The sequence below is a fragment of the Symsagittifera roscoffensis genome, chromosome 4 (genome assembly GCF_963678635.1).
Source record: "Symsagittifera roscoffensis chromosome 4, txSymRosc1.1, whole genome shotgun sequence".
Classification (NCBI taxonomy): Eukaryota; Metazoa; Xenacoelomorpha; order Acoela; family Convolutidae; genus Symsagittifera; species Symsagittifera roscoffensis.
The window spans coordinates 35,005,453-35,074,162 of NC_087065.1; the positions used below are offsets into that span (position 1 = coordinate 35,005,453).

At 33.4% G+C, this 68,710-nt stretch overlaps 1 protein-coding gene across 2 annotated transcripts; it reads left to right on the forward strand.

The window, feature by feature from the left end:
* The first annotated feature begins 15,870 nt into the window (after positions 1 to 15,870).
* Positions 15,871 to 28,101, forward strand: LOC134844038 (cAMP-dependent protein kinase regulatory subunit-like). 2 transcript variants are annotated; one of them, XM_063860493.1, is made up of 9 exons: positions 15,871 to 16,447; positions 16,801 to 16,979; positions 24,894 to 25,047; positions 25,334 to 25,380; positions 25,875 to 26,036; positions 26,281 to 26,341; positions 27,035 to 27,156; positions 27,586 to 27,667; positions 27,917 to 28,101. In XM_063860493.1, exons 2-9 carry the CDS (start codon positions 16,815 to 16,817, stop codon positions 28,087 to 28,089), a joined length of 966 nt encoding a protein of 321 aa, XP_063716563.1. In that variant the 5' UTR covers positions 15,871 to 16,447; positions 16,801 to 16,814; the 3' UTR covers positions 28,090 to 28,101. The 2 variants fall into 2 exon arrangements, with proteins under 2 accessions (XP_063716563.1, XP_063716562.1); XM_063860492.1 differs by having other exon boundaries at positions 15,871 to 16,979.
* The last annotated feature ends 40,609 nt before the right edge of the window (positions 28,102 to 68,710 follow it).

Below are 68,710 nucleotides of genomic sequence, written 5' to 3' on the forward strand. Positions count from 1 at the left end.
TTAGTAACTATGTTTGTTGGAAATCAACCAATCAGAATTCATCAATTCCTAAAAGTGAACTGTGTATCATTTTTGAAAAAACTTCAATCCTTATTTGAAAAACGTCTACCGAAAAACATTTGAATTTCCTCGAGTTACTCTACAAGAAAAAAGAAAGAAAAATGCAGTTGATTTTCTTATTGATGAAATAGATGATGACTCTTACATTTTTTTAATAATTTTTTTGACTTTTTTCCTTGTACAAAATAGAGTTATCCGACTATGAAAAGGTATCTTCAGAGAAACTTAATCAATCAAAGAGTTCACTTTTGAACCAAGTATTGAGTACCAAAGCTTTAATCTTATGGCTGAATTTTACCTCACAAGGAAAGAAACTTTGTTCATTCTCGAGAATTTGAAAGTAATCAAAAGTTGTACGATAATGTGTCAAAGACGCTTTTTGTCCCCTACCCAATACCAGAATTTGTAAAAATTCCCCAGCAAAGTTTTTTATTCCTTAATTTTTTTAAGGATTTTCAAAGTTCAAATTGCTGATGACTCGGTTTGGAATCAGATTTCCAGAGATTTGCTTTGAAAAATTCATTATTTTTGAGTTATCTTCCCAAATTTACGTCAAAATCAAAGAACTTGACAATCAACTCAAAAGTCAACAATTTTCTTTGATTACATACCAAAAATTCAATTATCTTGATGAAAAAATTTGTAGAGAGGCTACTTGTTTGCTATTTTTTTTTGTTACTTAAATCAGCAATATTTCATATTTTTGCTTCAAACAACTTTCGTTCATTTATTTCTGCAATTGCTTTTGTGTGTATTTTTACTTATTTGGAAGATTTAAGCCCTGAAAAGTGTCTTCTGATTAAATACGACAACCAGAACAAAAATGAACATTTTTGTGATTGGAAACGACAATACCTAAAATGGAGCTTTGTTTCCGATTGGACATGACTTTTATTCAAAATTCCATAAAAGGAAGCTGAAATCTGATTGGGCACGACTGCAATCCAAATAAGGAAAATCAATTCTGATCGGTTAAACCCACACATTTTAGTTGAAGGTACCCCTAACTCCTAACTAAAAATCATTTTATTTTCAATTAAACTACCGGCAACTACCTCCTCTCTCAGCTCTGAATACCTTAATTCAACTTATCTTACGTCAACTACCCCTCTCTCAACTCGTTCTTGTTTTTACTCTATTACTCAATTTATTGCTCAAAATGATCTTCTCAGTGCAAAACAGCAACCTAATGTATTCTGTAGAATTTTCGCCTGATCTAGTACAAATCCAAGTGCGACAAACAGTCTCTGGAGTTTTTCTGGCACCAAAGGACATCCCAATCCAAGTCTGGCATATGGTGGAAGTGATGCGATGGGACTTCAACGAACATCATATGACTCATGTACCCATGACAGAGAACCAACTTGAAGAAATGCAAATGATGGAGGAAGTTTCTGATCATGTGGGAATGAACTACCCAGAGATTCTTGACTCAAGATTTGTGGCTCAACCAGTCGACGACTTCCTTTTTCCTTGGGAGGAGGCAGGATCAGCCGAAAACCCCATCACAATAGATGAAGATGAGGGTTTCTCAGAAACAATGAAACCTCAAAACACTCCTTCACAACAACCACCAGCAATGGAACCTCGTCCAGCTCTGCGTTCTATAGAGAACCTCCAGAATTCTTCTGCTGCTCGACAGCTCTTTGACTAAAAGTTTTTTCTAAATAATTGTTGATTGGCATTAACTTTGTTCTTTGAATTAATTAATTTCTTCAATTTCAAATTAATTATGAGAATAGATGAGAGGTTCATGGTAAATCCTTGAAAAACAATTAGAACTTAACTTAGTGCTTCAAACTCGTACATATGTTGAAAAACTCGAATAATTTTTGAACACATATTCGGAAAAACAATAGAAAAATTGTACACAAACAAAAAGTTACCTAATGGTTTTTGATTCTTGTCAAAAAAATCAAACACTTTTCGCACTTTGTAGAAACAATTGAAACACTTTTCGCATTTTGTCAAAAAAAGTGAAACATTTTTCGCATATTTTCAAAAAAAAATTGAAATACTTTTCGCATTTTGTAGGAAACAAGTGAAACACTTATGGCTTTTTTTCAAAAAAAGTGAGAGACTTTTCGCATTTGTAGAAAAAATTAAAACACTTTTAACATCTTGCCGGAACAAATCATAACAAATTTTCTGGCACAGTTAATTATTAATTTTTATGAAATCTTTATTCAAAATTCAATCCTTCAGAAAATTTATTTTGCATGTCTTTTGATAAGAAACAATAGAAAACCAAGGTATTAACATAGAGAAGTCATCAATATAGACGTTTTCTAAGCAATAAGTCAACATGTTTTATAGATTAAAGTTTTGCGTTTTTGTCTTATCATTTAAGAATTAAAGTTAGAATTTTTGAAAAAACCAAGAAAAAACGTGCATTTTATCTAAAAAAATTTTCATAGGTTTTTTTGCATTTTGCAAAAACTCTTGTGGGAGTTTTTGGTACGCGTAACATAAATTATTTACATTTATATGTTAAAAAATTTTCAAGCTAAAAAAATATAATTTTGACAAGATACTTGTAACCAATATTCAATTATCATAAGAAAAATTATTTGAAAAAGCCATTCAGAGGGTCTGACTTGATTCCTCTACAGAGCTATGAAGGCGTCTTTTGAATTATTTAGGTAATAAAAAAGTAATTCCACCTGAGAAAATGACATGATTACACTTCAACTTTTTTAGACCAGTAAAAGTTGTGGAAGATTTCCACCAGCGAAATTGACGTCATTATTCATTAAATTCTAGAATCTTCTAATTTTTAGAATCTACAGATCAAATCTTGGAATTTTTCAAGAAGTCATTACACATTAACTTCAAGATTTTTTCTCAATCTTCTAAATTCTAGAAATAACCACTAAAATTTAACCAATCTGAATTCCAGAACCAAATTCTTGTTCTAGAAAATCCTTCAGAAACAATTAAATTCAACCAAGTGTTGCAAAATTTCGAATGAGTTCAGATAATTTTATGAGAAAATTAACAAAATCTACAGCTTAAAAAAATTTAATTTCATTTCATTTGAAAATCTTCTACAGTTCATTTCAGTCTATCAACATAAGTAGAAATTTTAAAAGAAATGGAAATCAATCTCAAACTTTGAAAACAATCATAATAGAACGGGCGAGTTACTGCATCCAGTTTGAAATTGGGACCGAAACTGTCAAGATTCTCAAATTTAATGAAATCTCCCGGGCTAGTGAGCAAATTATCATGGATCTTTCAGAATGGAGAGAACTCGAGAGTAAAAGAATTAGAGAATTTAGAAAAGAATTGGCAATGTCTATGTCCACTTCGAGAAAAAAGTACGGGTTTTCAGATGATTCAAATGAAAAAAAAATTTGATGAAGTTGTGGACCTGGGATACGGAAATAGTTTTCATTTGCTTACAAGTGAACATTTACAACAAATGACTATTTTTGAAAATATGGTTGAATTTGACATCTTCTACAGAGATCCGAAGAAGTGTTTTAGTCCCTTTAGGAGTTTCGCTACATGATTGGCGAAAAATTGAAACAATTCGTGATATAAGGTACAAGAAAGAAGAATGAAGGTTCAACAGAATAACTTAGCTCTGTTTAGAAGAAAATATGGTGTGGCACATGAAGAAGAAAGTGACAAGGAACTCGAAATTTAACTCAATTTTCATGTTTTTACACTTTTTTTAAGTTTCCCAATTTATTAGAAATTGGTTTTTCTTTCCATCTGAATGAAGTGTTCCTGAAAAAATTTTCAAGCTAAAAAAAATTAATTTTGACAAGATACTTGTAACCAATATTCAATTATCATAAGAAAAATTATTTGAAAAAGCCATTCAGAGGGTCTGACTTGATTCCTCTACAGAGCTATGAAGGCGTCTTTTGAATTATTTAGGTAATAAAAAAGTAATTCCAACTGAGAAAATGACATGATTACACTTTAACTTTTTTAGACCAGTAAAAGTTGTGGAAGATTTCCACCAGCGAAATTGACGTCATTATTCATTAAATTCTAGAATCTTCTAATTTTTAGAATCTACAGAGCAAATCTTGGAATTTTTCAAAAAGTCATTACACATTAACTTCTAGATTTTTTCTCAATCTTCTAAATTCTAGAAATAACCACTAAAATTTAACCAATCTGAATTCCAGAACTAACTCTAAGGTGATGAATTGATGAAAAAAGTTTTTGGGTTTTGGTTTTTCTGCTAGTTTTTTAAATCTAAATAAAGATACGCAACCAAAGTTGTAAATCGTAGGAATTGTTTTCAATGAAATTCTTTCCTTTTCAAAAAAATTTCAGTCAACAAAAAATTCTTATTCTAGAAAATCCTTCAGAAACAATTAAATTCAACCAAGTATTGCAAAATTTTCGAATGAGTTCAGATAATTTTATGAGAAAATCAACAAAATCTACAGTCGAAAAAAAAATAATTTTCATTTCATTTGAAAGTCTTCTATAGTTCATTTCAGTCTATCAATCTCAATCTTTGAAACCAATCATAATAGAACGGGCGAGTTACTGCATCCAGTTTGAAATTGGGACCGAAACTGTCAAGATTCTCAAATTTAATGAAATCTCCCAGGCTAGTGAGCAAATTATCATGGATCTTTTGGAATGGAAAGAACTCAAGAGTAAAAGAACAAGAGAATTTAGAAAAGAAATGGCAATGTCTAAGTCCACTTCGAGAAAAAAGTACGGGTTTTCATAAGATTCAAATGAAAAAAAAATTGATGAAGTTGGGGACCTGGGATACGGAACTATTTTTCATTTGCTTACAAGTGAACATTTACTACAAATGACTAATTTTGAAAAAATGGTTGAATTTGACCATTGAAAGTGTTTTAGTCCCTTTAGGAGTTTCCCTACATGATTGGCAAAAAATTGAAACAAATCGTCATACAAGGTACAAGAAAGAACAATTGAAGGTTCAACATGATAACTTAGCTCTGTTTAGAAGAAAACATGGTGTGGCACATGAAGAAGAAAGTGACAAAGAACTCGCAAATTAACTCAATTTTTATCTTTTTACACATTTTTTTAAGTTTCCCAATTTATTAGAAATTGGTTTTTCTTTCCATCTGAATAATGTGTTCCTGAACCAAAGCTTAGTTTCTAAAGATTTATCAGTGTAAATTTTTAGGAGCACATTTGAAGACAATTGATTATTTTATCACAAAGCTTACATAATCACTATGCACAGAACCATGAAAATCAATAAAGCAATCAATAATCTTGAACAAATCAGATTCATATTTTGAGTTTTGATTCTTTCGAATTCTATCCAGAAACGCTGAACCAAGAGTTTGTGTGGAAGCCAGTTTCTGGTTGGAACATAAATAATGTCTCTTGAACTTTTTCCAAATTAGTCGTTTCTTTGCAATACTAGTTATCTTTTCGGCTCTTTTCCATCGTAAGTTATGTTGAACTGCTCAACTAAGCTGATTGAACATTTCTCCTCAGGACGTAATTATACTTGAATAGAATCAGTGTTTGAACAAAGTGTAAAGACAGTCAATTTCTTGATATATGTATACATATTTGTCTAATCTCTGAAAAACTTGGCTAAGAGATATTCCTACTAAAACCAAATGGAATTTACAAATCTCCAAAGAGCATAGAGAGTTGTGGGTAGAGAAACAATAATCATGTGTTATTATGTATTTTTCGTAAAAATCAATGAAAACGGAAATAAATAGCGATTTTTTTTACAATAATCTGAATAAACGCTGGGAAGAGCTTGACAAATAGCAGCAGCCATTGGGAAGAATGATTTTTGCTGAAAATTGTGGATTTATATAGGAGAAGAAACGCCTACGCGGTTTCGGTATCTGAAATTTTCATACAAAACATTCCATATTTGGTATTACTTCCATATATGGAAATCATGACGAGTCATACTTTTTACTTCCAGTTTCATTTAATATCAAAATCATTTTTTTTCTCATTTCTGTTCATCTGAACCGTCTGTTCTTGAAAAATGTACTCAAGAAAAGATACTAGTCCCAATTATCTTGAATTATCAAAAAAATAACAAGAATTGGGAGATTTGTTTGGTTCCAAAAATCCTAAAATGGGAAGTTTTATTTTGAGCCCTGCTTTCAACTATTAAAAATTAACAACTTGGGACAATTTGAAAAGTCCCAACAAGTCCATCTTAGTGAAAAAGAAGGTGAAGCATTATCAGCAATCCGGAATACTGTTATTCACGATGCTGAGAACCTTGGACACGTACCTATATATGAAGCCAAATCTGGCAAAGAACTAACTATGGATCAGGAGCTGGAGATCTATAATAGAGGATATGAAAAAGCAACATACAACATGAGAAGGGTGTTTGTCACAATCAAGACGTACAATGTGAACAAGCCAGTCTACATTCAGATTCGACTCTTCACTGCAAAAGAGAATGAAGCAATGAAACAAGTTGCCTATGTCAACTATACTTTGAAAAAATTCAAAGAACTGTCCCAAGTTTTGGGAGACTTTATGTTTGTTGATGATTGTAAGCCTCAGTAATGCTTTGTGTTGTTTTGTATGTTTGTTAATTGAAATATCGTTGAATCAAAACTATCTTTTCTCACTGAATAGCACATTTAGAGCTGGGATATCTGAGGAAAAGTCAGACAAAACATAAAGATTTAATCAAAATTGACATAAAACACTCACCCATTATCAATAGAATTGCCAGTATTTGTTTAAGAAATTACAAGAAAAATTATTTAAATACTGCTTTTATCAATAGTTAAGTAAAACTTGTCTTATTTGAACAAAATTACATACAAAATGTTTAGTTAGTTGTAACATTATCATTATTTTTCGAATTTCTGACTTTCATTGGTTGTTTTCAATTATCTTAATTTGAGGTTTTGATTGGCTACATGAATTAATTTAAAACCAATCAGTCTCTAAATAACGGAAATACATTTTATGTTGATTACAAAATAAGTAAAAATGGTACAACAATCCGAGTTTTTCAAGTTTCTTTGTTAATTTCAGTAAGAAATATGTTTCTATCAAAAGCGTTTTCAATGTCTGAAGTGAACATTTATCAGATTTAATGGTTGAAATACTACAAAAAACAAAAAAGAGTTGTGGCCAGATGATGTTGATGGAGATTGTGTTAGTTTAAACTTGTATAGAAACAAAGAAAAATCAAAAATTCTGTTAAAAAGATGGAGAGGAGATTTCAGAAAAGAAGAGTACTGCCAGATTTATCAACAACTTTTTTATTTAGAAGAACTAACTCAAATTGAGTGGTCAATCAGTAAAAAACAAAAGAATGGAAGTGTCTATGAAACAAATATTGAAGATAAGGATCATCATTTCGATTACTGTTTTGAAACTGATACAAATACAAAATCTAGATTTGTCCGAATATCTTTTAGTCGATTATCTAAACTTAAAAAACTTCCGGTTGTTTATACTACAATATACCAGAAAAAAAGCAATAAAAATGTATATATCGGTAATTTCTCTTTTCACTGATTAGAAATAGAACAAGTCGAAAAAAGTTTGATTGAAGTTTCAAAATTTGAATTGAGCATCGAAAAAAAACAATATAAACCAGAAAAGAAATCTCATTTATCTCACCTTTTTGTCAATTGTATATGTTGGTTATGTTAGAACAATTCAATTAAATTGATTGATTGAGAAATTTCATAAAAATAGTTTAATTCCGATCTACAAAGTATTTTAAAACCTGTGAATACTTCATTCTGATTGGTTATTACCACAAATACTACCTGTGAAGAAATCCTTGATATCTACAAACGATATCAAAAGTGTTGGAAAATCCATGAGAAGTAGAACTCAGTTTTGATTGGTTGACATTGAGTTTATTGCAAATTCCATGACCATTGAATGTCGATTCTGATTGGTTGATTTCAGAAAAGATAAAAATTTCTTATAATTAATGATTGATTCTGATTGGTTGATTTTTTTGAAAACTCCATAATTAGATTGGATGAATTTTATTTCAGCTAGGCGAAATAGCGAATCCATTCTGATTTCCTTTCATGTTAAAAACGTTTGGTAAGAGTTTGGGGCATTCTAATTCTCCTATTTTTTCTTTTTCTACTTATTGGGATGCCGTTACTGAATAAAAACGAAAGAGTTGCATGTCTTGAATGTGGCAGAGAATACACTCGCTTACACGCATCAAGACATCGAAAGCACTGTGGCGTTTAAAAGTGTTCCAATTGTAAATTTTCACATATAGCAGCGAGGAACTTACTAATCATATCAAGAAGCAGAATTGTCAACATAATGTAAAATTATGTGCTCAGCAGTCTCAAACCACACTCCAAGAGAAGGTAAAATTGATATAATTTTGATAAAAACATAGTAGAAAATGCTTTGAATAATCATAATCTTTTAGTGAATCTGAAAAATCTATACACTAAATTTGAAAAATTTCTAGTAAAAAATTTACAGTTTTCTCATCACTATTCTTCTTCTGTCAAATTCAAAGGTTCTGATTGATGATAAAACCAGCAACAACCGAGTTCAAATTGCCTTGAAACTTTCAATGGAAATCGATCCGAAAATCTTCAATCTACAGTAAAAACTCCATTGATTGCCAGCTTTCGGGGATTTTGTTGCGATAAATTGGTAGTAAAAGTGAATCACATACGCTATTGAAGGCTTAAGTATTTGTTTAAACACTATAAAAAACTGGACTTTTATAAAACTTCGATTGATTGTAAGGTTTTACCTAGTGACCATTTTAAAGCTTTCCTTGCTTAGTGCTTGTAAATAAATCATAGAGTAGTGCGTAGCAGATATTGGGGATTGATTTACTAAGATATATGATTTTCTCTTGCTTTTTTTCTACAATTCAGAAAAGAAATTGATAACTGACCTGGAAAATGTATGTTTTGCTAACATTTGAAAATTTCAAGATAATAATATACATCATCTCAACCAAAAATTTTACTTCAAAATAGAAATTCAGAGTTGAAACAGCAAGATACAGTTAAAGGTCGAAAAAAAATTAGAAGTTTTTTTTTGAAATCGAATTATTGTATTAATTTTGCTTCGGGTTCATGAATGTTCGTTGAAATGATACATTTTCCCCTCTAAAACTCAATTTTCAAATAAAACTTTGTTCGAATTTGATTGAGTTGGAAGATAGTAGATGAAGCAGAAACTAAGGAAAAATCAAATTGAGATGGAAACTCAATTTAATGGATTAGGAGTTTAGAATTTTTTTAATTAAAATTTAGCTGATGTATTACATCTTGAGAAAAAATCCAACATAAAAGTTTAATGTTTGGAAAATTTTTTATCATTTGATATGCTAAGTTAACTTATATGAAAAATCAGATTTTTTTTTTTGAAAATAATTTGTTGTGAAGTAAACCCAACTCCAACATATTTTGGAAGATGATACATGAAACAAAAGTCAAAAATTTGCTTTCAAGATCTACATTTCATTCTTTTGGACAAAAAAATTTGATGTAGCAATAATTTTACAGAAAATAATATGGAGCCTGCTAAATAATTCGAAGCAAACTAATATTTTAGCAGAACCCGTTGTGTGATCTCTTAATTCTATGATTTTTAATAAGAAAAATTTCAACTAGACACACAGTGAAAATTTAGTTCTGCTTAGCTTCAATTTTTTTTATTAGAAAATTAAGTTGAATTATAGAGTTTTTGCTTAATAAAATTCGCAAAATTATTCTATTGTTACAGTTTGCACAAGGATTTCATTTCCTGAATCGATGTTTTTGAGAACAGATTTTTTAGATGTTATAAATGTTGCAGAAAATTGGAAATAAGTTCGCTTGCGTATTTCTACTTCCAAAGGGCTTGCAGATTATAAACAATAGAACTTCACTTATTTTATTCTAAGAAATCAACGTAATATTACACCTTTATTTTCTCAAACTATACATGTCTTTCGAATGCTTAAAACAGCAGCGATTCTTTCTAACTTCGACATTTTTGATAAAACTTGCACCAAAACTCAAGAACAAAAAGCGAATTATAAACTATTTTGCAAGAAAAATGATGGTTAATGATCTCAAAAGTTGGGTTTTTGCTGAAATAGTTTGCAGTAGCAACTAAACCTAAATGAGATTATCTACAAACTAGATGGTCATACTTAGACGTTATCAGTTCTAATTTTATCTCTGCCAACAAATCGTTCGTTCAATTGATACTATGTTCTCCTAAATTCTCCAGTACTAACCAAAATTTTTTGCAAAGTGAGTTCAATAGCAAAAACATGCAATAAGCAGATAGCAAGAATAAGCTTAATACATCAAAAATTTCTACGGAAAACCATGAAAATTATGTCGTAGAAGCAACAGTGAGATAATCATCAGTTTTGAAGAACATTTTGTTGAATATCATGCAATTTAAAATACTGTTAAGAGAAATATACCCCATTTCTAGTCAATTTTAGCATTAAAATAATCAATTATTATCAATGATTTTGAACTTATTATTAATACTAATGCTAAAAACGTCTCAGAAAATGTATTTTTGATACAAGTTTGGGTTATTCTTTGAGAAAAAGCTGAGGAGGAGCTGGATCATGGAGTTTGAGCTAGAAATTTCAATGAATATAGCTCTTTTTATTCAATTGAATTGAAAATCTAAATGAATTCTCCATGAATTAAACAAAAAAGCAGTTAATTACACAAACTACTGGAGGGGTTAGACAGTGCTTCTAAATGATGACCTCTTTCGTACAACAGGGAAGAAAATGCGTGGTTGTGGTTACTTTTATTGAAACTTTTCTGAAGTGAACAGAGGAGTGAGTGGGATATGAGTAGATCAAGCCTGATGTGTGTTGACTGAAATCTGCATAAGCATCTTTAAGGTACCAGTTAATTACACAAATGAAAGGTTAAAAATGGAAAACTCTGGGTAGATTCCATTATTCACTTCCTCGAAAAATACGATTAATTACCTTATTTTCCCGAGAAATTGGAAGTATCAATATTGATTTAGCTAATTTGAGCTTTATGTGTTCAGAGTATTATATAAACCAATTTTTATCTAAAATTAGGGTAAGTTTTATCGTATTTGATTATTATGAGAGAGAATTGCGGAAAACTCCATATTTCCATTCAAAGTTTTGTATCAGTGTCTCAACATGATGCCAATTCAAATTCAATTTGAACTTATTTTTAAGCTCTAAACATATCCATAATTTTTTAAATTAGATCAGAAGCAACAAAAACTTGCCAAATTCTTGAGATATCTGCAATTTTTCCCAAAAACTTGAAATTTCTTAAAAGGTTTCAGTAGGTTTCAGCATAGTTCAAGCTAGATTGAGTTAAGTTTAAAAAAAAAGTCATCTAAAGATAGTTTTTAAGTCAAATTATATCAAGTCTTATCGTGTTTTGAAATTTTTTGAAAAAATATCATTTCTTTATAAAGATTTCTAAATTTTTGCACGTCTTACCATGGACTTACCATGAACCAATAAACATAATCTCTTCATTACACAATCTACATGTATTAAACAAAAAATACATAACGCATGCTGAGATGTTTGCGAAAAAACTAGACATTACCACACAAAATCCAAAAAATACCGTTTTTCTTAACATTTTCTTACCATCACACTGAAACCTTACCATTTCCTATCTCAATTTATTGGGAAACTTATTCCCTATGTTAATACAATGAATTTATAACTCTTATACATAGGGATATCTATACACTATCCTAATACATGTGAAATCTAAACACTATCTTAAAACATGGTAAGATCGGGCGCCAAAAATTTTTCTGAAACTTACCATCTGAAACCTTACCATCTTAATACGTAGGAAACTTATTTTCTATCTTAATACATAGGGAAATCTTTTCGCTATCTTAATACATAGGTTACTGACCGGATACTCTAAAGTCTATGTTAATACATGGGGGTCAGCAACCACCCCCCCACTCTACCGCACTCTTCTACTACACTTGTTGCTGCCGATAATATTACAGCTCGCTAGCTTAGCAGTTAGAGCTAGGTTAAGAAATTTTTCCAGATGACTGCGAATCTCAAGAGCCGCATCATTAATGCCAGTTCAATTTCATAGGGGTAAGCGGGGATTGTTTTCCAGGAGTCTTGGGGTATGATAGTTTTTTTTGTGGGCGGTTGCTCGGGGTTTTGCTCAGATCTAGTGGGCCCAATAGTTTATCTTGTAATGAAAGTGGCTTCGGAGACGAATTGAAATTGGGGACTGGAGCTGTAGGGGTTACACAGTGCTTCTAAATCATGACCTCTTTCTAACAGCGGGGAAAAAATGCGTGGTTGTGGTTACTTTTGTTAATAACTTTTCTGAAGTGAACAGAGTAGTGAGTGGGATATGAGTAGATCAAGCCTGATGTGTGTTGACTGAAATGTGCATAAGCATTTTTAAGAAATAAGGTTATATGGTAATATAGGAGTTTAGCCGTATAATTATTCTGCGCATCTGCTGTTATAACCGCAGTGAGAGCCGCGGATTAGAGCATTACCAGGCTTGCGTTTGTGATTAGTGGATCCTGGATTTTGTTCATCTCTGCACATTAGTAGAAAACAAAAGAGGGCGTCGAAGTGGGGGATTGGAATGGTTGTTGTCCATACTCTTTTTCGTTTGTTTGCCAGCTCCACGTTCAGGAAGCGCCTTTTTTCGAATGAAACTGATATAGTCGTTTGAAAATATTCTACACGGAAGCAATCTAGATTAATTTGAAGGTTCATCTCAATTTGAAAAATAAATTAAAGTTTGTGCCTAAATTTTAACTAAATGATCAATGTCGACTAAGAAATCCAAAAAAAAATTGAAATTACAAGTTTCAAGATCAAACAACCAATCAATCAAATGCACTATTCTTATGCATTTTGCAATATTCATTATTTTTTATCGATAATGAGAAATCAGCTAAAATAAAGGAGAGACACCGGAAACGAAAAATATGAAGCGCTCGTGCAAGGAGATGCTTTTTGCACGTTGAACAAAATAATGGCTCTGAACACATTTGTCCGCCATGTACTTACATGTCAATCTAGCACTGCTAGTCATTATCGCCTTTCATACTACATTAAAAATAGAAAAAGGTTAGATTGGGGTAAGGGTTGAGAGAGTCGCGAAGATGCGGCTTTTCTAGTCTTTTAGAAGAGCTCAAACAAACTTTGGCGAGCTAGAAAAGGGCAAAAGGGCAATGAGTATTTAAAAATTTTAGATTATCCTTTTTTTGGATTATCCCTTTTCTTCCCTACTTGATAGAAAATTCACAATGAACTGTTCGATTTCTCAGGTTCGGCATGAAATGAAGCCGTGGCTTGTTTCAGCGTAGGCATCAGGTGTCAAAAACGGCAAGGTTATTTTTTTGTTCGTTATTGATCGTGACTAAAATAGCTTGACATGGTTCTATTTTTATTATAATACATTTATGGACCATCTTGTAACTGGATGTTAGAACTCAACCTAAACTTACACCTTTATATTCTCAAATTTTACATGTGCTTTCGAATGCTTAAAATAGCAGCAATTTTTTCTCACTTCGACATTTTTGAGAAAACTTCCGACAAAAATCAAGTACAAAAAGCGAATTACAAACTATTTTGCCAGAAAAAAGATAGTTAATGATCTCAAAAGTTAGGTTTTTGCTGAAATAGTTTGCTGTAGCAATTAAACAAGGGAACCTAAATGAGAACAAGTACAAATTAGATGGTAATAAATAGACGTTATCAGTTCTAATTTTATCTCTGCCCACAAATTGTTCGTTCAATTGATACTATGTTCTCCTAAATTCTCCAGTTCTTACCAAAATTTTTTGAAAATTGAGTTCAATAGCGAAAACATGCAATAAGCAGAAAGCAAGAATATGCTTAAGACATAGAAGGTTTCTACGGGAAAACCATGAAAATTATGTTGTAGAAGCACCCGAGAGATAATCATCAGTTTTGAAGAAGATTTTGTTGAATATCATACAATCTAATATACTGTTAAGAGAAATATACCCCATTTTTAGTCATTTTTAGCAGGAAAATGTTCATTTTTTATCAATGATCTGGAACTTATTGTTAATAATAAGGTTAAAAACGTCTCAGAAGTTGTAACTTTTGTACAAGTTTGGTTTATTCTTTGAGAAAAAACTGAGGAGGAGCTGGATCATGGAGTTTGATCTAGAAATTTCAAGGAATATTGCTCTTATTGTTCAATTGAATTGAAATTCTAAGGTGAATTCTCCTTGAATTGAACAAAAAACCAGTTAATTACACAAATGAAAGGTTAAAAATGGAAAATTTGGATAGATTTGATTAATTTTTACTTTCTCGAAAATTACGATTAAATATTTTATTTTGCCGAGAAATTGGAAGTATCAATATTGATACAGCTAATATGAACTTTATGTGTTCAGAGCATTATATAAACCATTTTTTAGCTAAAATTAGGGTAAACTTTATCGTATTTGAAAATTTTGAGAGAAAATTGTGGAAAACTCCATATTTCCATTCAAAGTTTTGCATCAGTGTCTCAACATGATGCCAATTAAAATACAATTTGAACTTAATTTTAAACTCTAATTATATCCATATTTTTTTAAATTAGAACAGAAGCAACAAAAAGATTTTCAAAACCTTGAGATATCTGCAATTTTTCCCAAAAACTTGAAATTTCTTAAAAGGTTTCAGTAGGTTTCAGCATAGTTCAAGCTAGATTGAGTTAAGTTTCAAAAAAAAGGGTCATCAAAAAAATAGTTATTAAATCAAATTTTATAAACATTTCCAAGTTTTTGCATATCTTACCATGGACTTACCATGAACCAATAAACATAATCTATTCATTACACAATCTACATGTAATACTCAAAAATAACATAACGCATGCTGAGATGTTTGCAAAAAACTAGACATTTCCACAACAAATCCAAAAAATACCGTTTTTCTTACCATTTTCTTACCATCACACTGAAACCTTACCATTCCCTATCTTAATACATTGGGAAACCTATCCCCTGTATTGATACAATGAATTTCTACTTCTTATACATGGAGCTGAAGCTGGAGCTGTAGGGGTTAGACAGTGCTTCTAAATGATGACCTCCTTCGTACAACAGGGAAGAAAATGCGTGGTTGTGGTTACTTTTATTGAAACTTTTCTGAAGTGAACAGAGTAGTGAGTCGGATATGAGTGATCAAGCCTTATGTGTGTTGACTGAAATGTGCATAAGCATCTTTAAGAAATAAGGTTATATGGTAATATAGGAGTTTAGCCGTATAATTATTCTGCGCATCTGCTGTTAAAGCCGCAGTGAGAGCCGCGGATTAGAGCATTACCAGGCTTGCGTTTGTAATTAGTGGATCTTGGATTTTGTTCAACTCTGCACATTAGTAGAAAACAAAAGAGGGCGTCGAAGTGGGGGATTGGAATGGTTGTTGCCCACACTCTTTTTCGTTTGTTTGCCAGCTCCACGTTCAGGAAGCGCCTTTCTTCGAATGAAACTGATCTAGTCGTTTGAAAATTTCTACACGGAAGCAATCTAGATTAATTTGGAGATTCATCTCAATTTGAAAAATAAATTAAACTTTTTCCCTAAATTTTAACTTAATGGTCAATGTCGACAAAGAAATCCAAAAAATAATTGAAATTACAAGTTTCAAGATCAATCAATCAATCAATCAAATGCATTATTCTTATGCATTTTGCAATAATCATTATTTTTTATCGATAATGAGAAGTCAGCTAAAATAAAGGAAAGGCACCGGAAAAGAGAGACACGAAGCGCTCGCGCAAGGAGATGCATTTTTGCACGTTGAACAAAATAATGGCTCTGAACACATTTGTCCGCCATGTACTTACATGTCAATCTAGCGCTATTAGCCTTTATCGCCTTTCATACTACATTGAAAATGGAAAATGGCTAGGTTGGGGGTAAGGGTTGAGAGGGTCGCGAAGATGCGGCCTTTCTAGTCTTTTAGAAGAGCTCAAACAAAATTTGGCGACCTAGAAAAGGGCAAAAGGGCAATGAGTATTTAAAAATTTTAGATTATCCATTTTTTTGGATTATCCCTTTTCTTCCCTACTTGATAGAAAATTCACAATGAACTGTTCCATTTCTCAGATTCTGCGTGAAATGAAGCCGTGGCTTGTTTCCGCGTAGGCATCAAATGTCAAAAACGGCAAAGTCATTTTTATTCGTTATTGATAGTGACTAAAATAGCTAGATATGGTTCCATTTTTTTTATAATACATTTATGGACCATCTTATAATTGGATCTTAGTTTAAATTTCCTTTCCAGCTTGAAATATAGCCCGATCATATGGGGTTTTGTTTTCAAAATATTATGCATAGGTCGTGCGCACATTTAACTCTCTTTTTTCATTCTTGTATCAAGAAACTTTACAATTTTTAAGACACTTCACAGGTAATTTCGATTAAATCACAAGTAAGTTCTCCTCCTGGGATGAAATTTTAGCCTCTTATATTTCACAAAATTTATAGTATAATTTATCTCATGGTATAATTACAATGGACCTTTAGTTACAGCTTGCATAGGTTATTTTTGTACTGGGAAGAAAATTTTCGCCATGATATAGAATAATTTTAGCACATGCAGTCAAGATAGTCAATCGGCGAAGTGACTTCACTTCTTATTATTACCCTGAAAGTGACTTCACGAATTATCAATATTGTTGGTGTGAATCAAATCAGCAGAAAAATAGCTTGGCATCATACTCAACTTCGTCTAATTTGATAGGCGGATTTTTGAACTTGGAGTTACTGTTGTTATTGTTGCAGCCTCTTATAAAACGATGTCTCCAAAAAAGGAAAAGAAGTCGAGTGGCAAGTCCCCCCGACCGGATTCGTCTGCATCCGACATGGAGTTGTCCCCCCGTCTGCAGCAGGGCAGTCTCAGGAGGGGAGGAGTGTCCTCAGAAGCGGTCACTGAGGACGACATTGCAAAATTCGAGAAGAAGGTAAAAAGATCAGGACTTCGTTAAAATATGAAGTTGTTACAAGTCATCATTCCACAGCATTACCCCCCCCCCCCAACTCCACCACCACGCAATGAGAAACCACCCGGGCCTACCTCCATAAACCGAAAATGCTTATCTTACATTTCCCCACACCGAAAATGCCTATCATACAATTGCCGGCTCTTCCCCCCCCCACCTCACTTGAGCATCAACTTTATGGTGTAACGCGTGGTTTTATTAAGTTAATTATGATGACCAAATATGTTTGCATGGCCTAATTAGTCTGCGTGTCAATTTTCATGACAATCGGATAAAGTGAACAATAACCTCAAATAAAAAAAATTGCACGTGGGGGGAGGGGGAAGGAAAAAGAGCCTTATTGCCTGCATCAAATGTATGGAAAATTGCCGTTCAGAGATTGCACGTCTTATGGGGTAAGTTAAAACGCTAATTGAGCCTCATTTGAGTTTTCAAAAAATGCTTATCTTACAATTTCCATATATGAAAAAATGCTTGTCGTACAATTTCCATATAAGAAAAAATGCTTATCGGCTTTTTTTCCTTTTCCCACCACCTGCAAATTCTTACATGTAAATTTATTGACCACATTGTTCGATTGTTACAGACTAATAAGGCCACCACAAACATATTTGGTCTTCATACTCAACCTCGTAAAACCACTCGTTACACTAATATATTGAAGGAAAAGGAAAGGAAAAAGAGCCTGCTTATCTTACAATTTCCATATATGAAAAAATGCTTATCTTACAATTTCCATATATGAAAAAATGTTTATCCTACAATTTCCATATATGAAAAAAGGTTTATCCTACATTTTCAATATAGGAAAAAATGCTTGTTCTAGAGTTTTTGTGCAGTTTTCTGAGTCTATGAAACTGTAGGAAATTGTAGGATAAGCATTTTTTCATATATGGAAATTGTAGGATAAGCATTTTTGATCAACCCGGGCAATCACAAAATGATAAGTTTTGCGTCTATTAACGCAAGATATGAATTAATTAACGGTTCCTTTTCCTTTTTTCCTCCACTTCACATAAGCCATCAATTCTTCGGGAGTCTTTTCCACTCACTGACCTCACATTTGAATTTCAGTATTGAAAAACTAATTTTACGTTGTCAGAGTGTAACGAAATTTGACATGGTGAAAAAAGTAACTATTGTGAAAACAGTTGTTCTTCATACTGTTCTTCGTAACATCACGCGGTCAGCCATAATAACACGTAAGATAATTGAAACATTGGAAAATTTAAATTGGGGAGAATTGTTAAAGAGTCTTTTTCGGAACATTCCGACAATGCAAACCAAAAAATTACTTATATTTTTTCGCATGGTGGAAAAAAAAGGACAAAGAGCCCATTGTGCTAACAATCAATTTTTAATGATTTTGAAGCCGGATTATTTCATGCATTCAGTCTTAATAACATGTAAGGCCATTTCAAAAATTGAAAAACTTGATATGTTGGGGGGGGGGGGAAATTGGGCTCTTTCCACTCCCCCCATTTTTAATTTTCAATTTTCGCAATTATCTTACGTGTTATTAAGGCTGAATGCGTGATGTTTTGAAGTGAGAACAAAAGTGTTCAGAATAGTTAAGTTGTTCATCATGCAAAGTTTCATTACATTGTGACAATGTAATAGTAGCTTTTAAAAATTGGGCTCTTTTCCAGTTTTCCCCCCTTTCAAATTCAATTTTGAAAAGTCTATCTAACGTTGTCACAATGCAATGATTTGTTCTTCATACTTTACAGCGTAACATCACGCATTTAGTCGCAAAAACACGTAAAACAAATATAAAACTCGGTATTATGAAAGGGGGGACTGGAAAAGAGCCAAAAGTTGAAAATCAAATGAGGGGGAGGGAGGTGGAAAAGAGTAGAAAATTCGAACAGTCTCAAAAATCGGATTGGCTCTTTTGAATCTCCTCTCACTATTGTTTGTTTATCTTAAGCTAGCAAAAAGGTAGTGTTTTACTACGAACATACATTTTTCTAACTTTACTTGCAAATAAATAAGTTCATTGAAACTAGAAAATGTTCACATGTTTGATGGCGCATTTGCTAAAATCACAATCTAGCATTGAAAAATTGGGCTCATTTCTATTTCCTTTCTCAAAATACCGAGTTTTATGTTTGTTTTATGTGTTATTATGGCTAAATGCCCTGATGTTACGCTGTAAAGTGTGAAGAAAAAAAATCTGTTCACAGTTGTCGATTTGTTCACTACGCCAAATTTCTTTGCATTATGACAACGTTGAATAATTTTTTCAAAATTGAACTTGAAATCGGGGGGGGGGGGGGGAACTGGCAATGAGTCGAAAATTGATAGCATCTATTCTGTGCTTTATTTGTGGCTGAGTGGTTGGTGAGTGAGATTTATAATCTCTAGCCCATAGTAGGCTCGTAGATCGAATCCGAGAGTCGTTGGGTGAGCAGAAAATAAATTTTTAAACAGTCAGAATCGAGATGAGAAAGCAAGCCTACAACAATAATAATTCTTAATTGATGATTTTTTCCTTGTCTCGCTTTTGAGTGGTTGACAAAGTAGTTATCTGCTTACTGACGAGTATGAATACGCGGTTGTCTAAATACTGCTACATAGCCGAAAAACATAATTAAGAAGGGAAACTCTCGTATAATGGTAACAAGACTGCTAGTATGCCAGTGCAAAACCCTGAATTTTCCGACTGCCCCGTAATCAATATCAAATAGTTTTTTGTGAAAAGAAAATTTTGAAAAACTATAAATTTTGGACAAAATCAAAAATTAAGTAAAAAATTTGGTTCGTAAGAACTTAATACGACCGATTAGCCAGCCTGAGTTCAAATTGGAACGATTTTTTGTGCGATATAATACGCCACGCATAAATAATTTGCGTTACGCTTTCAGTGTTATGAATAAAAGCTGCAAAACGCGCATAAACTAGTCCACACATTGTCAAATTGGCAATTTTCAAACTCCCGTAAATCAAACGCCGAAAATTGATCAAATAAAAAAACCACCCCAAGCAAAAACTTTCCGTTTTCTTCGAAATTTGGAACAATAACTACACAAAGAAGTAAAAAAAAAGAAATCGAGGAAAATTGTTAGCTGTATTTCCAATTTCCCCCGCATTTAATTATTGGGGTGAACAAGTTTATTCACATAATTAGTTAGTTCAACATGCAAAATTTTATTGAACATGAAAACTTATCGAGATCGGTCTAAGAGGAATTGTGAGAATAACTTCGCTTATTTTTCAAGCAAACGCGTGTGTTATATTAGGAATCCACTCATAAAGACTTTTCTAACTCATATTTTTGCCACTCTCTAAAAACTGCCAAACTTAGTGTATGGATTGCTGAAGCTTGGCAATTAGCAAAAAGTATTTTAGTGGCTGGCATTTGAATGAACGAATTCAACTGTACTCGAGGGCTTAATAACAAACATTGTTGGATGTGTTTTTTTTTTGTTTCCATATTTCATTTTATTCATTTTCCTCGTTCTTTCTTCTGCGACAGACGGGAGCATCAACTTTATACTAAACAAATTTTATAGAGTGGTTTAGCATAATTGTTGTGATAAACTTATTAAGTAGTTTTACATACTCCTTGAAACACGATGTTGCTACAGCTATTGGGTAAGAGAAATGCGAAATTGGTCTCATGGTGCGTGTGTTTTACTGTCTTCTACAATTTTGCATGGATGGGCAAAATCAAAAATTGTCTTTGGGTTTGTGACAACTCTTTTCAAACACGAAGCTAAGTTGTTTACCATGTTCAGCCAGGCTATTTATCTTGTTGACAACATGAATTGTACATGAAATCTACCTAAAATACTAAATTATATTGCAAACACACTATCAAATCAAAGAAAATATAATAAAAGCATTCAATGACAACTTCATATTGCAAAGTATTAACTACTGGCACGGTAAACACTATGATACAAGTTGAAAAATCGGTCAATCTGAAACACTTTGAATTGAACGGAGTCCCAGAATTGGGTAACAACTTCAGGGATACTCGCGTCGAATTCGACGCCAACGTACTTAAGGTAATCATGCAGCAGTTGGGCATAAAACTTAAAAAAAATAAGATCACATCAGTTCAAAGACTTAGGAGGTCTTGCACAGCCATAGATGAACGCGGCAAACGCCGCCCATTATTTATTCCGACGAATAGTTCTCACTTTATGGATCGTTGTTACACCAGGGGCAACGGTCTGAAGGACCTTCGCTTTCCTGTTTACATTTAAAATTTTCAGGTTCCGACTGGGAGATCGAAAAAAAACCTCTTGCCAAAACATACAAAATGATTAACGCGGAAGGAAAGAAGAAAAAAGATTTCCAAAATAAACAACCACAGCTGTTTCATAAAAGTCATGCCGCCAATATTGAACTTGCACCTTGACTAGGAAACATAATTAGCATACTTCTGAAATTCCAATCACTTTGCATCCAAGATAAACGACAAAATCTCATCCAGTCATTAATTATCAACAACATTTATATCGTTTTTCTTACCGCCACTTGGTTATTCAACGAAATGTTGAGTTCAAGTTTTCTCTGAGATATTCCTACCAAATTGAATCAAAACGTGACAGAAGTTAGGATGAACATGGCGGAGTTTTAACTATATCGGAGAATTGATTTATTTTTGGTGACCTTTCTATTCCCGACTTTAGATTCTCTGTCGCATGTGTAATATCATCAACTGTTCTTTTCTTAATCTACAATCCGTATTATAATTCCCGTTCTCACGAATCAAAATATTACCATTACGGCATGTCCTACAGCTGAACATCACTCTTTTAAAACGTATACTACATCTTACAGCTAAGGATCGTATTTAGAGATTTTCATTTTGGGCAATTTCAACCAAACTGGTACAATTTGGCAAAAAAATGGAACAACAGTATTGAACGATTTTTTAGTTATGATCGAAGAATCTGGCCTGAATGAGTTCAGAAATGCCCAACTCAAAGGAAAACTGCTTTGATATTAATTCTGGCACGGTTGATTCTATTCCATTTAGTATCCCAAACAATTGCTTGTCGGATAAATTTCCTGTCAATGTTCAAATTGAAAGTTGTCCTTCCATCAAGCCTGTCATTAATATTGATACTATTTCAAAATCAACTTTCTCCAAGGAACTATTTGATACAAACCTAGAGAATTTAGAGCACTCTTTCAGTAACCCAACAATCCCTAATTTTTCTTCTTATAAGTATCCACTATTTAACGCAGCTCTGATAGCCTCTTTGAAAGGTAAGCGCCAAAAACGTTCAATAGGGACACTTTGATATTCCTCTTACATAAACCATCTCATATATTTGCGTGCTTCAAAGGAGAGAAAACTTAAAGAACATCAGAAATTAAATGTATCTCATAAGCAATTGATCATCAATTCTGATCTGATTGACTCTATTGATATTGATAAAAATATTTACGTAGAAAGTTTTAATACTCAAAACACAAACCATTGTTTCCAGTATATTCGATCACTGCCTCAAAACTGCCTTGACAATGAACTTCTTTGTTTATCTATCTATTTTGATATTAAAAAGCATTTGATTCGGTGCCCCATCATTTACTATTGGCAAAACTTTGTGGGCTTGGCTTTGATTTGGATTTTACTAAACTGTTTTTTATCTTACCTTGATGATAGACGCAATGCCTTAAGTTGGATAGTTTTCTATCTGATGTTATAAAAAAAACCTCAGGGTTAGCGTGCTGAGTCCCCTATTTTTCTTGTTTTTCATAGACGATCTCCCCGACAAAATTGTTCAGAGTGTTCACTTTTTCTTCTGCGACGACTTAAAGTTCGACACCTGAAAATAAACAACATGATATTGACACGCCTTCCGAATGGGCTCATTTGAATGGACTTTGTTTCATTGGATTATGACATTTCTAAAACATTAGGCTCTTTATCGTAAATGGGAGAAGCTGCGTTTTTGATGAAGTTTGCCTCTATGTTTCAAATAAAATCTCTGCTAGTTTAACCGATACCAACAAGTGTTTCAATGGCGACCGGCTTGAAAAAGTACGTGATTTTATGTTGGCGATAGTTGATGCAAGATTTTTGCGGGACGTTTTCAAAGAAATTAAATATGCGGTCAACAAACGTACAGGTGATAATACCCTTTTAAAACTTATTTAATAACATTTTATGTTTCAAACAATGTCATCGCTGTTTGTTAAAAATTTCTGCTCGTCGCTTAACTTGAGTGTTAATAGCCAAAAAAATCAAGTCAATTATTCTCAAAACTGCAAAAACATATTTCTAGACATTTGTTTCGAGATTCCCAAGCACGAATAAAAGCGGTCTTTTTTCAACTACACTCATCAAAATTTTGAAGTTGTTTTACTGTTTATTTTAGCTAAACGTGTGATGTTACGATGTATAAAGAAAAAATCTACACAATTTTAAGAATTTCCACATTGCGAAGTTTCTTTGAATTACGACAGTTTTAAAAATGAAATTGAAAGTGGCGAAATAGTTAAAGAGCCGAAAAGATCCCGAACTCGTTCTGGAGTATCTAAAACCCGCGTCCTATGTCAAACTTTGAATGGTCGGAACAATTATCAAAATTCTGAGACCACGAAACTTTTATTAGGCTATTGATGAGTACTTTGCTTCTTTTCCACCCCAACCCCAGATTTGAAATTCAAATTAGAAAAACTTATTTGACGCTGTCATAATGCAATGAAATTGTGCAAGGCGAAAAAACAGTATTGTTTAAAAAATTTTTCTTCATACTTTATGTCATAAAACTAATCTTTTAGCCGTAGTAACACGTACAAGAAATTGAAAAATTGAAATTGAGAAAGTGAAATAGAGCCGAAATTTATGTTTTATTTATTTCATTTTTTCGTGGATGTCGGACTGAAGTACTATCCCAGTTTGACCTCCACACACTGAAAATGCTTATCATACAATTCCTTACATCAAGTGTATAGAAAAATGCTTGTAATAAATTTGAAAAAATGGTTGAAAAAAGATATAAACTCAATTCTACTGCTGTTTGATTAAAAAAAACAGTGGTGATGAAAAAATTGAGGTTTTTTTTTGAAAAAAAAATGCTTATCATACATTTCTCGTATATCGAATTTTATGACTAACATTTTTTTAATCGCGACACCCCAATTTTTTTCCAAGTAATTTTGAAATTGCCCCAAAAATTTTTTTGGTTTTTTCCAGCCGCAAATAGATTTTTGTACTCAAACAAACATTTTCAAAAAAAATTTGCATGCAAAATTAATTTTTTTTTGTGCAGAATGTAGTCCTGGATATAATAATGTAAGAGTTTTTTTCTTTTTTGCTCAAAAACTTTTTTCAAAAACGCTGAAAGCTCCGTTTTTTTTCTGTGGCATGGTCATGTATGCCTTGATCAATGTCTGATCGGTGAAAAATCTAAAATTTTAAAAATCATCATCGTTAAAAAACTTTGCCAACATTTAAAAATTTGTCACTTTCGTGATTTAATTTGTGAAGGACAGCCCTAAGACAATTCAGGTACTTTATAAATGCAAAACCAGTCCAACCTTTGGTGCTTTGAATGAGCCAAGGTGCTTGTCACTTGCGTTCCGTTACAAATAGAACCCGAAATTTTGCAGAATTTTTTTTTAGAAAAAAAACAACTTTTTCGTTCTTGGAAAAGTTTTTAACATACAATTTTGATATACGGAAAAATTCTTATCTTAGAGATTTCATACAATTTTCTGTAAGAAGGAAATGTATGAAATTGTATGGTACGAAGTTTTTCATATATGGAAATTGTATGATAAGAAGTTTTGGTCAACCCGGGATATTTACTTCAGTTGATAATTTAATTTCGACACGCTAGTTATAAAATGTCCCATTCTCCCTCTATAAGCGCGTGATTAGTTATTTTGGTGGCTGTGCTATTCTAGGTGTTTCCGAAGAGTGCTGAGGAGAAAAAGGCGTTGAACAAGGCCCTGGACAACAACATCCTGTTCAAGTACCTGGATGAGTCCACCAGGAGTGATGTGTTCGACTGCATGGAGCCCAACACATTCCCCGAGGGAGAGGAGATCATCACACAGGGTCAGTTATTGTTATCCCAATTTGTCGCCTTACTGTCTCAGAATTGTTCATTTGAGGTGCATTACAAAACGAGATGTAATTATAGCCTTTTATCTTCATAAAAAATCCCGCGACAATTTGGGTATCAAAAAATCAACTTTTGTACATGATCGCAATAAGACTTTTTCCGACCAGCAAAATAATGATTTTTCGGAGCCCAATTAGTCGTACGAGAGTCTCACGAGGGAAAAATTTAATTTGCATTGATTTTTCAATGCACAATAATTGCAAATTGTGATTCTTTTAGGTGACGATGGAGACTATTTCTACCTCATTCATAGAGGAAACGTTGATGTAAGTATTCATATATGTAAATGAACTAACAGCAAGCTTGGTGATCATAAGCAAATTGCATATTTGCTCTGAGTCCATACTTAAAAAAGTTTGATCGATATTTCGATCTTCCATTTTTCAACTGGATTATCCTGAAAGTTTTCATGAGTCGTTTTTTGGCATCTTGAAGTTAAGGAAGCAATTGGGACAAAAATTTGGTTTTATAAAGGTTGGCTTTCACTTTTTATAGCTCTTTTTTCAACGTTGTCTGGCGAACTCATTTTTAGTCATGCCAAAAGTTAATCATCGATTATCACAAGAAAGTAGTTGACATCTAAAATTTTATGCAATCAAGTCATAGATTTTGCTAAAAATATCTGGAAAAAGGAAAAATTGGAGCATAAAGTTCTCAGAATCAAGAAGTTGAAAAAATTAAAATACAAAATGTTTTTAGCTAGCAGTTCTGATCATTTTGATAGCTATAGGCTGTAACCCGTAAGGTAACTTTGTGCAAGGTGTATGTGAACAAGAAAAAAGTGAGCACCCTGAGTGAGGGGGGCTACTTCGGGGAGTTGGCTCTAATCTACGGAACCCCCCGCTCTGCCACGTGTGTGGTGGTTGGGAAAGAAGTGAAGACATTCAGACTCGACAGACAACACTACCGAATGTTGCTCATGGTAAGAAAAGCATGTAAAATTCAGATGTTCTAAAATGCTGTTCTTCAAAAAAGGATGCTTGTTTGTCTGCTGTAAAAAATAACCATGAGAGTTATTCACGAGCAAGGGTTTTCGTTGAAATTTTGAACAAACATTGAAACCTTTGAACTGAAGCTGAAAATTATTGGAAAAAATATTAGTTAGAAAAGAGAAAAGATTAAGTTTTTAGCCTGGAGCGCATCTTCAAAGCCCTTTTCTTTTTTAGGGTAGCCTGTTGAGAAAAAGGAAGATGTATGAGAGCTTCCTCAAGAAAATCAACTTCCTTGGTGAGTTTAATTTTGAACAGCTTGAGGTTCATCGGATAGAAAACTGATTTTGAGATTGGCAAAGCATCTACTCAAGAAAAAGGGCTAAAAATATGAGTAGTGTGAACTTTGAGATTTTTTTTACGGTTTCATCATTAGACGGCTAGACTAAAAATGTTTTAGTGACAAATTTTCGTGACAAGCTTCATTTCACTTTGCAATAATGCCCTTGAAATTTAAGTTACTACAACTGTCTAAAGCGCCGAATTTTCGACCACGCTCAACATTACATTCAAAAAACAGTTTCTTGGCGAAGAAAAAAAACATTAATGATAACGCATCGTAAATTAGGCATAAAAACCATGAAAACAAAGACAAGAAAAAATGTTATCAATTAATATTAATAGTCAGCATACTGAATAAAATTAAAAGTTGACTGAAAAAGAATTGGTGCTTTCCGATAAACACTTTTCGGCACACTAGCAATTATTTATAGCCAATAAAATAGTAAGCCTGTTTAACCCAAGTGTTTCTAATAGTTTGTCGAGGCCTTACAAATCCAGAAAACAACAGAAGCGGAAATAATGAAAAATCATGATTTCACTCAAGAGCTATTTGCCCCGCTAAAACTGCCTCGCGAAAAATGAGTTAAAAGTACTGCGAGAGGTGGAAGCTTGCTTACAATAAATGTAGCTCTGATGTGTGCTTTTTCAGAGGAGTTGGACTCGTGGGAGCTGCTGACCTTGGCGGATGCACTTCAGCCGGCAACATACCCAGATGGCACCACAGTGTTCGAACAGGGCCAGGAGGGACAGGACTTCTTCATCATAGTATCTGTCAGTCATTGTCTAACGTCTCTCCTTTCAATTTTAGGCAACAAGCAAAACAAAAGGTTTTGTTGATAACGTAAGACATTGGTGACTGCCGCAACATAAGTACCGATACAGGAATTCACAACTTAATAACTCTACTTCAGAAAATTCTCATGATAATTCCCCAACTTGGAAAAGCGTTCTGCCTAAAGTTAATCTTCACTCTACATGTTCCAAAACCTCAGGTTTTCAAGAGGTAAAATGATATAGAAAAGTTTATTTAAACGCACCCTCAAGTATCCTGTTAAAATCGATTAACTACAGCTTAAAAAGCGAAAGTTATTCACAATCAAATTTTTGGCTGAAACTCTGAGCGGTTAAAAAGTGAAACTCAGGCTATTCGACAACAAAACAAACCTTTAACTAAAACGAAGATTATGTTTGCCTGAGTAGGGAGAGGCAGAAGTGACTCAGAAGAAGGCGAAGGATAAGAAGGAGACCCAGGTGGACATCCTGCAGCCAGGACAGTACTTTGGTCAGTTCTCATTAATATTTGTATGTAATTCAACCAGTGTGATGACGAAATACGGAATAACTTTGAAGCAAATTATTACTCTCATTGACCTCATCATAAGTATTTATAGTAAATATCTGGCTTTGCACCGATCCACAATCAGAAACTGCTTACAGGCAGCTTTTGAAACATTTGCCGAACAAAAGCTCTTCTTTTTTATTCCAACTTTTCGCTTTGTTCAGCATATGACAAAAAATGTCTATCTTGCAGGAGAAGTTGCAATTATCCTGCACAGAACCCGAACTGCCACCATCAAGGCCAAGGGCAAACTGGAGTGTGTTAAGATAGACCGGGACACCTTCGAGAGGATCCTGGGACCCTGTCAGGAGATCATGAGGCGCAACATGAACAACTACAATTCCCTGATCAGCCTCTACCAATAGAGTTTACTCGTGGTGAACATCAACATAATTACTTTGCAGGCAGCTGCAATCATGCTGCTCACTTAATGTTACAAATAATGCAAAATTCAAGTTTTTAGATGGATATGTTTTGAAACATTTGAAACAACCCAATGTAAGGAGGAGGAGGGAGGGGGGGGCGTTGTAGTTTTGATGTTTGGATAGTACTTTCTTCTGTGCTAAAAGTTTTCCGATGTTTCTTTTATGTGTCGATGAAGTAGTTCAGACTCTTATTAGGTCACGATAGTTTTGTTTTTCGTTTTTTTTTCAGGAAAACTCCTGAAATATTTTCAGGCTCAAAGTTGCTCGTTTGCGTTTTGACTTTTGATTTTTTTCAAGTTAAGTTCATTTCCTGTGTTAAAAGGAAGGCAAACTCCACTATCGAACAGCGAAAATTAAAAGATCACAAAAAACGTGATCGACTTCTAGTTTCGAAAATGGAATTTAATAATCAGATTTTCCAACGAAATGAAAAACTTATCTGTTGATCCAGTTTTCTCTGATTGGGTTAATTGTATCAAAAAAGCGCCGATCATAAATTGTAATAGAAACTCAAAAATTTTTAAAGGGCATCTATTTTTTTCCCGAAAATCCAAAGATTTTTTGAGAAACAAGTCAGTGACGGTTTTTTTTTTCAATTTAATTGGGTTCATTGACTCTTTTTCAAACTGTCTGTTTGCTATGCTTAATCTTCAAGTTCTGTTAATCCAGCGCAGCTTATCGTCTGTTTTTTCAATGATAACGTAGTTTGCTGCTTCCCCTTTTTCAATTATTGTGCGTAACCATTTCATTTGGAACCTTTTCTCTCACTAGTTTTTCGATGATTGTTTCTCATTACTTCCCATTAATCATGGGCGGATCTAAGATTTTCGGGAAGTGGAAGGAAATTTTTTTTGAAAAGTTTCGAAATTTCGCCAGCTTTTTTTTCTAGCTCAACCAAACCAAATTAGTTTTCGCCTCAAAAATTCTGCGCCGTATGCAACCTTTTAAAAGGGAGTTTTTGGGGAACATTAACGAACAAAAAAATGCACATTTAGAGTCGACCGACCGGTCGGGCGAGGCTGGATGTCATAAAAGAGTCCTAAAAAATTTAGATTCTTGGTTGTCAAGGAATCGAGAACCGAGCGACAGAGGGCTCCACCTTATGCCCCTAGATCCAACCCTGGTTATACTACTTCCTATCACAATGAAAATGTTTTGGATTTGTATTTGAGACTAATTTTTGTTGACACTTTAATATTTAAGTTAAAATTCCCATATTAAACGCCAAATCTCCAATCACGAAATGGAAGGTAACGCGTTCTAAAATTTCAAAAATCCTGCCGCTTTCACCTTAACGCACTCACTTTTACCATGCAGTGACTTTGGATAAATGCTTAAGTGAGAACACAAAATTTCCCCAAACCAAATCAAAAAATTCGAATTATTAAAGAAAAACATGATGTACAAGATTTTTGAAATTTAAGGCAATAGTTTACAATTATAATTTCAAATTTCTACAACTATTCTTTTCGCAATTCATGCAAAAGATGTTTAGTACAAAATGGGGAGCGATCTGTGTATCTTCGTACTCCCAGTAGGGATGCGCTCACCACTAGACTATCCTAACTTAAAGATTGCTGTGAAGTGCTCCCTAAAAGACTAAAAGACTAACGTGACTATAAGAGCGCTGTGATACTTTGATGCTGAAAGTTTAACGCGCATTATTTACGCGTGGCTAACTATCCCACACCACAAAATTGCTCAATCTCAAATGAGGTAGGCTAATCGGACTTATTGTTTCCATACAGGACTCTTAATTTTCAGCTTAAAAACCATAGTGTGTCAATATTTCATTAACCAAAAACTATTCGAGACCAGGACTCTTTTTCACTTCACCCCACATTTGAATTTCAGTTTTGAAAAACTAATTTTGGTAGTCATGATTTAAAGATATTTGTTAAACAAACTAATTTGCTGAGGTGAACAAATTAACTATTGCTCGTGACATTTTACTTCGTAACATCACGCGTTTAGCCGTAATAACAGGTAAGACATTTGAAAAATGGTAGAAAGGCAAATGTGGTTGGGTAGGGAAAAGAGCCGGCAAAAATTTACATGCACAGTCGGAACGGTTAAAGTTTTGCCATGATACGAGCAGCCTTGTTTGACTAAACTTACACTTCATATATAAATTCATTGTTTCAAATGATTTACAAATCATTGGTATGTGAATTATTTTTCCTGACTTCAAATCTTTTTTTTTCCTGATTTCGACGCCTTGATTGTTCTGACAGCCTTTTAAGACCTTTAAATTTTAATATTTGTTTTTAGAAAACAAATCCCCACACGCTGTATAAAGTACAAAGTGATATAGTTTGCATATACAAACTAGTAAAAAGAAGACCAAACAGCATGCCTCGATTCACTTTGGAACAATTTCTACGATAAAATAAATTTCCACTCAGGGTTTAATATCATGAAGTAATCGTTAATTATCCCAAAGTGACTAAATTTGCAATTTTTAAATTCTCATAACTTTAGGAAAAAGTTTCTGGCAAACTAATTTTTTTTCTGATTTCTAAATTGGAGCTCATTTTAAAAATTACGCCAAAAAACTGGACAAAAAAATTGTGCCGAAAAGCTAGACGAATTTTGTCTGCACATAAATCACCCTGAGCACAAATGTTACATCACCTGCTTTGAAAATCTACATGAAAACAAAAACTTTTAGTTTTTAATTCAAACCAAATTGGTTTCAGTGAATGACAATTTTCAGAAACATTTATTTAAATTGTTTTACATGATTGGCTTACATTGGTTGCAGTTATCTAATTTCAACCACTTGCAAGTTTAGACATGAAATCGAACAAAATCAAAAATTTCTGGTTGTTGTGCAAACAATGCACAACTGAGATCACAATTTGTTAAACTAAATGTCCCAATTTTGTATGTGTTTGAGTTGTTTTTTGCTCACTTAATTATTAAATTTCTTTCACTTCTTTTTTAAAAATAACTATAAAAGCCAGAACCAGTTATAGAAAAACGGTTCGTATCAGGGCAAAATTCTGAACGTTCTGACTGTCCTATAACTGGTCCAAATTAGTATTTGGTAAAACAAATACCGACAAACTATAGAGTTAAGGCAGATTATGTCAAAGTTTTACATGTAGACTTCGAATTTTTATTAAATCACTACAGGACCATAGGCAATGCGATTGTATCTTCAAGTACTGCCGTAAACTTTTTCGTCGCGAAGGTCACTAGTGATGCTCCCTTCTAATTTATGTCAGCTCCACTCGTCATGCGTCCTCGACTGGCCTTCACGACAGACAAAGCTCAAAACTGAGTGCAGTTGGCTTTAACGTATCCTTCGAGGTTGCAAAATCATCGTGGGCCAAACTTTGTAGTAATTTCTCTCACATAGTCCTCTTGATCCTTATCTATCGCGTCCTTATCGTCAATGAAATTGCTAAAAGCTTCAATGCTCTGTTTATATGTGGGTCATGCTGATACGTGATGGCTTAAAGAGTTGCACATAATTTTTTCTTGTCCACATCACTTTGTTGCTTATATCAACAGGATTTTATACCACTGTAATTGCCATTATTGCTGTAACAGATTTGAGTTCTCGTTTTGGTCAGCAAGTTTTCTCGTGACTTCATACACAAGTCGTCTGGCGTAGATACACAATCTGTTGGCAAGATGAAGTGAGTTGCGTTCATGGTTTACAGTTTGTCGCTTTTACACCTTCTAAAAATTTTGCTGCAATGGCTAAATTTCTCTCTGAAGTTTTTTACTCGACTTTCTTCTCCTTTTCAGCAGTTCAAGGTCGTTCATAAGCTTTTCAATTAATTTATCAAGGTCCTTCATAACTTATCAATCTTCTCGCGGGCTCTTTTTCTTCAATCTCACAATTGCTTGGTGTCCCAGCACTCCGGAGCCAAAACGATTTGTTGAGGTCCCAAAGATCTTCCTTGCATATCACTCTTGTTCAATGGAGCTTCATAACATCTAGCCAGGTGTTGATGCAACCATCTGATTCATATTTGGAGGACTAAGATTGTTATTGAGTCCCTTGTGGTCTTTAACCCCTATCAAGGGTCTTTGAAAGCTTCGGAATGAACGTTTTTAGGAAACTATTCATGTGCAGTCGTAGTGAGTTAGAACCGATGTGGTTAACTCATAAACCCAGGAAGATGGGGCAATTTGGGGAAAAGCGTTAACAACTGCAATAAAACTTGTCAGCGTCAGCTAACGAATTTTTCTTTCTACAACATTCGTTTGAAACATGTAGAATGCCGTATAAATTTTTTATCAAATTTATTGCCTAAATTTACGAGTGGAGTAATTTCGGATAGGGTACACCGTCTGCTCGTCACGCTATCTTATTTTCGGCCGGATAGATTCGTGCAACTTCTTAGTCTAATACCGATCCTAATCTTACTCTTATACTTACTAGTCTCAGGGTGTTTAACTAGTCTCTGCTAGGCTCAATAGATCTAGGGTATACTGGTTTCTTGCGGCTGCTGAAGTTCTCTTGGAGAGGCAACTAATTTCTAAGTTAAATTCAAATCTCTCTGGTGCTGAAATTACAAGTAATTTCAGCACTTACAAATAAGTGGGTTGTTAGTTAGATAGATTATGATTGGTTAATATTAAATATTTTACAGTGGTAAAATATCCAATTTATACAATTATAAAATGTAGTTTAGATCAGGTTCCACCCATCCGGATTTTACAGAGTTTTTTAAAATTATCTTTTTGCAATTTGAAGGATGGATGATGAACGTTTTTATTTGGCGAACATCATATTCTTGTCCGGTTCCTCTTGGAGAAGAAGTTCCAGGACGCTGGAGTTAGGGACATAAAATCGTTGCGTCGTCTTTTGACAACGACTGTGATCCCCAATGAAATCAATCTGATTTCAAAATGATTTGCAATGACGGGTTTTTCTGTATTATGTAGAGAACTTGTTTTGTGTTCAACCTCGTCTGGGAATGGCGTGGAGATCGTGTGTGGAAGGGATGCCTCGTAACTCGGATCTGTAAGTATACTTGAACATCGAGGTGGTCATTGGTCTAGTTCAATGAAGTCCTTTTCTGAGAAGTCAAGTCGTACTCTAAATCCTTTGAGTTGTGATTGTGGACGGCATATCGGTTGTATTTAGCCATTCTTTTGTTCAAGTGTGATGGGATCATTTAGTCTTTGGATGTTCGTCCTTGTTGTTGTGTATTGATCTATATACTGCAAAGTATAATTTACATTTTATAAAATTATGTTAATTCAATTTTTTAATCATGATTTTAGTTAATCGTTTTCACAAAAGCGTTTTGTTTTATTTTGGTTATTTTGAAGAGTTACTCAACCTTGAGTACCTCTTATTAAAAATAGAAGTGTGGTCACAAAGCGTGGATGTAGCGCGTTGGGTTAGGCCGGCTATAGAGCAAGCTCAGGACGTCCTCTCTGGTTTCGATTTCGTGCTGTTTCTTTGAGAGGTCCTGTTATGTGATAACTTTTCATGCTGGGTTTATGTTGATCTTTCTTATGTTACTTTGGTCGTGTCCTTTTTTCAAAAATCAAATTGTTTTTGGTATGGGTTTGTCTTGCGACTTTTTTGTGTTTTATTATTTCTTTCTTAGACTTTATAATAGTCTTCAAAAGAATAAATTATCCAGTTTTGAACTGGGTTAATCCGGTTTGGGTACCGTTGGTTTTCTTTTCTTAGTCATGCTGTTATTTTATGATTTGTGGTGTTTAGTAAGCTGCGTTGGTTAGTTTGGTTTAGTATATAATTCCTTTCCAACCGGGTTAAAGGAACGTTTGAAACTTGTTATCGTGTGTTAGAGTTGTTGAGTGTGAAAACTTGAAACTTAAAGTCATTATTTAAACAATTCTTCGTTGGCGAGCTGTGCCAGTTTGGATAGAATTCTTTTGCGAGTGAATGAAAATATCAAAAGGTTAGTACTGCATTTTCATTTTATCAATTTATTACATAGAACTTTGAATTTTACTGCGGTTTGGGGGAAATTTTAAATTTATAAATTTTCATCGTATTTAATTTTACTGCTTCATGGGGAAATAATTTATAGATTAAATTACTAAATTTGGTATGAATTTTATTACATCATTTAGTGCAAGATATTAATGAATTATTAAAAGAATTTTAACAAGTTTGTATTTTTGTTTTTCTTTTCTGATTTTGTAGGTGATCGTGGTATGAAGACTAGAAATATAAATGAAACATTAATAAAAAATGGTTAGTACTAATTTAAATTTATTAGTGTAGAGTATTTTAAATTATACTTACCTGTTAATCGTCTGGGAAAAAGCCGTGGGGGAAGATGTCGTGTATCATCTCTGATGTTGTTAGTAATTTGGTTAGTATGCGAATGATGTTTTTAGTTTGGAGCAGTGGCCAAAGCAATTGAAGTGCTTTAATGGTTTTTAGTTCTTCGGTAGCTACTGCAAACTCGTAAGGTGTGTTTTGAATGAGGTTATATATTTTGTGATAATATTTAGTATTGTGAATGAATTCTAATATTGGTATTTCTATAGGCTGGATAAAATCATGCGGGATAAGGAAGGGTCTGGATTCTTCGGCGTTAAAGGTCTTCATAATGGGACAAAATATATACATTTGTGTTACTGGGTCATAATTGCGGAGGATGCCGTGGAGGTTAGTATCTTTGATGCAATAAGTTAAATTAAGGAAAAATGGTGATGTGTATTTGAGTTAAGAAATTGAAAACGATGATGTGGTTGTCTTGATGGGGTATGCAAATCAAATTGATTTTGTATGAAACGATAGTATGTATATGTGTGAGTTTGTTTAGTGCGTAACATAATATCGTGGGAACAGTGCAAATCGCGTTCATGTGGTGCAAGAAAGTGGAAGGTCAGTGAAAATAACTGAAATTTGTCTTGGAAACTTTCGTAAGCTTGAATATCATTTAGTGCTTCAGAAATGATGTGATCATATTTTCTATCAAAAATATTAAGTGTGAATACGTATGACGTTTTAATGAAAAATTTTTCTGTTAGTTGTGGGTTAGCGGAGCGATCTTCATCTAAAAATTGATCTTGATTAGTTCGGATGATATTATGGTCGTAATATTCTATTGTAAATTCGTTAGCTCGGGGTGCAGTGAATGTTTTTAGTAATTTTTTATATCCTACGTAAGTAAATTGTCTAGGTGTTAGTGTTGCAGTGAGTCTATATAACATGTTTTTGTTCTTTTCTATGTCGTCATGAGTATTAGTTAGTGGCAGGCAAAGGGGATTAGTAAAATGATAATAAGTTGTCCAATGAAGTGTGGGCATTAAAACATGTTCATCTACGAAACTACGTGTGTCATTAGTGTCGTTAGGTGTATTTAATGTATATTGTGGAAATGAGGGTAAGGTGATTGCTAAAAAATCTTTCGTGTTGGTGTGTTGCAGGTGATTAATATATTCGCAGGCTGTTCCTGGTTTGGTCGGGAATGAGTGATTCGGGAATTTTCTTTTAAAAGTGCGATAAGCTCGGTTAGTGCTACTAGGTGTTTCGGTGGATGTGGATGATTGTGCTAATGATGCAGTGTAAGCTGAGGAGGGTGTAGGAGTAGGTGGATTTGAGGATTTTATTGTGGTTGAAATTTGATGTATTGTGAGGTTGTTAGGGTGTATTAACTGTTGTTGTAGGGTAATAAAATTATCGAGTTCTTGGGAAAATTGGGGGGTATATGGAGAATTATTATATGATCGGTCGGAATGAAGTGGAGAGTAGGTTGGGGTCACTTGTGAAGCATAGGAAGGAGTGGAAACGGATGGGAGTGAATAGTTTGTTGGGATTGGTTGAAAAGGGGGTTTTGAAAAAACTGAGGAGTTGGTCTGAAAGTTATTTGATGGAGATGATTCGGAGTCTGCAAATTCGTCAGGGGTTTCTATATTAGGGTTATTCAGTTGTGAGATAGAATATAAAACTGAAATATCTGAGTTAGTATCCGAATTCGTGCTTGATGATATATTAATAATTGAAAAATCGGGTGGTGGGAAAGCAAAAAGTGGGATTATTGGAATTGGAGTTTGGAGGTTGGCTGGATGGGAATTTGAGCGGTGTAGGGATCCAAGTTGTCGGCTCATTGTGGGCTAAAAAAATGATTATTTTGAGATTGAAAATTGGTGGTATGGGGTTGTTCTATAATTTGTTCGTATGTATTATCATTTTGTGAATGATGTGTCATTATATGTTGGATGGGACTTTGTGATATATTTGGTCTAGAATTTGGGTTATTTGTGATTGCTAGGTTTCGAAAATCACGTGGGACGAATGATAATGGATGGTTTTGTGGTAGGGATGGCAACTGTGGTGCGGTAGGTGTTACTTCTATATTATTATGTTCTTCGTCGTAAGTGTTCTGTCTTGTCGCTATTTTCGTGTTATATTCTTTTATTTGTGCGTCTAGAAGTACTTTTTTTATTGACGATGAAAAAATTCCAACACATCCTGCAAACAGTATGCGTGCTTCACTTGCTTGTCTGTTTACTTGTGTGTGTATAGCGCATTTGTTATAAATTCCTTTTAACAGCGAGAAAAGAAATCCTATAAAGTTAAACATTGCGTATAAGATAGTTAATTTTTCTAAGATGTAATAGGGCCATCCTAGAAAAGCTAGATTTTCATTTTTTAGGGTAACAAAACTGAAAATATTTATAGGTGAAATATCTTGTGGTCTGTGTTTTCCACCGTTTAAATATATATAGTCTTTAATGTCTTTGAAATATCCGCTATAATCTTGTGTATAAATATCTGCAAATCCTGCGGTTTCGGCAAGTTTTCTTAAAAATTTGTCTATTGACTGTCTTTGTATAGTGTCCATTTGTGTTAATAATTCTTGAAATTGGTGTGTTCTAATGTGATGTTGGATATCTGATTTAGAATATATTCCAATTGATTGTAAATCAAAATTTGGATTACGAGCAAAAGCTCTGCTGCTTTCGGGTGAAACCTTTTTTTAGTGGTTGCATTAACGTAGGGTATGGAGTAAGGAGATAATATATATCTTCATCAGGATTCAATTGTACTACATTGTGGCTATTTTTTGATCCACATGGGACTGCGGTATCCCAAAAATAAGTTCGTCTTGAAAGTGTGTCAACAAAATGTACTTTATTCTTATAGAATATAGGGATTCTTTTATAACAACGTTTATCTTCAAAAACATATAGTGATGATACTTTTTTGGTACAAGTATAAAACCATAAAATAATTTTTTCGTAGTCCAGAAAATTTGATCTATTTCCTGACAATAAATATCCTGCGTAGGGTATTCTTAATACTGCTAATGCGAGTGATTGTAGGATTTGTGTCCTTTCTAATTCGCATAATTGGTTAAGTGTTTCTAATTCGGAGAGGGACATTCTTGAAAAATTTGACTAATTGTGTAATCTAACTTCATATCTAAGTGAATATCATAATGGATATTACCAAAGTAGGTGTTAATCATTAGTGATAGTTCTTGTAAACGTGTACTTCTACTGTCATGTGGCTTTAGTTTTCCACCAGGTTGATCTGTGATTTTTTGAAAGTTAACTGTTGTGTATGATGTTCCTTCGTTTAGAGGGTGACCTGTGGCATAAGGATCAAATTTTTTTTTCCAGTGGTCATGTCGAAACATTTTTCGTATTCGACTAGTATTTCAGAATATTGTGTTTTGTAAAGTGGGTTTCTGTATTTGCATGCAATTTCTGTTTCTTGATTTATTTGGAAACGTGTTAATTTATTTTCTATATTATGAATATTTCTAAAATCAGTACTTTTTTTCGGAATGGATTTACTTGTTCGTATGGAATTGATTCTAAAAAATATTTTTCGTGAAATTTTATCATTCGAGCGTGTATTTTTGCTACTAGAAATGTTGTGCATGTATCTTCTAGAAACCAAACAATTGTTGCTTGTGTCCGTGTTGTAGGGTCACAATAAACCTTGATCGCTTTTGCAAGGTAATCTAATTCCTTGATAGATCATTGTGTTGTCTGATAAATCTCGTGTGAGTTGTACTTTTTCGAGTTGTATTTTCCAATCGAAAAACATTATTTCCTGATATCCTTTATTTGTTGTGTCTGCTTTGCAATTTGAGGGGTTAGTTATTCCAATGTGTGGTATCCAGTGTTTATCGTGCATGTCATAAGTTAATCTTCCGTGTGCGCCGTTGTATGGGTATTTTTCGTCTAGTCTTATATGTCCTTGATATCTTTCAAGTTCTGCTTGATGTACTGAATCGGCAAAAACTTGAAAATTTACTATTTTTCTGTCTGTGTTTTTATTTCTTGTGATGTTTAGTCTGAGTAGTTTGTTTTTACAATCATCGCGGTTTAGATGTAGAAGTCGTTCTATATTACTTTGATAGAATGATTCGCGATCAAGTCGGTTTTTATTTCCGTTTGAAACTTGTGAACAATGTACTTTCTTTTCGGAAATTGTTGCTGTAAAATTATATCCCGTGACTGTTGATGCTCGGGCTTTTGAATACAGTGTTGCTATTACATTTGTAGTTTCTATAGCTTGTGGTTCTGTTTCGCATTGTGATACTTGATTTATTGCATGTTTGTGTAGTGTTTTTTGTTCGTTTTCTTCACAATCGTAGTGTGTTACTAATAAATCCTGGGTTCCTGTGCGAGGAGAAGGATTTGTATTCTGGTCGAAAAATATTAGAAAAAAGATGTGTTGAAATGTTAATATTTTTAGACTATACATGTGTATGATAATCCTGAGTATGGATTATAAAATGTGATGTAACCAATTGTGTTTTTGGTATATCTATCGTACTTATATATTACTTCAGTTATTATAAATGGTGGTGGTAGCGATTGAGCTGTTATATTTGGTGGGTTTAATGAGTAAGGATGTTGAACAATATTATTAAGTTTGATCGTGATTTCGAATTTTAATTGGAGACTATTTTGTTGAAGTATTTGAATATTATGTTCACGAATATCTTCGTGGATATCTTGTCTATATTGTAGTCTATTGAGTGCCCAACTGTGGAGTCGGTTACTATCTTGATGTTGTCCAAATACTGGTGGGGTGCTACAAATGTATTCCAGTCTAATCGTAACGGGATATTTGTTGATGATTGTTCTCGATATCTAGCGTCGAGGTTATTTGGGAAATTTAAAGGGAAAAGCGTCGGTGAAATCTGGCTTAATGATGGTGTTGACGGTAGTGACAATGTTTCTGGTCGTGATGATGATGTTAATGTATCTGTAGAAATGTCTATTGGGTCGTTGACTAAGTTTGGTTCACCTTGTGTATATGAGTGAGTTGTCCAATATGGTAGTCGTGTTGGATTGGGGGGGGGGGGGGGGAGGGGGTTAAAAGGATTTTTACGTATTTGTTCAGATGTTGGTGTTGAACCTAAGTAATCTTAGGGTATACTTGAGGTGCTACGTTGTGAAAGGAGTGGGGGAGTTTCTGGTAGTGTACTTTTTGGGTTCTCTGAAGTAGTTGGTGTTGGTGATTGGGGTATATCAAAATGAACTCTAGGGGTTTGAAAATTTCTGTTTCGTCGTGGATGTATAATTTGTCTATTTATTTCGACTATTGTTTCTTATTCTACTTACTTCTTGTGGTAATGTTGGGTAAAAGTTATATGTTGGTTCACTTAGGGGTGCCTGTCGCTGAACTGGTTCTAATGGTTCGGATAAGCGGGCATGTCGTTTTTCAAAAGTGTATGGGTTATCTTGGAAAGAAATTCGTGTGGATTTTTGGGGATTTTGGGTAGTTGTAGGTGTTGTCGGGTTTTCTTGGGATGATGTCGGTGAAGACTGATTTTGTGATTGTTGGTTAGCAATTTTTGAAAATATTTTGATTGATTTTTTCCAGAGGAAAAATTTATGATTATTGTAGTATTCTTCAAGGAAAAGAATTAAAAGGATTGTTGCTAAAGCGAATGTAATTATTGCCTTTTTTATACATATGCACATTGTCAATATTAGGGATGATAAAAATGTTATGAAAATTACAAATAGTAAAAAAATATCTGTTCTACTAAAAATTGTTCGTATCATTTAAATATACTTTGGATTATCGTACTTGTGAATATGGTCAATGATTTGGGAAAGTTGGAGATATATTTCAAATAGGGAGTGGAAAAATTTTTTAAAATGTTGCAAAAAATTATTAAAATTATTATAAATGCTTCAAAAGTATCAAATAGAATTATGACTAAAAGTTTAAGTAGTATGAAAAAGTTTATGAAAATGTTGAAAACTGTATTTTTAAAGATTTGACTGATCGAGAGAAGAGCATTTAAGAAATAATTTATTTGTCGAATGTTTTTTGTTGTTTGAGGCGAAATTCAAGTGTGGTCGAGTTGCTATTGATTTTTTGACAAGTGGGTTGAGTTTTGTGAAAAGTTGTTGGGGGCTTATTTTATGGTGTTTGAGAGGTCCTCTTTTCTTTATTTTTATTTGTCGGGTGATCTGGAGTATTTTTGAGATATTTGTACTTTAGGACAAATGAATATGGTCGTTTTTTACTTTAAGCTAATTTACCATTTTTGGTTGGAGGGTTTTTGAGGTCTAAGTTGGGAAAGTACTGTTGATCTTTGCGTTATCAGATAGGGGAGGGTTATGATATTATAGTGGTATTTATTTTAGTTGTCAAGTTTGAGCGGTTTGCTTATTTTTGACCTGGAGGTTGTAAAATTATAGTTATAGATATGCCTGGAGTTTAATATCTTTCGTCTAATAGGTTGGTGTTATAGTTATAGAAGGTCACGGATTTAAGTGAATCCTATTGGCTGAATCTGAACTAGAATTGTTGCGTGTTTGTCAGCATTTTATTTTGAAAAATGAAAGTTCAAAATGATCCAGAGGTGCAAAAATTATCAATTTTAAAATTAAAGTTTTTTTTGAAATTCAACTTTCTTTCATATTTTAGATTATGGGATGAATGTTTTGTAGTTTTTACGTGGTTGATTTCTAAGTCGTGATGATTCTCTATGTTCTGATTTCTCTACTTGTTCTTGTGGTAGGATTTTTTCTATCATTTTCCTATTTTTTCTTTCTTTTTGAGGTATTTTTTGGTCTGGCGTTTTTGTATTGTTTTGAGTTGTAGTTGGTTTTGGATTTTGTTTTGCATGATGAACGTTCATCTATTTCTTTTTCTCTATGTGAATGAATTCGAATAATTTTTAAGCCTGTGAAAGAATATAATTGAGTTAATTCGCGTAGCGCGTACTCTTTTGGGTAGTAGGGCAATAGATTGTTTCGATGTTGAACAATTTCCTTTTTATTTGAATCTGTGAGTTTATACGTTACGACAGTGGGTTTGGCAGTTATTTGGTATGGTCCTTTTCGAAGGGGTTGTTATTTTTTAGAGATTCCTTTTTGTGTGATAAAGTAAGGTATTAAGACAAATGTTCCAATTTTTAAATCTGTGGCTGGTGTAAAGCGTGAATTAATTTGGTCGTTAATGTTTTGCCTTTGTAACAATTTCTTTGCTACTTTTTGGTAAATTTCTCTATTTAAAATCCATTCGGTGTGTGTGCCGGAGGCTAACTTAAGAATTTGTGGGTGATGAAAATGATCTTCATCATGTGTGTGTAAAGGTAGGTTATAACAAATTGAGTCTTTATTTGGTTGGCAATAACCTTGTGCATTTTTATGGGAGTTTGCTGTAAACATAATTGGTTTACGTGGCTTTTGATTAAAAACCATTTCGTATGGTGACATTCCTAAAGTTGTCGTGATTTGTGAGTTGAATGCTAAGGGAAAAAATTTTACATCTGCTGACCATTCTGTGTATTTTGTATCATTTCCTTTTATGATACATCGGAGATATTCTTGTAGTGAACGGTTCATACCTTCGACTAAACCGTTTGTCCAAGCTGCATGAGATGTACGTGGTTTATGTTTGATGTTATATAAAAGGCATAGTGTGATGATTTCATTGCTTATGAATTCTGTACCGTTGTCTGTAACTAAGATTTCGGGTAATCCGAATTTAGCTATCCAATGTTCATAAAGCGTCGTGTAAGCATAATAAGCATTACAAGGTGGTACTGGGTTGAGTGCTACATAATGTGTAAATGCGTAAACAATGACCATAATGTAGGAGTTTCCTTCAGAGGATGGTGAATTGGTCCTTTTGTATAGAATGAAATGCGATGATTAAAATATAAACTTTGTCCTTTAAAATCTTGTTTTTGTGCTATTTGTTTATGATTTGAATAAGGTTTGTTTAATTGACATATTATACAATCATCGCATAATATTTTTATCCAAATAGGTGCATTTGGGAAATAAAAGTTTTGTGTAGAGTATGTTTTCTCTGATCCGGAGTGTCCTTTAGTATTTTGTGTATGTGAGATGTTAAAAGCTATTAATATCATACTTAAAGGAAGACAGGGAACTTTTGAATCATTTAAATTATATTCTAAAAGATCTGTATTTTCAAGATGCAAGATTTTGGTATTGTTTTAAAAGTTCAAGTGTAGTTTTTTCTGTTGGTGGGAGAAAAATATTGTCAATTTCTAGTTTTGATAGGGGAATTGTATCAAGTGGGTCATAGAGGTCAAAAACTTGATTTATAGTGTACTTTGAATCATTTGTTTGTGGTCCTGATAATTTTTTTTTATCAGTTAAATTTTCTTTTTCAATTAATGGAAAAGGGTCTTTTTTATGCGAGTGGCGTTTTATTCTTTTTTGTTGGGTGTTATATTGTATCCATTGTGAGTATGGAATTGGTTTAAAAGTTGATGTTCCTAGTAAATCAACTTCGTAGTGATTCTTTTGGCAATCTAAGTAAAGTGGAAAACATTGTAGATTATTTATTTGTGATTGATCAATGTCAGTTTTTACTGCATATTTGCATTCTAGTCGGGGTGATGTTTCATCTTTTGCGATATAAAATTTAATATTTTTTGTTATTTCAACTGTAGTTTTTCGTGTGATTAATTCAGGTGGCGTATTTCGACTTTATGTATCTGGTAACGCAAGATTTTTTCCTGCTGTCCAAACTATATGTAAGTTTGGAAATTTCATTAGAATTAATTGAAATCTATAAACTCTATGATTCGGATTGGATTTTTGTGTAAAGAGAAAAATAATTGGTTTATGATCTGTGAACAGAACTGTTGGGTGTTTTGATCCAAGTTTCAGAAATTCATATTCTTTGAGTGTATAAATTATAGCTGTACATTCTCTCATTAGAGTTGAGAGTCGTAGCTCTGCTTGAGTGAAAAATTGTGAATTTGCTGATATAAGGTTCATTTTATTTGTACCACTATGTGATTGTAGCAATGCTGCACCAATGCCAAAGTTTGAAGCATCGCACATTGCATAGAATGGTTGATTTGGATCTGGAATTGTATTTGAAATTTGTTCAGTTAAAATTTTTTTAATTTTGAATAGCTGAAGTTGGCTGAAGTTTTTGAATAGCATCAATGCGTGATTTTAATAGAGTGATAGTGTTTCGTTCAATATTATGTCCTAAAAATTTAATTCGTGTTAGAAAGAAGTGTGATTTATCGGGAGCGGCCTTCACATTTTCGTTCTGAATTATTTTATGATACTGTTCTAAAATTGTAAACATTTCTTCTTTGGTTTGTGATTGCATAAAAACATCGTCTAAATAGGTGATTGCATTTTTCTTGAGTATTAGTGGTCTAAAAATTTTACTCATAAAAGCTGAAAAAGCTGCTGGTCCTATGGATATTCCATAGAATAAGCGATTAAATTCATATTGTTGATTTCCAATAACAAATTGTGTTAAACGTCGTGATTGTTCATCTAGTGGTATTTGATTGTATGCACTATTCATATCTGCGGTTGTAAGGTATTTTCCATTTATCTTTGTTAAGATAACTTGTATTGGTTCAATAGGCCAATTGCATTTTGATTCATCAATTGGTGAATTGAGATATCTAGCGTCTAAAACTATTTTTAGTGATTCGCCTTTTGCTAGAATGATAACCGGGTTGATAAAAGTGTTACCTTTTGGTTGTTCTTCCTTATTTACTGGTGAGATAATTTTGTATTGTTCTAAGATGTCAAGTAATCTATTTACTTTGTCGTGTAAGTGATTTGGTACTTTACTGGCTCTTTGTTTTTTGAAAACTGCGCCGGGTTTTAACGGGAGATGCAGTGATGAACTGATTTTTCCAAATTTTTCCAACGTAAAATTTTGATGTTGCGTAGACTGTTGAGTATTTTAACAGTTGCTTTGCTAATTTATCAAATTCGGTTTGTGTAATTTGTGAATGTTCAAAACTAAACATTGCAAAAAAATTTTTTTGTTCTTTTGTGTAATTTGTTATATTGAATGTTGGTTTAAAATATAATGTTTTTGTGAAGTAATCTGTGTTTCTTTTTTCATTACTTATTTTATTATTTATGGATAATTCTTCGTCAAGAATTGTGGATTGGCAAACATCTAATAATTGGAGTATATTATTAACGCGGTAGGCTACTTCATTTATTGGTGAAGTTGTAGCATTTGTTTCACAATATCCTAAAAATCCTAAGGGTAATGTTACTTGATATGGTGTATAGTTATACACGTGTAACGAAATGATGTCGGAATTCGTGTTTTTCAAATATTTGATAGATGAGATCGTGATTTTGAAAAATTTCTGAATAGGTTTAAATTCAAAGTCTGACATAAAAAGTTGTTGTTTATTTTGACTTTTATCATACTAGTGAACTTGTTTTATTGAGAAATTATATATATATTTCCTCATAGTGGTTTCAGGTGTTTTCGCTGTTGGTTGTAAATTGAGTAAAATTTTGAGAAGAATGGTGGTTGTTTGTTTAATTTTTGGAAGAATGTTAGGGCTGTATTTTTTGTTTTTGTGTACTTATCTTTGATTAGTACTTTACTATTTAAGATGTTGATTGTTGGTATATATTTAGATATAAATGGTATGCCAATGATATTGTGCTTAAAATCAGTAATATGAAATATTTGTTCAAACGGTTTGCTTAAAACTTTGTTTTGCTCCATTGTTTTCGTGGGGAGAAGGAATAATTGGATTTTTCCATAATTTACTAATGTTGATCCTTGTGTTGTTGCTAGTTTACTTGAGGTTGCAAGAGGCGTTAATTTTGGATGTAATGTTTTGATTTCATTCCATGTGGGAATATTAATTATGTTTGATTCTGCTCCTGAATCAATTAAAAAATCAATTTCAAGATCTGGTGGTTGAAATTCTTTGTTTCTTGGGCTTTCTAAGAGAAATCAGATTGTCCAAATTTTTTCTCTGGGTTGTTTTTTTGTATATTTTGATAAATATGTTTTGTATTTGAGCATTGTGTTTCATCTTTTTCATCTGGTTTAGTTACCGTGTTAATTTCGTTTACTTCTTGTGTAGTTTGTGTATTATGGCTGGGTCCAATATAATAATTGTGAAGGAGTTCCAATTGATTTTCATATATATGTGATGTAAAAGGTTGTTCATATATGATAGCTTCATAGTCGTTTTCGACTGTTATCATATTTACAGAGATGGTATTTTCTGTATCACTTTCTGTATCTGATGATTCACATTTTATATGATTTAGTTGTAGTTTGTTACTTCCTGTGTCATCAATACCTGGGGGGTCTGATGTTGTTTCTTCATTTGTCTGCACATGATTAATGTGTCTTTGATGTTTTGATGTGCTACTTCTGTATCGATATTTGGAATCATGATAATGGTTATTATTCCTGTGTGGTGACTGGGAATAATTTCTATATTGATTATTGTAACTTGAGTTTCGATTTTGTGAATTGTTTCGTTATCTGTTTTGATAATTATCATTTGATCTGTGATAATTTGATCTATTATATGAATTATTTCTTGGTCGATTGTTCGGATAATTTTGATTTCGATTGTTCGAGTAATTTCTACTTCTATTATGTGAATATTTTCTATTTCTGTTGTATGATGAGTTTCGTGATTGATTATTGGAATAGTGTCTATTCCTTGGGTTTGATTGGGAACTGGATCCAGAGACAAACTGTGTTGTAGTGGAATTTGATCGTGAATAGTTATTTTGATTATTTTGGCTATTCGATCGATTATAATTATTTTGTGTAGAATTTCGTGTATTTCTTCGTTCTGGTGATCTTCCTCTATAACTTGAGTTATATGGTGATTGATTCCTTGTGTAATTGGTATTGTTCGGAAGTGGTTTTCTTGAACTGATGTTACTATATATATTTTTGTTTGGTAGAATTTGATCTTTTTTCATGTATTGATAGAACGATTTATTTGGTTCTTTATGCTTTTGAGGTTTATTCTGATTGTCTTGTTGTTTTTGTCTACATTCGAAGATACTGTGTCCGTATCGTCGGTAATAATTACACCATTTTTTGAAGGATGGTTTGCCTTTAAAGTTTGGATGTTTTTCATAGATTTTTAGTATTTCAGTGATTTTTTCAATCAGGTCTGTTATTTATATGTGTAGTGTTTGTTTCAATTCGATTAACATATTGTAGTTTTAGATTTTCTGTTTCTTCGAGTTTCATTGTCATTTCTGCTGGTTCTAATTTATCTACTAGTTTTCGAAAATCTAAGTCTGGTTCTCGAATTGAGGAAGGATGAGATGCTCTCTTTTTTATCGCTATTTTCCTTAATTGCGGTGTTAAGTTCATCATGAAAATTTCTGTCATTTTTGTGTTTTTATAGTCATGTGTATTAAGTGAATATGCTTTTTGAACTAGTGTTTCGATACGTACTGCTAATTGTTTAATTGTTTCATTTGGTAATCTACGAATTTCATTACATAAAACTTTTTGGTGTTGTTTGTTTCTTTCAGAGTCAAACATTTTTGAAAATTCTTGTGTGAATCTTTTCCAGTCTGATTTTTTTTTCTATGGGTAATACTGAAAACCATTTTTGAGCTGCGCCATCTAGGGTTGTTTGTTTTAGTGCTGTGCGTCTATGTATCCAATTTTGATGTAGTGGCGTATTAATTAGTTCGGGTCCTATATTTAAAATTATATTTGCTGTTACTGCATTTAGATAATCTTCTACAGAATATTCAGGGTCTGTTCCTGTGAATACCATCAGTGGTTTATTAGATGTTATTGATGATCCACCCATGAGGTATGGATTCATTGTCATCTGTAGTGATTCTGCGGCATTTGGCATTTGTGAAAAATTTGAAAGTTGATTTTTTGTTATTTCGTGTTGCTGAAGGTAGTATGGAAGCGGTATTTCATTTTGCATTTGAGTTGGTTGATAAGAATGCATTATCATTGGATTTTGTGGTTGTATTGGTTGAAAAGATTGTGTGTTAAATGGGTTTTGTATATGCATTTGTTGTGGATTTTGTATATATGTTGGGTTTTGTCGGTCAATTTTCATATCTTGAGATGGATGAGATTGTCGCGGTCTCTGTGTGCGATATTCTTGAGTATATGATGCAAAAAAATCTGGTTGGTGATAATCATCTTCATCAGATGATAAATAGTTTGTATTATATGGTGTATGTTGTTTATTTTTATTTTGTTGAAAAAATGGGTTATTTTCACTATAATCCTGTGGAGGTTGTGGATTAACTGGAAAATTTACTGAATTGGTCGATGTTTTCGGGAGATTCCAATAATGGGAAAATACGTAATTTAAATTTTATGTGTCTTTTCGGGGAGGTTGGTTTGTTCTTGGTTTGTGAGTATAATTATAATTGTGTTCTGCAAAGGTGTTTTTGTGAATGGTTTTCGTGTTTTTGACGGTATTATCATTGGTCTATACGTTTGATAATCCATATGTGAATATTTTGGAGCAACCGAAGGTTTAACGGTCGATTGTAAGCTTACCTGTGTTTGTAATGTATTTGTATTTCTTGGTGTTGTCAAATTAGGGTGTATTGGTGAAATGCTTTGTTGTGTAGTTGTTGTTGTTTGGACGATTTCTTCATTTATGAAGTTTGATGGTGTTTGAATATTTTGTTGTGTAAGATTTCTAGTTCCATTAAGGTTTTCATTATGTATGACGGTCGAAATTAAACTGTTATTTCGCGTATCAGGTAAAAATGTATTATAATTCAATGGTGTTGCATCAATGGTTAATGGTATTACTTTAATGGTATTACTATTACTTTTGTAAGTCATGTTTAGTGTGTTGTGAAACATCATCTTTAATGAAATTTTCTTTAATTATATGTAGAAATGTTGAAAATTTTGCAATTCCATTTCGTACTTTTGTATGTCTAGATGTTTCAGTTGGTGATATACTTTGAAGTTCTGTTTTTTCTAATATAGATATATAAGTATATATTATTGCAAAGACTTCGTTAGTGAATATGGTGTTTGCTCTTTGTGAATTATGATATTGTATACTTTTGATATATTCTATGAATACTTTTGAAAATTCTAATTCAATATCGTTTGTTTGAATTACATATTTGCGATGGGCTGTATTTGGTGTGCTCAATTCTATGGTGTATATTCCATATTGTTGTGTTAGATTACATATGTCTTTCAAGTAATGTTCAATAATTTGTCTTTTGATTTTTACATCTCGGAATTCTTGTTTGCATGGACTGATTCCTGGTTCAAACAAATTTAAGAGAAAGTTCTTGCAAAGATCGTGTTGTCCTCTATCATGGGGTGAATCTATAAGAAAGGGATAAACTACTTCGTCATCTGGACTATCGTCACTTTGAGTGTGGCTCATTTTTTCGTTTGATGACTGTTAATATATAACTATCAATGGTCTAATTGGTTGATTCCAATTATACAAGTGTACTGGTTTGTGTTTATATTGCTTTTTTATTCTTCTTTTTCCTCTTTTTGATGAATTTGAAGTTGTTTCTGAGTCGGAGAAATATAATTGATCATGGATGGGACAATTTTTATCTATGGGTTCTTTCAATTTGTAGAGTTCATCTAAACTGCTGGCTTCTGATTCAGAAAATGCGTTTCTATTTTTTGAAAAGCTTTTTCGTGTGATTTGTATTTGTTTGTTTATAATTTTTCTTTTTATTGTTTGTCGTTTTGTTCTAATGTATCCAACTGTTTGTGTATGAGGTGTGATTACAGGATCGTATTTTTTGTTATCTATTTCAAAGTTGTGTAAAACGACTGTTTGTTTATTTCCTAAACTTTTGAATGACATAAAGTTTAGGATGAGGGATGCAAGAAGTTGTTAGTTAATTCTATTTCCTTAGACTGTTAGTCCTTACGATTTTTTGGTTAGCTTAACCTGGGTCTTTTCGTTCAGGGTTGGAGAGAAAAATATATCGATTCCGAATAATGATTTTTTACTTTCTCGTGGCTAGTCTAAGCAAAGGTGTTAACTTACCTAATCTTCCTTAGGGGTAGTGATTGTGTTCAAGGGTTGGAGAATAGTAAATCGATCCACAAGGTTCAGGTAAAATTAGAACGCAAGTAGTTCGTTAGATACTATTTAAAACTTACTAAGTCTAAGAGCTATCCTGGGTCTGGTAAGATGAGGGTTCAAGTGAAGGATGAATAAACGGAGTTCTTCACTGTTTATCTTAATTTGAATGGTTAGTTTTATTGAAAAATTTCTATTAGTCCTGGGTCTTTTGGAAGGGTTGGATAGTGAATCGACTTGCTAAGTGGGTGGGGGAGAACAAAATTGTTCTTTTTGATCCAAGGATAGGCCTTGATGATCAGGTTTTAAATTTGGTGAAATAGAAAATTTATTAAGATCCAAGGATAAGCCTTGATTATCTGATTTTTAAAATTAAGTGAATTTAAGTTAAAAATGGTTTAAATTTATTTAAGAAAAAGATTTAGTTCTTCAAGGATATTAGTGAGCTTATAATTGTTGTTATGTTTAGGTGATGAAGCTGGAACAACAGGATGATTTATGATTACCAACAATTTATTGTCATGCTACTAATTTTTATTTTTATTTTCAGTAAATATTTTTCAAATATGTTTTATATAATACTGCAGAAATTAAGAAAAAGATCTGAGATCTTTTTATCAATCATTAATGTACATTAATAATTTTGTTTAGCGCCTGAAATGATCATGAAAATTTACTTCAAAATTTTATGTTTGCGAATGAAAATCTAAATTCATTGCTAATAAGATTCTAAATACAAAAAGCTTGCGTTGGCTTCTGCCGTACAACCATAAAATAAATGGCAAGTTTCTATTTTGTCGTATGTCGTCTCTTGTCCGAGGTCTTCTTCCAATTCCGGGTAGTTCTAGTATCGTTCGGAATATCGGCTCTGATCTATTGAGTCGTAGAGACATTTCAATTAAATTAATATCGTGTAACATTTTTGAAAAGGTTTTGTCTAATTTCTAATCTATATTTGGTTAGTTCTAAACTATTAAGGTCTTATTCGAGACTTATGGTCGCACCAGATGAGTTAGGACCGATGTGGTTAACTCATAGAGTAATTTCGGATAGGGTACACCGTCTGCTCGTCACGCTATCTTATTTTCGGCCGGATAGATTCGTGCAACTTCTTAGTCTAATACCGATCCTTATCTTACTCTTATACTTACTAGTCTCAGGGTGTTTAACTAGTCTCTGCTAGGCTCAATAGATCTAGGGTATACTGGTTTATTGCGGCTGCTGAAGTTCTCTTGGAGAGGCAACTAATTTCTAAGTTAAATTCAAATCTCTCTGGTGCTGTAATTACAAGTAATTTCAGCACTTACAAATAAGTGGGTTGTTAGTTAGATGGATTATGATTGGTTAATATTAAATATTTTACAGTGGTAAAATATCCAATTTATCCAATTATAAAATGTAGTTTAGATCAGGTTCCAGTAGTCATGTGAGACCCAATACAAGGAGACCCAGCGCAGACCTCCCTCGGGACGTTGTTGGTGAATTTGCCGCCCTGAAAGGGCCCCAATGTATGGCCGCGGTGAGTTTTTCCAGCTCAAACTCGACGGAGCCGCTCTTGAATGATTTTTTCCTTGGTGCGAACTTGCTTTTGGCCTGGGGTTGCCGCTGCACGTCTGGAGTTTCGAAAGCCACTTAGCTTAGTTTGCCAATTTTTTTTACTAGTTTCCGGGCACTTTGTCAAGTTGTTTTTCGTCAGCAACTCTAAAAGCTTCTTCATCGTAAGATTTATTTTTTCGACCAATCGAGCTTCCATAGAGGTCATATTTTGGCACCTCATTCTATCAGGCTCGTTCAAAAACTCTCATTTTTCTGCGTGACCCGTCTTTCTCTCTTCGGTCTCCCTGGCTGCAGCAGATAGACTCCATGCTAGAAACTTTTCAGTTTTCTGAGCCAACACTGCCTGATCATATCTGATTCGCGATTGCATTTTAGCTAGTTCATTGCTCAGCTTCTTTTGACCAGACTGTGTTTCTTAATCCACTCCATCTTTTTTTGGCACCTTCTGTTGCAGTTCGTCAAGATCCGCAATCACTTCTTCAAACGGTTCACTCATCTCTCTCGAGCTTAAAGTGGTTTTAATAAGCCCAGTGTCGACGACATCACGGATGCCTCTAGCGTGGTGCTTGATGGTGCACTATCACTCTGTGTTTTCTAATCCAATTGACATCAGAAGATGTTCCCATTGCTGTATCATCTGAAATTGGTCTCACCGGTGAGATTCACGCAGCCTTCTAGCTCTTATCATGACTGGGGCTTATGATAAATTAAATGTCTGAATTCGTTGATAGCAGGAGGAGGAAGCCCGACGGCAATGCACTCGCCTGGGCTTCACCCGACCTGGTGAGCAGAAGGACCTCATTTGCTTCCAGGGACCAAATCCTCTTAGCTAGACGCTTTACGAGTCTTTCTGTTCGACTTACAACTTTCCTCCCTAGGACATATGCCGGGCATCATTGTACTCTGGCTTTGTTTAGCTAGAGAGGATTCTTTTTTCCCGTGCTTTTTCTATCATTGATTTCGATGAGCCTCACGATTGAAATCTTCCCTCAGGCTAGACCCGGAACACTTCGAGGCCACTCCTTCTAGTATGATTTACCGTTTTTGTTTTTCTCGCTCAGACTGATCACCCGATTCTCTAACGTTCTCGTATCGTGGAGCCCCAGTTGGATCAACGCCTCATCTCTTTTCTCGCACTGAGTCGGATTAGCTTGTCGGGCTTTTGTTGTTTCAATATCCATTACCGTCCACTCTTTGCTTACCTAATCGTTTCCTTCCCACCGCCAAAAAAGATGACTGAATTCCTCATTTGGTAAGCTACCATTCCAACCTTCTGATGTACTGCAGATGAAAGACTGACTAGTCTCAAATATCCGTATAATACACGTGCCAAGCTTAGTAGTCCTAGTTGCCTTCGCGGATGAGACATGTCATTTCCTGAAATGTCTTAAGTGTAGATAACCCAAAATAAACTATGACGTCAGTGCACAAGTTTGAAGAAAATGCAAACATTTTTCGCTGCAGCTTTATTCGGATTTTTGACCCTTCAGAAAGCATAAATTTTTTCATGAAGTTTTAAGTAGTATATATTGGGGCATGTATTGGGGCAAATAGTATGTAGTGGGGGGGGGGGGGGAGGGGGGAGGGTGTAGTTGGTGACCCCCTATGTTTTAAGATAGGGAATAGAGCATCCGGTCACCAACCTATGTATCAAGATAGGGAATAGATTTCCTATGTATTAAGATAGGGAATAGGTTTCCTAATGTATTAAGATGTTGAAGTTTCATATGGTAAGTTTCAGATGGTAAGTTTTTTTTCGTCGCCCAATTTTCCCATGTATAGCGTATTGATTTCCCTATGTATTAGAAATTCCTTGTAGAGAATTAAAAACTCAATAAGATAAGGAATAGATTTCCTATGTATTAAGATAGGGAATAAGTTTCCTAATTAAGATGGCAGGGTTTCAGATGGTAAGTTTCAGAAAAAATGTTTGGCGCCCGATCTTACCATGTTTTAAGATCCTCTACACCAATCCAATAAGGTATAGATTTCTCAATGTGGTAAGATATGATTTTTATATTTAAGTTTATATTGAAAAGGTCTGAAACTATGCTCAAACCTAACTGAAGCTTCAAAGAAGAAATCAAGTTTTTCAGAAAAAAATTAAATTACTGTAAAATGTTATATTACAGTTCAAAAGTTGAATAACATATAAATCATTGCATCGTATAAAATTTTACTACAGTTTACAGGTAAAACTTACAAGTTCAATGGCTTAGCATGTATTCCATCATTAAGTACTTCCTTTTTCGCGTGAAAGTAACTGAGGCCTTTTTTTAGTTTATTCATATGATCCGACTAAATGGTTTGAGGTTTTGAATCCGCGATTCGTCGACTTCAAATTTACAGCTTCATCAAGAACTATTTAGACATTGGTCCATCCTCAGCAACTTCTAGCGTTCTTTTGTTGAGTCCTTTGCTGCTAAATTTAAATTTGTCGCTTTTACTATCATAGCAGCAATACGTCTTGTTGAACAGGCACAACATTTCAGTACAGCGAAAAACTTCTTTGAATAGACCGGGTTCTCGTTTGTCATTTTTTTTATGGACAGCGAAGCATATACGTGGGAAGAAATTTTTCTTTGCATCGGCAATAAAGGTATCTTTGCAGTCATTTCGATGGATTTGTAGCCATTGAGATTTGTTCTCAGGTAAAATACAGTCCTCCAAGTTCTCTTCGGTTTAGATACAGAGAGTCTGTGTCCATCTCCAGTTCCTCGAACTTGTTCTCATCGCAATACTTATGAAAAAAATTGTAATATAACTCCAACATTCTGAGTTTGGCAAATTCAAGAATGAAAAAGCCTACAATAACTGGTTCTCTATGTTCGGTTGTTAACTTTAACAGTTCTACTTCATATAAATCTTTTTTCTCAATCGCTTAAAAAGATTTCATTTCTTTTTAATTTCATTTTATCAAATCTGTCCATATTTGATAACCGTACGAACTGTTACCGAGAAGCTTCATGATCTCAGCAACAACTCCAGCGTGTGGATTCTCGTCTCCTTCTTGCCGAGCATCAACAACAGATTGGACAAATTTGTTGAAACATTTCCTAGGTTTGTACTCAATGAATCGATAAATTTTTGTATATTGAAGTCCAAGACTTAGATAGAAGTAAAGAAGGGTTGTGATGCTTGTACCAATTTCTAATTCAAAACGGAAATCAACATTCGTTGTGGGTTTTTCAGCAAATTGTTTTCTTTGGCATAGTTTTTCATTTATTGTCTAATATCGTTTCGGCAGACGTCAATATTTTGAACATTGGAGGAAAATTTGAAAGTGTGAGCTTCAACTCGTCGGGAACTATTAAATCAAATTGCAAATGACCAAAAAAAGATCCGTTCTTTATTTTTTCAAGTAGAGAATCGGTAGGAAGAGGTCCTCTATAAAGCAAATTTGTCTTGACATGATTCTTGACTGAAGAATCTGTTTTAAAATGCCCCCACCTCTCACACTCTTTCACATTTTTCTTTTATGTACTCGCGTCTCAACTCATCATCTTATTTCCCCTTTCAATATCTTGTTCTGACAAAGATGGACAGGTTCCTTGACATGACTAAAAGTGATAAGAGCAACCCATAGCTTCAAGTACTGTTTTACAGTGATTGCACTAGCCATCAACATGGAAACAGTCAAATTTCTTCTCTTTTCCGGCTGTGTAAAAACTCTCAATTTTACACTCTGGTCTCAATTTTTGATAGAAGGACACCCCCATGTTCTCAGAATTTCTTGTCCTGTTATTTCTAGCTTTAAATCAATCAGTTTCAGTGTCGCACTCCCATTTTGTGTAAATTTCGGTCGGCATCTCTTGGCACAATGAGAATGGATATAATTGTGTAGCGTCAATTCCAACTATTTTCTTGGAAACGTTTGACAAATTACGAATATATGTTTGATCGACAACAGCTTTTCGTGTAAAAACTATTGATGGACCACCAGTCATAACTTCTCTATTTTTCTCACATAAATCCTTATCTCCTTCAAAGAACGGATAGAGTTTGTGATAGCAGATTTGTGTAAGCAGATATTTGCAAGATTTGGAAGCGTGTATCCCAGTTTCAACATGTCAATTCCCTTATCATGGTAAAATTGTATCATTTTTTGCATAGCAACAAGAGAAAGAATAACATCTTTGTTGTTATACCATTGTAAGAAGTCTTTGAAAATGATCATGCTGTGTTGTTCCCAGTTTTTTTTTCAAATAAGAGTTATTTTCGAAACTTGTTAATGGAACTGATTCAATGCGTAACTTTTTCAGCGCATTTTGTTGATCAAGTCCTCCATTAACATGTTTTTGGTAATCGTTGAAATCTTTTTCGAGAGGGGTTGTGATTTCTCAGTTTGCTGAAAAAGGCTTCATATGAAGGCAATTCCGTACAGTCAAGCTTGTCTGGACTGTAACCATTCAAAACATTCTTAAGGAAAAAAACCTTTCGGTTCACTTGTTTTGTAAGCTTTCAGAAACGAATCTAATGTTGTTGCCCTTCCAAGAAACTTCGTTATGTCTAGAAACTGTACATCTCCAAATTTGAATGATTGAAATCAGTTGCTTTTTTAATGACTGTTGGTTCGATTTCTTAATCACATATAAGGTACGGAAACAAATAAAATTTGATAGGGTTCAGATTGTTTCTGCCGCTATTGAGCCGAACACCGGTAAGGTATCAACAAAGAGCTCTAAATAATGTTTCAAGTCGATCAGCTGATTTTTTTGAATTCCTAAGAATTGCGTCGACATGTCATCTTCCTCAACATCCTCAACACATTCAGATTCATAATCAAAGACTTCTAGTCTTTTAGTTAAACTTCTAGCGTTGAGTTTGTCAAAGATCTTTTTGACTCGATCGTTGACAATGTTTTCGATTTCTTGAAACTTGGTTCTCATTTGTAATTTACTTTTTTCAGCCAGAAGTTCCAACTCGATACGAAAGCATTTATTAAGAGTTCTGGATCTTTTTCACGCAACAAAAATAGATCATCTTGCAGATTTGAAGATATTGAGACGGAAATAGGTACATGTTTCCCCATCCAAGCAGTTGTTTCAGTTGCTTTCAAATCTGCTGTGGGAACACAAATTGATTCGAAGTCAAATATTGCTACATTGCTAAATAATTTATATTCTTCGTTGAAACCTACCAGTTTCTCGAATATTGTTTCACTTACTGTGTACGCATTGTTGGGATAAATATGTCGCACTCTATCTGTACATCTGATTAGAAGCTTGTTGAAGTGATCTGATTCGTGGAAAAAAGTGTAACAGCTAGGACATCGAAAACACTTGAAAAACGAATCAATATTATTCGTGTTAATGATATGATTATTAAATCTTTACAATCTCACGGTTTTTTCAAACTTTCCATTTTTTTGCCTGGCTAGTTTTCAAACATATTCTATTTCTTGAATGTCAAAATTGTAAATGAAAATGTTGCGTTCAACTATTTCATCTACGAGAGGTAGATCATCAATTGACACTCCACGAAAATTCTTCGGATCGTATCCAGATTTTGATATAAACTCTGTAAACAGCTGAGATGTATGCGCATCGAGGTTACTATGACCATGCAAATACATTGTTAATATTAACGCACGGAAAAGGCAACGATGATCTTTGTATTGTTGCTTATCTTTATCCGATAAAAGACAGTTTACTTGCGTAGGTCGTAGTAAAAGCTCAGTAAAGACAGAGTCCGGACATCCCATTGGAATGTTTTTGTAGTAATGCAGCACAAATAGTGACTTTTGTGATCAACTTGAACCTCCGCTTTTTTGTTTTGTCGTTCTTGGGTGCATTGCTCTACGATATCAAACTTTTCAACTTTTCCCGGGGTTGCAATCAAAACCGTTTCCCACACAGGCGATTTTTCGAACAAAGTTTTGTTTTCGTTTGCGTAGCAATACCGATATTGTCCCATTTCGACATCACGAAGAACAAATCCAAGTGCGATATTGATTTTTGCAGCGAAATCCAGCTTATTAAATACGTCTTCAAGCTTCTCGTTGATACACTTGGTATCTAACTTTGACACTTGAAAGTTAAACGCCTTATGTCTCCCATTATTCATCTCAGTATCCACCAGGAAGTGTTTGCAAGCACTCAACTCCTCTTTGGAGCACGCTTTTTGGCTACGTGAAGTTGAAGGAGCATGCTTCTTGGCTACGTGATAATTCATTTCATGTTGATTGTAAGTGAAATACCTACAATCAGGACAAGAAATAACTTCTTTAGAACAATTTCGCGGTGTCGAGCTGCATGCGCTCTAACATACATGTTTCCATAATCCCCACACTGCACTTTCTCGTTTCTATTCAGCGACGGCATCTAAAAACGGGAGAATTATTAGGTATTAATAAAAAGCAGTTAGTACTTGGAACATATCAAATTGGGAGATTTGAAATGTCCCAAAAAAGTTAATAGATTATTTGTACTAACTTTTATTTGTTGAAAGAAATTGAAAATAATTTCAAGTAGTTATACAAAGTATACAGCGATTGCTTTTAATGTAAAGAAAATCAGAATGAAATGATTTTTATTTACTATTACTTAGAGAAAATCAATCAATCGGAATTGAGTTTTCTTTTATTTATCACTGTTTGTCGGAAGTCAACCAATCAGAATCGAGCTTTTTCTAAAAGTGAAGTGTTTTTATTATTTTTTTTAAAAACCTTGATCATTATTTGAAAAATGTCTATCAAAAAACATCTGAATTTCCTCTAGTTACTTTACAAGAAAAAAGAAAAAATTCCAATTGATTTTCTTTTTGATGAAATAGATGGATGTTGATTCTTACTTTTTTCATAATTTTTTGGACGTTTTTATTGTGCAAAATAGAGTTATCCGACTAAGTAAAGGTCTCTTCAGAGAAACTTAATCAAACAAAGATTTTACTTTTAATCCACATATTGCGTATCAAAAATTTAACTTTACGGCTGAGTTACACCTCACAAGGAAAAACATTTTTGTTTATTCTCGAAAAATTGAAATAATCAAAAACTCGTACGATATTAATACCCAAACTTGTAAAAACTCACCAGCACAGTTCTTGTTTCCTTCATTTCTTTAAGGATTTTCAAAGTTCAAAATCCTGCTTGATTCGGTTTGGAATCAGATTTCCAGAGGTTTGCTTTGCAAAATTCATCAAGTTCGAGTTATCCCCCAAATCTACATCATCTTCAAAGAACTTGACTATCTACTCAAAAATCAGCAATTTTTCATTGATTACATACAAAAAATTCAATTAACTTGATGAGAAGTCTTGCAGAGATGCTACTTTTTTTATTTTCTATATTTTGTTACTTTTATGGGCGATATTTCTTATTTTTACAGCAAAAAGATTTTGGTCATTATTTTTGCGATTGCTTTTGTGTATATTTTTACTTATTTGGAAGATTCAAGTCCTCAAAAGGTAAACTTTTGTCTGATTATACACGACACCAGAACAAATAATGATCATTTTTTTATTGGAAACGACAATGTGTAAAAGTACCCAAAATGGAGCTTTGTTTCCGATTGGATACGACTTTTCTATAGGAATTCCATATAAAGAAACTGAAAACTGATTGGACGTGACTACAATCCAAATAAGGAAAATCTACTCTGATTGGTTAAACCCACACATTCGAGTTGAAGGTACCCCCTCTCTCTGAACCAATAATCCTTTTATTTTCAACTTAACTACCGTCAACTACCTCCTCTCTCAGCTCTAAACATTTTGATTTTAACTTAATTTCCGTCAAATACCTCCCTCGCAGCTCTAAATCTTTCTTGTTTTTACTCTTTTTCTCAATTTATCGCTCAAAATGATCTCAGTGCAAAACAGCAACCTGATATACACTGTAGAATTTTCGCTTGATCATGTACAAATCCAAGTGCGAGAAACAGTCTCTGGAGTTTTTTTGGCACAAATGGACGTCCCAATCTAAGTCTGGCACATGGTGAAAGTTATGCAAAGGAATTTCCACGAGCATCATATGACACAAATACCCTTGACAGAGAACCAACTCGAAGAAATGCAAATGATGGAGGAAGTTTCTGAGCTTGTGGGAATGAGCTTTTCGAGATTCCTGACTCATGATTTGTTGCTCAACCAGTCGACCACTTACTCTTTCCTTGGGAGGAAGCAGGATCAGCCGAAACCCCCATCACAATAGATGAAGATGAGGGTTTCTCAAAAACAATGACGCCTCAAAGCACCCCTCCATATTAAGCACCAGCGATGGAACCTCGTCCAGCTCTGCGTTCTATAGAGAACCTGCAGAACTCTTCTGCTGCTCGACAGCTCTTTGATTAAATATTTTTGTAAATAATTGTTGTTTGGTTTTAACTTCGTTCTTTATAATTATTTAATTTCTTCAAAGTCATTTTAATTATGAGAATAGATGAGAGGTTTAGGGTAAATCATTGAAAAAAAATGAGAACTTAATTTAGCGCTCCGATCTTGCATATTAACATTCTTGATTAATTTTTGCACACATATTAAGAAAATCTATAAAATTTGTACACAAGTAAAAAATACTTGATGGTTTTTGCATCTTGTCAAAAAATAGTCACATACTTCTGGCCCTTTGTAGAACAAATTGAAAGACTTTTTTGCATCTTGTCGAAAAAATTGAAATAATTTTCGCAATTTGTCACAAATTAAAAAAATCTAGAAAATTGTACACAAGTAAAAAATAGTTGATGGTTTTTGCATGTTGTCAAAAAATAGTCACACACTTTTGGCCATTTGTAGAACAAACTGAAAAACTTTTTGCATTTTGTCGAAAAAATAGAAATAATTTTCGAAATATGTCGAAAAAATTTGAACACTTTTCGCATTTTGTCAAAAGAATTGAAACAGTTTTCGCATTTGGAGGAAAAAAGTGAAACATTTTTTGCATAAAGTCAAAAAAAATGAAAGATTTTTTGCATTTTGTTGGAAAAATTGAAACAATTTTCGCATCTTGTCAACAAAAGTGAAACACTTTTCGCATCTTGTCGAAAAATTGATACACTTTTTGCAACTTGTTTAAAATTTGAAACGTTTTTTCTAAATTCGTGAAAATCAAAAGAAATATTACATCTTTCGCACAATTTTGAAATTTTTTTGCAAATTTCTTACTAATGGTGAGTTTTTTTGTAAACATATGAGAGAAAATAAGTGGATTATCGAAATAATTTTATTGAAAAATTGACATGATTACATTTTTACAAATCCATGGCCATCAATAAAACAGTCAAATAATTTTAACGAATCATTTTCACGTTTTGAGTTTTGTACTCTACGAACTCTTTCGAGAAAAGCTGAACCGATATTTTGTTTGGAAGCTAGTTTCTGTTTAGAACATAAAAAGTGACGTTTGAATCTTAAGCGCAACAGTCTTTTCTTTGCAACACTTGGCATTTTTTCTGCTCCTTTCCATTTCAAATTGTGATGAAGAGCAGGGTCAAGTTGATTGAAAACTTCGCCAGTTGATGAAATATCATTCGAATAAAATCTGTATTTTTACAGAGCGTAAAAACAATCAATAATTTGGTATGTGAAACGAAAATTACCCAATCGTTGTAAAATTTGATCGAAAGATGAACCAATCAGAAGTATGTGGAACTTACAATTTTCCAAAGAACAGTAAGAATTGTGGGTAGAGACACAAAAATTTTTGGTTGCTATATATTGTTCGTAAAAATCACTGGAAACGGAAAAAATAGAGATTTTTGACATTAATCTGAATAAAAGCTAGGAAGAGCTTGACACATAGCTGCAGCCATCTGAAAAAATGATTTTTGCTGAGAAATCTGGGTTCTTATAGAAACACTAACACCTACACAATTCCGTATTTAGAAACTTCACTCAAAAATTCCATTTATAGTTCTATTTCCTTTTATGGTTAATTGAATGATCCATATTGTTTACTTCCATTTTCATTTAATCTCACAATCATTTCTCTCATTTCTGTTCACCTGATCAGTCTTTTCTCCTATTGAAAAATGTACTCAAGAAAAGGCACTAGTCCCAATTATATGGAATTCTCAAAAAATCAAACAAGAATTATGAGATTTGCTTGGTCCCAAAAAACCTACAGGGGAAAATTTATTTAGAACCCTGCTTTCAACTATTCAACAAAAACGAGTTGGGACAACTCGAAAAAAGACAGCAAGTCTATTGTGGTGAAAAAGAAGAAAAAGCAATCTGGGCATTCAGAAATACTGTTATTCACGATGCTGAGAACCTCGGACTCGTTCCTATATTGGAACTCACTTCTGACAAGGAGTCGACTATGGATCAGGAGCTTGCCAACTGCAACAAAGTGTATGACATAGCAAGTTACAATAGAAAACCAGTTTGTGTCACGATCAAGAAGTACAATTTTAACAAACCTCCCCACATTCAGATTCGACTCTTCACTGCAAAAGAGAATGAAGCAATGACACAAGTTGCCTATGTCAACTATACTTTGAACGAATTCAAAGAACTCTCCTAAATTTTGGGAGACTTGATGTTTGTTGAAAACTGTAATGTACAATAAATTGTGTTATTTATGTTTTTTGTCATATAATTTGAATATTTATCCTCAAAGTCATTTTTCTTTGGTATTCGCGTTGAGCAGTATGAGTTGGAACTTTGATTTTTCAAGAAAATTAATCTTTAAACTTCACAATAAATTAGGACTTTTTCATATTGTTCCTGAAAAAAGTCCCAAAAACTTTCACTAACAACTATAGAATCACAAAATTTACCAAACTTGCTGAATTTGGATGTAGACTCACTAATATCTCATTTTGAGTGCATAATAGTAGAAGAAAAGTTCACATAGGATACAGATCCGAAACCAAAAAAAAAGAACTTATAGAATATCGTAGAAAAGGTAACCAATGGAAAAATAATCAATCTGTTCAACTACACAGAGAAGATTATGATAAGTTACTCGATATACTTCCTTCATTACTAGGTTATGTAGAGATATACAAAAAGTCTTGCATCCATATTGGCGAATGCACTGTAGAAAATAAACGTACAGAAATTGAATGAAATTCTAAAAATTTTGAGATTATAAAGCGAAATTTTTCGTCAAATACGAAAACAAAACTGATTTCTTTGTACCTGTATTGTTTTGGACCCGGACATTTGAAAGAAATGGACTAAAAAATTCCTTTTGGAGGTCTAATTGGTTACGGAAAATCCTGTATGGATTATTTTTTTGCAAACTCCAAAATCTTTAGACTACATGCAATTCTACATGACTTTGCTGGATCTGTGAAATCTACTATGAAAAAAAGACCTGGGTATTGTTATGTTGCACCCAGTCTCCCCAATTCATGCTTTCTTGATCACGTGACTAGAATAATTTTCTGTTTATACGTTAAAATAATTGCTTCGTCATTAAATGCATTGTTTGATTTTTAATTCTTTCAACCAAAAAACTCCAGAGAAATTAGTTAACAGAATGAGTCTGGTTGTTTTGGATTTTGAATGTATTGAAAATAATATAGTGAACGAAAATCATGGAATTGATTTGGACATACATGTAATAGATCTCTTTTAGTTTTTTGTGCCAATTTTTTGTTAAATTTTTGATGCTAGTATTTGCAATCGTTCGAATTATGTTATCCACAAGTGAAGAAACAACAGTTTGGGTAGCTATCTTATCAAGTACAGTCATTTTATATTCGACCTTCTCCAAAGCTATGAATAAAATAATGTCTACCAAATAACGAATAATTATTTCCCTAGCTGGACCAAGTGGATCTGGAAAATCTCCTCTCATTTTTGATTGGTTGACAATTGGTACTTTTCAACCAGCATTCAATAAAATTTTTCAATATTATCAACATTATCAACCTCTTTATAGTCAAATGGAAAGAAAAAGCCTTAAATTTATCCAAAGAGTAGATTTTGACTTGATTGAAAATCTTTCCAATAACGGAACTAAGTATCTGCTTAGATTTGATGATTCTTGTGCAGAAATTTCAATCACCACACAGTTTTTAAAAAATGCCACTGCTGGGAGACACAGGGGATTGAATACAATATACATCAAACACAATTTATTTCATCACAGCAAGTTAGGAGGAGATGTAAAGTTACAAAATACTCACATAGTCTTGTGCATGTCGCCGAGGGATGTTTTACAAACCAATACATTAAGTCAACAACTAGGTCTAGGATCTCAATTGAAAGAGTGGTATCAAGATGCAATATCTGTACCTTATGGTCATTTATTTTTTGATTTATCCCAAAACAGTTGATTCACTTCGTTATTGCTTTTATAGTGGCTAAATTTTAACAAAGTTCTATTTACCAGCTGGGATAGAGATAAAAGTTTTCGGACAATGAGTACAAATTACGTATCTATTCTCCCAAAATTTCAAAAATTTTCTCTAAGGCTTCGAAAACAATTCATTTTCGATTGTACAAAAGATTTCAATCAGTTTCAGAGCGAGTGTTTAGTAGTTCCAATAGGAGGAGAGCTTCGGGATCTTCCGAAATGAAACGTAGTAAAATATCGAAAAAAAATTTGAGAACTAACACAAAAAAGAACACCTCTACACAAAAGAAGAACTATTTTAAGTTCAACTAAAGGGTTACAATTGATATCTATCATCACCCTTTTTGTCATTAAGCGATTGACATAGCATGGAACAGTTTGTTTTAATTCCCTACTCAGTTTATCAATCACAAAGTACACTTCCAATAAAACCTAAATTAGAACAAAAGCAAGAAAAAGAGAAAGTTGTTATAAATTTTTTTGATTCTGCTTACAGTGCTGTAATAAATGCGAGGTTGCTGTAATTATTACAGTGCTGTAATAAGAACAACAATAAGCACCTTATTGATTCAATTTTGAATTCTCCTAGAGGTAAACTCAGCCAGTCAGACAATATTATTTTAGATAATCGAGATACAAAAGAACCTATGGTAGACTTTGTGTGTGCACCAAAGCGAAAAACCACCAACTTTCCAGATATTTACTTTACTATTTTGGAAGCAGCTCAACTTCCTCCTAACTCGTTATTAACAAGAATTCCGAAGCAAAAGACAGAGGAACTTAGATCCCTTTCAAAATTTGAAAAGGTAAGACTGAATTGATTGGTTTCTATGGGCAGAGCTGCGTACGGTTCTATTCAAAACTTGAGTAAAGTGAGTGGTTTATCAAAAAAGAAAGTAGAAAAGTTTTTACATACCAAGATATCGTATACAAAATTTGGTCCTCCAGTCAGGCGTTTCCGAAGACTTCTTAAACATAACAATGAAATCTGGTGTATGGACTTGGCTTTTATAGACAAGTTAGCAGGTCAAAACAATGGAGTCAAGTATTTATTAGTTGCTGTGGATATTTTTTCGAGATTTGTCAGAGTTCAGAAAATGAAAGCAAAGTATGCCAAAGACACTTTACCAGCTTTCTCAAAAACACTTTCTTAAAAAAACTCCTGAAAAACTTTGGGCTGATAAAGGAACAGAATATGGGGGAATTTAAAAAAAAAATTGCAAGGAGAAAGTCATTGAAGTTTACTCAACAATGAGTAAAACAAAAGCTGCATTTGCAGAGAGAGCAATTCAGTCTTTAAAACATATAATATATCGGTACATTGAAGATCATGGTGAATATTTGTTCCCATATTGCAGCAGTTTGTTTCTACATTGAATTGTCGCAAAAATAGATCAATTGGAAAATCTCCGGCAGATGTCAAAAAATTGTGATTTTTATCAGTTTTGTAAAACAAATCGTTCGTGAAATATACTTAGCCAAAATTCAAAATTGGTGATGGAGTTAGAATTTCGAAAAATGATATTCCGTTCCGAAAAGGATACAAACCACGGTTTACAGATGAAATTTTTGAAATATGGCAATATCTACAAAAAAACCTCCTACATACATCATCAAAGATCTCAAAAAAGAAGAAATTGTGAGAAAATTTTAAGGGAAAGAGCTGAGAAAATGTTCATATTAGAGGTAAGTCATTTTTTTAAATTGAAGTTCTATCGATCAGTTGTCATGGATTCTTTTTTTATTGGGCTAGTTTCTAATGCTTCTTTTGGTTTTTATCCGAATATTAGTCTTAGTTCATTTACAATTTTTCTACCAGAACAAATACATCTTAAAAAAGAATGGGAGGTTGCTATTTTGCTACCCTTCCTTTTACCAAACCGTTACTGAGGGAAAGTTTACTTTCATAGATGGGCGAGAAAGTCCTGAGGAAAAAATAAAGATTCAACCGATGCATATTGAACCTGGGTTGTATCCAAGTATTGTTGATATAGTTGTAGCCATAAATGACAAAGTTCAAAAACGTATAGGCGCACAAAAGTAAAATTTTAACGGAAATCATGTTTGAGTAGATAAAATTACACGAAAAACTGCCATTTAATTACCTGAGGATCAATCAGTGTTTATAATTCAAAGTGCTGATTCGAGTCACACTTTTGGTTTTGATTTAAAACAAAATCAGACAGGGGTTATAATGAAATTACAAGGTTCACATTATCCTCAGTATTCTTTCGACATTATAAGAATACATTATCTAATGATTTATAGTAATATTAAAGAATATAATATAGTAGCTGATACAAAAACTCCTTTACTTCGTTGTATTCCTTTCATTTCCAAAGTAAAAAGAGCATACATGATATCTACAGGACAGTACATGAACTATCAATCCTTTAAGAATCTACTATTTAAAAAATTATTAAAAAACTCTTTCCACAGCATGAAAACAGAACTAAGGGATACTACATGTGAAAAAAACACGAGTGTAGGAATTACACGAGTTGTTCTCGTGTTTCGCAAGATTTCGGATGATCATTTTTGATTTAAACTTCATTCAAAATAGTTGCTCAAAGTTCAGCTAGTTTTCCTATTTTTCGTGGACATGCAAGACAACGTGGAAAAGAAATTGGTGCGCTTGCACAAACTCTTGAGAGAACTGCAATTCCCTTTATTAAAAATATATTGTCCCAGCTGCAAAAAGAATCGGAGCAGATTTATTTGAAATTGTTGCCCCAGAGATTGGAGAAGTTGTCAGTGGACAAAAAAAAACTCAGAACATTTGCGAAAGGTGTTGGAACAAAAACATTTCGAAAACACTCTCGAGGTGGAAACAAAAAATCCAAGCGTAGAACTAGAAAAACCATTTCTCGAAGAAGTAGTTCGAAAATCGGGCGCTCTCGCAAAGACGTCTTTGACAAAATAAAATGAGTATAAATCCAACTAGTCTTTTCGGTATGGAGCTTTTACAAATTCTTCTTTGGAGGTTTTTGATTAAGTCCCCATTTTGGAAACAATTATTTCATCTTACACCCAAGAAGTTTTTCATAGTACTTCTCTGGATGAAAGCAGTAATGAGTTTGAATTTGAGACGGACCGAAATCTCTAATTGGATGTGGGTGATACCCACCTCAGTTTAAAGCTTCAATAATTTAAAGGAAGATTGTATGATGCTTTCAAAAAAGTAAAAGCAGTACAAAAAGCAAAATCGGAGGAAGATTCAGTTGAGGAACCACAAACTTAATTAACGTATGTAAGCAATGTACTACTTTCTCTATTCTCCAGTTGTGAAGTTAATTTTAATAAAACATTGTTTTACAACGCCAATGGATTTTAACCTCATAAAGCACAAATATCAAACGAATTCAACTCGTCTGCAGTGAGTAATAAAGGAATACCTGCTTGTCACGGATATAGTTTTGAAGAATATCTGGAAGCAATTGATATGTATCCGTTCACTGATAGAACAAATTCTTTAGGTTCAAGGTAACTGTTTTACTTTATGGCAGGCTAGCCATTGACTTGTTTCCTCGTGAAAAATAATTACTACCACAAACCAAAGTTCAAATTAAACTAACTCGAGCTAGACCTAAATTTTACCTGATGTCTGATAATACAAATGTTAGTCTGAAAATTGTTGATTGTTCACTGCTTACTAGAAAAATTTTAGTAGCTGAAACTAATCATCAATACTTGCAATGGAATCTTCAAAAGGAACCTTCTCATTAGAATTACATGGAAACTATAGCGAGAACTTTTTTCATTTCATCTCGTCAATATCAGTTTATTCAGGAAAATGTTTTCAATAGAGCCCCAATCAGAAAATAACTGTTGCAATGAATACAAATTCAGCTGTTGCGGATCTTTATATGAAAATCCTTTCAATTATCAACAATTTTGTTTGAGAGAGCTTAAATTATTCGGGGCGGAAAAGCAATTATTTCATTAGTTACAACTTCTCCTTGTCGCCCTTATAATATAACATGCAGTTTAGTGAAGGTTTCCAGCTCTTCCTATGGAAGTTTTTCAAAACCACTATATTCTCGTTTTGACTTGACTTCACTACAGGATGCAGCTGAACAGTTGCATTATCAAGAACTTAGTGGAGAAAGCGTGAGAAGAAATGTTTTTCCAATTTCCCTTGGAGCAAGTAACGGAAGTGATAGTGTGTGGAGAAAGACTACCAAACATTCAAATTGACAAAATCGGAACAGTCGCTGAAAATGTTAAGTTTCTTTGAGTTTTCAGGTTCCTATAAAAATCTTGTAACTTTTTTGGGATTTTTCTTTGTTATTGTCTCTGTACTATCTATTTTGTTTTTCTTCAGACCTAAAGCTCCAGAAAAAATAGAGAAGGGAAGCTGTTTAGTTGAAAACCCCAGACACTTCTTCAACCTAGACTGTAACACAGTGTTCAATAAACTTTGCCCACTACCTAAGGCTTGTTTATCGGACTTTGTTGATTGAATTCCTAAATGTGTGTAAGTCCTTAATCTTTTTCTTTTTTTATCCTAAAGTACACTATCAAATTATCAATTTCATTTTTTTAGATGTATGTCAGCCTACAATTGCAAAGATGGATAACTTTTCACTTCTGCAAAGTATTGAACGAATTCCGGAGCGAAGGTTAAAGTACATGGGATCATACCCTTCTGATACAGTACTTCAACTAACAAAGTACTCTTTTGCAATTTTTAACTCAGCCCCAATCAATGATAGAGGAGAACACTGGATCATGATTGCTCGACTAGACAAAAGTTACTATTTTGTTGATTTTTTCGGAAGAAAGAGATCAACTTACCCACTTTTTGACAAAAAGTATCGACGAATGGTTCCTCGAAAGCTACAAAAAACTGATAATTTGTGTAGATTTTACGCAAATTATTCAACCTTTCTTCTTTTGAATTTCTTCCAGAAGAACTTATATAATATTCATGATATTCATTAAGTAAAAGTACACTTTTTATTTTTAAATGTAAATTTTTGCCGTAAAGTTACGATACGATGTAGTGAATTGTTTAATTATTTATGTAATTTAACTCTTAGCAACTATCCTTTTGGTGAGAAACACGGAGAATGATGATGGAATATGGATGTTGAAGTCAAAAAGCTTCATAGGCTCCATACATCATCTAACATGGTACATCCTCGATTTAGAACAGACGGCAGCTGCACTACGCCCTTTGGTAAAAAAATACAGAAATAAAATAAACCAATTGACTGGAAACCAGAACACAATACATCGTTTCAAAACACTCTAAAGTTGGTTTCTGAAACAACACCAAACTAATTTTTTGATCAACATTTGGACACACGCGTAGTATGCGATGCTTATAAATCAAGTTTAGGAGCTTCACTCGAAAAACATTCAGGGAAGGCTGGGTGGCATTGGCCTATGCGTCACGTTTCTTAGGTTCCCTTCAGAAAAAAAAATTGTTTAATGATTCAGAGTTACTTGGGTAGTTTGGGACACTTACTCGGGGTAGTTTGGGCGTAGTTATGGAAAACATTTT

What these genes read in the sequence shown, in the direction of transcription:
- LOC134844038 (XM_063860492.1), top strand. Translation starts at nt 16,815, where the DNA reads ATGTCTCCAAAAAAGGAAAAGAAGTCGAGTGGCAAGTCCCCCCGACCG. An exon ending in ACTTCTTCATCATAGTATCT is followed by an intron (nt 27,157 to 27,585) that starts GTCAGTCATTGT and finishes TTGCCTGAGTAG; the next exon opens with GGAGAGGCAGAAGTGACTCA. An exon ending in GCAGCCAGGACAGTACTTTG is followed by an intron (nt 27,668 to 27,916) that starts GTCAGTTCTCAT and finishes TCTATCTTGCAG; the next exon opens with GAGAAGTTGCAATTATCCTG.